The sequence below is a fragment of the Pseudonaja textilis genome, chromosome 1 (genome assembly GCF_049901715.1).
Source record: "Pseudonaja textilis isolate UNSWEBS1 chromosome 1, rPseTex1.2, whole genome shotgun sequence".
In the NCBI taxonomy this organism is placed as follows: Eukaryota; Metazoa; Chordata; class Lepidosauria; order Squamata; family Elapidae; genus Pseudonaja; species Pseudonaja textilis.
In genome coordinates this window covers 322,771,237-322,842,974 of record NC_141990.1, presented here as the reverse complement: position 1 = coordinate 322,842,974, position 71,738 = coordinate 322,771,237, and the positions used below count along the sequence as shown (strand labels likewise).

The following is a 71,738-nucleotide window of genomic DNA, read 5'->3' as shown; positions in this document are numbered from 1 at the left end:
CTGCTTGGTGCTGTGAAACTGAACCTGAAACTCCTCTCCTCTGCTTGTGTTTTGCATTTGGAACAGATTTCTTTTCAGGTGGGGAGGGGGAGTAGAACTCCTTAGCATCAGAGCGTGTTAATAATAATAATATAGGAAATACTAATGCTCTGATGATGGTCATCTCGAAAAATCCTTTCTTAGTGAGCACCTAGAAGCCAAGAGGAACATACGTGCCAAATTTCAAGTTTGTAGGATTTACAGTTCTGGAGATGTTATATATGTAGATTACATTTATTTATTTATATATTACTATTGTTTGTTTATTTAGTACATTTATTTAGTCCCACTGGTGAAGCAGAACAAGACAATATCAAAAATGTTACAAATTATTGGGCAGCTCACCACATGATAAAAAAAAAGGTCAATATCAAATGGTTATAATTAAGAAAGGTTAAATAGGAAATGCAAAACTAGAAATGGCAACGGTCGTAAATGAAAGCTCAGGGCCAAAGCGCCTGGATTGTGAGCCCGTGATCGTTGGGAAACAAAGTTTGTTAAGTGCAAAGTTTCAGGACGGTTACAACTTTGAACGGTCGCTCAAAGAACGAAGGGCTACTTGTATGGAGGAATCCAGAATGTAGGTCACGCCAAATTGTGAACAAAAGTGTGAACACTTTTTTTTAAAAAAAAAAATCAACCTCCATCACGGGGTTGGACCGTGTGGGGGCAACAGAGGCCCCCTGTTTTCTCCTCCCAGGTCAGGTGGCAGAAGGAAAGACAGAAGCACCGCAGAGAAGAGCTCTTGTTTCTGCCCAGGGAAATCTCGGTGCGCTTTGCCAGCGAAACAGATGGAGGGGTGCAGGTGTGGGACAGAATGAGTGGGGAAGGTGTCACAGCTCGCAGTTGTTGAGAAAACTTCAGATAAAAAAGCTGGCGGTTATGCAACTGGGGTTCTTCGCCACCCCAGCATTATTATTATTATTATTATTATTATTATTATTATTATTATTATTATTATTGTAAATGTCCTTACCAGCTGGCGATGGGAGTTGATATCAGACACAACTTTACAGCATTGTGGGATAGATCTTTAGTCTGTGGGTGCTGAAATCAGACACAATTTTAAGCATCCGTCTGTCTGTCTGTCTATCTTTATCTCTATCACATCTCTATATCATCTATCTATTTTATCTATCTTTTAACTCTGTAACATCTATCTCTATATCATTTCTCTGTATCATCTATATCTTTCTATCTATCTTTATCTCTATCACATCTATCTCTATCATCTCTATCTATCCTATCTCTATCTATCTGTCTGTCTGTCTATCTATCTATCTATCTATCTATCTATCTATCTATCTATCTATCTATCTATCCACCCATCCATCCATCCATCCATATCTATCTCTCTATCCATCTCTCTCTCTCTCTCTCTCCATCCATCCATATCTATCTCTCTATCCATCTCTCTCTCTCTCATCTATCTATCCATCCATCCATCCATATCTATCTCTCTATCCATCTCTCTCTCTCCATCCATCCATATCTATCTCTCTATCCATCTCTCTCTCTCTCTCATCTATCCATCCATCCATCCATCCATCCATCTATCTCTCTCTATCTATCTATCTATCTATCTATCTATCTATCGATCAATCTTTCCATCTATCTATCTATCTATCCCTGCATATCTACCTACCTATCTATCTCTCTATCCATCTCTTTCTCTCTCTCTCATCTATCCATCCATCCATCCATCCATCCATCCATCCATCCATCCATCCATCCATATCTATCTCTCTATCCATATCTATCTATCTATCTATCTATCTATCTATCTATCTATCTATCTATCTATCATCTATCTATCTATCTATCTATCCATCCATCCACATCTCTCTCTCTCTCCATCTCTCTCTCTCTCTCTCTCTCTCTCTCTCTCTCTCTCTCTCTCTCTCTCTATCTATCTATCTATCTATCTATCTATCTATCTATCTATATCCATCCATCCATCCATCTCATCTCTCATCAATTTATCTATATCTATCATCTATCACATTGACATGACTGCCCATCTTACAAGAAGGAGTTCTGGGTGGTGTACAACAACCAATAAAAAACAATAAATATACGCTAACCATCACTATTGAAATATAATAAGTTGTCATTAAACACAAACAAATACACTAAAGACTTAAAAAAATATGCAACCTACAGGGAGGGGATAAAATCTCAAGCCCGATGGAGCCACCTAACCCAGAGGTCTCCAGTTCTTTGGGACACTCAGGTCTGGTGACACAACCGGACCTGGAGGGAGTTCTGGAAGGGAAACAGGAAATGACTCCTCCCTCTTGGAGACTTGGCTCTTTCTGCCTAAAGCCTCCTTCTGTGCCTTTGTCCTCCCTTGGACATTACGGAGAACAGATCCACCCCTCCCTCTCCTCTGGACCAGCCCTTCAAGGGTCCCTTCAATTTGCATCCCCATGGCTCCTGTTTCCAAAAATAATCGTTGGAAGTGGGAAGTTGGGTCACTGGGCCTGATGCTTCTTTGCAACCCCATTCCGCACTGTCAGTTGCAGGATGCCAGTATAATTTATGAGGTGGCCTCGCCTGCTGGGCCCAGATGGGGGTGAGATGCATCCCTGATGATGAACAGAGGGCCTTTCGGGAGACCAAATGCCAGTGGCATCAATCTTTTAAATCTCCTTGTGATGTCATGAGACACAGCAAAGGCAGCCTTTTACAGCTCCCTCTTCTAAGACTTCTTGGCATGTTCCCATGAAAGGAGAGTGTGGGGGGAAGTGAGAGAGAGAGAGAGAAAGCAGAGAAAGAGAGAGAGAGAGAGAGAAAGCAGAGAAAGAGAGTGAAAGTGACAAAAAAAACAGAAAGAGAAATTGAAAGAATGGGAGAGAGAAACCAGAGAGAGAGAAAGAGAGAGACAAAAACTGACACAGAGAGAGAAACCAGAGAGAGAGGGAGTGAGAAAGTGAGAAACAGAGAAAGAGAAATTGAAAGAGACAAAGAGAGAGAGAGAAACAAGAGAGAGTGAGAAAGAGACAAAAATCAGAAAGAAAGAAATTGAAAGAGTGAGGGAAAAAAGAGATGAGAGAGAGAGAGACAGACAGACAGACAGACAGACATGGGGCTGCTATCTGATTGCAGTCACAAAACAAGGAAAACTGGCATTTTCTGAGTAACAGATGGAGTAGCAGATATATTGGGGAGACAGAGCTGGGATACTTGCACCAGGACATCCTGGGGAAATAGGCTTGAGTGGGGAACTGAATGGAGGCGGAAAATTTCTGAACTGTGGCCTAGGAAGAGACATTGTTATAGATAGTCCTCAGCCAAAATAGGAATTGGAAAATGTGTGGTTAAGCAGTGTGGCGGTTAAGTGATGCATCACTTGAGCATGCTGATTTTTGTCATTTTGATAAGCAAGATATCCTGTTGGATGGATGGTGACTTTTATTTTATTTATTTGTTTGATATCCTTTATTATTTTTATGAATAATTCAAGGCAGCGAACATATCCAACACACTTTCCTCTTCCTATTTTCCCTATAACAACAACTCTGTGAGGTGGGTTGGGCTGAGAGTGACTAGCCCAAAGTCACTTAGCTGGCTTTCATGCTTAAGGTGGGACTAGAATTCACCGTCTCCTGGTGATTCATCCAAAGTCACCTAGCTGGCTTTTATACCTAAAGTGGGATTAGAACTCATAATCTCCTGGCTTCTAGCTGGTGCCTTCCTCACTAGACCAAATGCCACTGTGGACTAAGACAGGTGTAATTAATTCCAAGAACTTTAAAATGTGTGGACTTCAACTCCCAGAATTCCCTGGATGACACAGGGAATTCTGGGAGTTGAAGTCCACACATCTTAAAGTTCTCCAGGTTGGAAAACGGTGGACATAATATGCCCTTGCCGATTTTCCCCGAGCCACATCCAGCATATGCTCAGGATACACCACTCCTTAAATGTGATAGGTTTTTCAAAATATAAAATAGAAATTAAAAAAGTAAGAAAAAAAGTCATGGAAAACTAAGAAGAGGAGGCGGATGAAAAAAAAGAGAGAGATATAGTGTAAAGAAAGAACAGGAAAGAAAAAGGCTCCAACTTCCGACTCTGTTTAGCACAGTAGAAGACAACAACATTACAACCGCAACTTTTTGCTTTTACACCAACCCAGCCCTCTCAATTCCTGGCAAATAGATGGGGAAGAAATGGAGGTAGTGACAGACTTTATTTCCTGGGCTCGAAGATCACCGCAGATGGGGATGCAGCCAAGAAATTAAAAGGCACTTGCTCCTGGAGAGAAAAGCTATGGCAAATCTAGACAGCATCCTAAAAAGCAGAGACATCACCCTGTCAACAAAAGTGTGTATAGTCAAGGCTATGGTTTTCCCAGTTGCAATGTATGGCTGTGAAAGTTGGACCATAAGGAAGGCTGAGCACCAAAGAATGGAGGCCTTTGAATTCTGGTGCTGGAAGAGACTCCTATGAGTCCCTTGGACTGCAAGGTGATCCAACCGGTCAGTCCCAGAGGAGATCAACCCTGACTGCTCTTTAGAAGGCCAGATCCTGAAGATGAAACTCAAAGACTTTGGCCACCTAATGAGAAGGAAGGAGTCCCTGGAGAAGAGGCTCATGCTGGGAACGATTGAGGGCAATAGAAGAAGAAGGGGACGGCAGAGAAGGAGGTGGCTGTGAGGGAGTCACTGAAGCAGTCGGCGTGAGCTTAAATGGACTCTGGAGGATGGTAGAGGACCGGAAGGCCTGGAGGAACGTTGTCCATGGGGTCGCGATGGTTCAGACACAACTTTGCAACTAACAACAACAACAATGGTACAAGCCATTTCTATAACAATAAGCTTATCCAGTTAACCAAAACAACATTAAAGTTTCATTTAGGACTGTAGAAAGTTAGCACCCACCTTTCTCCTAGAAAAATGAAATATTCTAGGAAATATTAAAAAGGCAGAATATTATATTTTCCCTAAAGGAGAAACATGTTTCTAAAGACATAAACTCAGAGTCTCAGCTTCCTGCACCCCCAGCAGATATTTTGGTGCCAACCTATCTGCAAGACAAAAGGCTGGGCCACCTTATCTACAAAACAAAAGACCTTCACCCTCAGGACATGATGGGATTAGCCCTTGCTCAAGATCCAAACCAGGACAAAGCCATTAAGCCCTAATAGGAATTGCCCAACACCCTTTCAGAACAGAACCCTCTTCATTACATCATCACCCAGCAAAATTCAGCCAAGCCTGGGACCAGGGGTGTAACAACTGGTTTGATGAGTGCGCACGCACAGAGCGTTTGCTACTGACCTTCTCCAGCAATCCCTGTGTGTTAAACAGCCGACATGCAGCAATTTGCTGTGCCACGCTTATCAGCTGAGCTTGAAAAACAGGATATAAAGCACAGCCTAGAGCCCAGATGGGCAGGTGGGCCCAACAGCTGATCGTAGAGCAAACTGAACCAGTTCCCTCCCAGCTGATCCTCGGAGCTACCAGTTCGTCCAAACCAGGATGAACCGGTAGAATCCCACCCCTGCCTGGGTCTCAAGACAACCTACAAAGGTACCCCCGTATGGCTCCATGAAAGTCTGACAATCAGTCAAGGATACATTGCTTGCCACAGGAACAGGAAGCAAGTTCAAAGCCCGAGAGTGAATATAAATCTCTCTCTCTCCCTCTCTCACCCATGTGTCCAATTTAGTCCAGGACCTCAAAAACCATGTGGTCCTGTCCACCATTAAACCAACTTTCCTAACAGCTTCCATGTTTCTTTCTCGCCACCTGGAACTGAACCCAGGTGGACATTTCTTCCAACAGGACACACCACACCACTTCTGAATCCAAGTTCTGCTTTGGGTCCTTGTATCTGAGGTGTCCTTTCCCATCTCCAATTGTGAAGATCTGTCATTCGGTGTGTGTGTGTGTGTGTGTGTGTGTGTAGGTCTTCCACTCACCCCGCTCTCCTCTCTGTAACCCTTTTCTTTTCTCCTCCACGATATTAAAGCACTTAATCCCTTCTGCAGAGTCCTTCAGCTCTGCTAGCTTGTCCTTAGAGGGCCCTTATCTTTTGTCAGGGAGAGAGATCTTGAAATTCCCTTTGCAAACTACGGCCCTGGCTTTCTTTGAAGCATCCTTCAGAACGATGCTGCCTTAACCCCCCCCAAGCGCAGGTCGTCCTTGACGTATGACCACAATCCAACCCCCCAAAATTTTTGGCAGTTCAGTGAAACAGTTGTTTAAGTGAGTTTGGGCCCATTTTACGATCTTTCTTGCCGCGGTCATTTAAGGGAATGACTGCAGTTGTTAAGTTAGGAACGTGGCTTCCCCCACTGATTTGGCTTGTCTGAAAGTCGCAAAAGGTGTTTGCGAAGAATAGAAAGAGAAAGAATAGCAATGGAAATAATCGGAATAGGAATGGCACAGCATGGCACGGCGCAGAATAGAAAACAGAACCAAGAACATAATATAATATAGCCATAGCCATAGCACTTAGACTTATATACTGCTTCACATTGCTTTACAGCCCTCTCTAAGTGGTTTACAGCAGGGGTTCCCAACCACTGGGCCGCGGACCGGTACCGGTCCGTGGAACATTTTCTATCGGGCCGCCGGTTTGCTGGGTGCCGCCATCTTGTTTTGATGAGAAAGTGCTTCCGGTGAACTTTTCTGGTTGGAAAGCAGCGTTTGGGTCCTGAAGGAATCCTCGCGCCTTAGTTTCATCGAAGTGGGGGGCTTCGAACAAAACTAAGGCGCAAGGATTCTTTCAGCACCCAAGGCAAGGCGAGCCAAGCGACCGTCCCGAAGCCCATCGACAAAGGTACAAAGGAGGAGTTGAAGGTGGTAGGGAGAAGCGGGGGACGGCTGGCTGGCCGGTCACTCAGCTTGCCTTGCCATGCGTGCTGATGCCAGTATCGGGCCGCGGATCATTTTGTGATGCCGGTACCGGGCCGTGGCACAAAAAAGGTTGGGGGCCACTGGTTTACAGAGTCAGCCACTTTCTCCCAACAATCTGGCTCCTCATTTTACCAACCTCGAAAGGATGGAAGGCTGAGTCAACCTTGAGCCTGGTGGGATTTGAACTGTCAAATTGCAGGCAGCAGAAGAAGCCTGCAGTCCTGCACTCTAACTACTGTGCCACCGTAGTGGTTATGTTATAATATAATATAATATAATATAATATAATATAATATAATATAATATAATATAATATAATATAATATATAATATAATATAATATAATATAATATAATATAATATAATATAATATAATATAATATAATAATAAAATAATAATGTAATGTAATGTAATGGAATAGAATAGAATAGAATAGAATAGAATAGAATAGAATTACAGAATGGAATAGAACAGAATAGAATTCCAGAATAGAATAGGATTTATTGGCCAAGCGTGATTGGACACAAAAGGAATTTGCCTCCGATCCATGACCCCAGGATCCTGCAAGCATCATAAATATGTGTCACTTGCCAAGCATCTGAATTTTGATCATGTGACCAAGGTGATGCTGCAATGGCCATAAGTTTGGAAAACGGTCATAAGCCACATTTTTCAGTGCCGTTGTAACTTCGAACAGTCACTAAATGAACTGTTGTTAGTCCCTCTCTCCCTCTCCCCAGGTGTCGATGTGCATTTGAATACATAGTAGGGATAACCTCCCAATCTATTCATTGCCCATCGACAAGGGGAGAGGGTGCAGAAATTTGGCATTTCAGCTGTGATTTTTATGGACCAAGGCAAGTGGCGTGGAGGAAGCAGAATTAGGAAATAAAGAAAGAAGCATATTTCCTCCTTTGCTTCATCATAGAGAAAAGTAAAGTCTTACACTTTAGGCAAGAAAAACCAAAAGTACACATATAGACTGGGTGAAACCTGGCTTAATAGCAGTAACTGTGAGAGGCATCCTGGAGTCTTAGTGGACAATCAATTAAATATGAGCCAGCCGTGTGCAGCTATAGCCAAAAAAGCCATTGCAATCCTAAATTGCATTAACAGAGGAATTGAATCAAAATCATGTGAGGTACTAATACCATACTGTAAAACTTTAGTAAGACCACACCTAGAGTACTGCATCCAGTTTTGGTCACCACATTATAAACAAGATGTTGAGATTCTAGAAAAAGTGCAGAGAAGAGCAACCAGGATGATTAGGGGACTGGAGGCTAAAACATATAATGAACAGTTGCAGGAACTGGGCCTGGCTAATCTAGGGAAGAGAAGGACCAGGGGAGACATGAGAACAGTCTTCCAACTTCTGAGGGGCTGCCACAGAGAGGGTGGGGGCGGTACGTCAAGCTATTTTCCAAAGCACTTGAAGGCCAGACAAGGAATAATGGATGGAAATTGATCAAGGAGAGACTCAACCTGGAAATAAGGAGAAACTTTCTGACAATGAGAACAATCAACCCATGGAACAGAAGTTGCCTTTGGAAGTTGTGGGAGCTTCATCACTGGAGACTTTCAAGAAGAGACTGGACTGCCATCTGTCAGAAATGGTGCAAGGTCTCCTTGGGCGGGAGGTTGGACTAGATGACCTATAAGGTCCCTTCCAACTCTGTTATTCTTCTCTTCTCTTCTCTTCTCTTCTCTTCTCTTCTCTTCTCTTCTCTTCTCTTCTCTTCTCTTCCCTTCCCCCTTCCCTTCCCTTCTTCCTCTTCCCTTCCTTCCCTTCCTTCTTTCCCTTCCCTTCTAATTATTTTCTATAGTCTACTCTACTCTACTCTACTCTACTCTACTCTACTCTACTCTACTCTACTCTATTCTCTATTCTATTCTAATTATTTTCTATATTCTATTCTATTCTATTCTATTCTATTCTATTCTATTCTAATTATTTTCTATATTATATTCTTTTCTATTCTATTCTAATTATTTTCTATATTTTATTCTATTCTAATTATTTTGCATATTCTATATTCTGTATTGTATTGTGTATTGTATCGCATCGTATCCTATTCTATTCCATTCCATTCCATTCTATTGTATTGTCTCTTGACTACCCACCTTCTCACGTCCTTCTCTCTATGGCAAGGTGAAATGGAAATGCAGATCATCTAATGCAATAAAACAATAAACAGGCAAAGCCTCTAAGGGCTTAACAGACATGCAAAAGAGAATTTAATTTCTGGAGGCCTCCAAGACTCGAGCGTCAAAGCAGGGACTAAAAGCAGAAACCAGATTTCGATTTAGCACAGCCAGCGAACACAAGATCCTCAAGAGAGGGTGTGAACAGAGGGGAGGTAGGTTAAGCATATTTCACCGCCGAAAGATTGCTAAGAGATTTGTTTCAGATTTTGGAATTAGGCGTGACGCACTTTTCTTTCCGAATTAGAAGGGATCCATGCGGAATCCTCCATTGGTTTCTTGCTAGGTGATTTCGTGTGGTTTCACGTGGGTTTTGCACGGCAATGCTTTTGTTTCTCTTTTCTTTTTCTTTGGATCAAAGCGGCCAACAGATAACTCTCTAAAACCAAAAATAACCCATCCCGCAGGGCTTTGATGGTACAGTATTTTTTTCCCCCCCGCAGATAGACATACACACATCCTGTAAAAACACAGGACGAAATGCATCTTGTTTAATCAGGCGCACAAGTGAATCATGCTGTTATGGGGGCTAAAGTGTTATTGCCTCTAGTAACAATCAGATAACTGCTTCAAAGTGGGAATCAGAAAATACGCACACACACCGCAGAAAGTCAGGGCTGCGAAAGATAAATCGGCCGGGGAGTAAAACCTTAAACTCAGATTCTGAACAAAAAGACAGTTAATGGCCACCTCAGAGGCAACAAGCGCAAATTAGAAATATATCTTATTCTTGTGAACATGAGAAATCCAAAGACAGACCGGGTCTGAATTGGGAAAGAACCCTGGAGCCAAAGACAATTTAAACTCTTTTATTACTTTGTTTTATTGATCATTTTACTGTTTTATCTGCTTTAATTACAGGTAGTTCTCGACTTACAATGATTTTACAATTCTCCACGACTTACCATGTTTCCCCGAAAATAAGACCTTGTCTTATATATTTTTTGCCACCAAAAAAAAAGCACCAGGTCTTATTTTCAGGGATTCCATCCACTGACTAGCCTCACTTCTGTGCATCGCCCCCGGCCCCCTTTCTGCTGTCAGAGGCCTTCAGGAACTTCTTCTTCTGCCGTGGGCAAGGTTATCCTGAAGGCCTCTGTAGCAGATAAAAGAGTTTTGGATCGATCCAGACCTTTGTTATCAGCTCCGGAGGCCTTCAGGAAAGCCTTGCTGGCTGCAGAAGAAATGGGCCCGCAAGGCAGGTGTCGGGGTGTGTGAGGCCTGGCTACAACTGTCCAAAGGTCCACCGCTCACATACCCAACCCAGCTTAATTTTTACCCATCCGCTCTAAAGTGGGTGGAATATTAGGGCTTTATTTTGGGGGTAGGGCTTATATTGGACACATATGTAAAAATGAAGCTAGGACTTACTTTTGGGGTAAGTCGTAGTTTTGGGCAAATAGGACAACAACAATTCAGATGTAGGATACTGTACCTAGTGACTGTTCAACTTACAATTCAGATGTGGGATACTTCATGACAGTTCAAAATTATAACGGCACTGAAAAAAGTGACTTATGACCGTTTTTTGCACTTATGACCATTGTAGCATCTCCAGGGTCACATGATCAAAATTCAGACACTTGGCAACCGACTCATGCTTACGACGGTTGCAGTATCCTGGGGTCACAAGATCTCTTTTTGCGACCTCCTGACAAGCCAAGTCAATGGGGAAGCCAGATTCACTTAACAACCGCAGGATTCACTTAATGACAGTAGTGATTTGCTTAACATCTGTGGCAAGAAAGGTCATAAAATGGGGCAACATTCACTTAACCACAGAACTTTGGGGCTAAATTGTGATCGTAAGTCAAGGACTACCTGCATTTTCTTTGATTTTCTAATTTATACTCCAGGTCATCCTTGATTTATGACCACTAAATGAACTGTTGTAAGTCAAGGACTACCTGTACTAGCATAGTTCCTAGCATAGTTCCTCAGGAAACATAGATTATAGATAGGCCTCCATTTACAACAGCTTGTTTAGTGACCATTCAAAGTTATAATAGCACTGGAAAAAATTATTTAGGACCATTTTTCCTACTTAGGACCTTTGCACAGCATCCTGGTGGTCATGCCATCAAAATTCAGACGCTTGGCTACTAATCCATATTTTTGACTGTTGCAGTGTACTGGGGTCAAGAGATCCCCTTATGAGACTTCCTGACAAGCAAAATCAACACGGAAACCAGATTCACTTAATGACCAGGTTACTAACTGCAGTGATTCACTGAACAAACCTGGCAAGAAAAGCGGTAAAACGGGGCAACACTCCCTTAACCAATGTCTCACTTATCAACACAAATATTGGGTTCAATTGTGGCCGTAAGTCGAGGACTGCCTATATAGCTATCTAGTGCACTGCGTCCAGGAAAAAGGCAGCAATATGAAAGCAAAGAGGCCTTAAGACCTCTTGGGATAATAGCAGCGTCGACACTGCGGAAGCTTAGAAGTGATAGGTGATGACAATCCTGTTTTTTTTTAATACATTTTATTGATTATACAATTAAAACAGACCAACAGCACATACATAAATGTAAGAGAGAGAAAGAAAAGAAGAAAGGAAGAAGAAAATAGAAAGAAAAGGATAGAAAACAATTAAAAACATTTTCATCTTCAACAGTTTTTGAGACCTCCTTTTTATCCTTATTTTATGCCATATACACACTTAATCCTTACATATATCTGTATATCACTACTATGGTTCTATCCTATCCTCTTTTGCCTTTTAATGTGAAATCTATCTTTGGTCTATCCATTTGTACCAGCAGTTCCAGCTGTTGTAGTATATTGAAGTGTCTTTATTTTTTAATGCCAAGGTTAATTTGTCCATTTCTGCACAACTTGAAATTTTTTGAATAATCATCTCCTCTGATGGAACATGAGGCTGTTTCCAACATTGTGCAAAAGCCAATCTGGCCTCTGTCAAAATATGTATTATTATATATTTCATTTTGTTTGGTATTTGTTTATCAAAGATCCCTAATAGAAAGGACTCTGGTTTGAATTCGATCTGTTCTCTTGTCATTTCCTCCAGCCAATTTCTAACTTTCTGCCAATATTTTTGAGCTTCTGTACAGGACCACCACATATGGAAGAAAGTTCCCTCTTTTTTTTTTTTTTTTTGAATTTCCAGCAATTCGGACTCATATTGTGGGTACATCTTTGCTAATCTCGAAGGAGGAAGGGACAATCCTGTTCTTAATACTCGATTTGAAGGCGGGGAAGAATATAACACTCAGTGACAGCATGTCACACTTGCTGAAGGTTTAAGCCCTACAGAGAACCAGTTTACCTGGAAAACAGGTTTCCTCAAATACAGGTAGTCCTGGATTTACGGCCGTTGGGTTAGAGCAGGGGTGTCAAACTCAATTTCATTGAGAGCTGCATCAGGGTTGGGTTTGATCTTGGGGGGTATGTGTGGAGGCATGGCCAGGGTGGGCGTGGCCAGATTGACATCACTCATGTCGTGGGGGGGCACCTGTGGTAGCCTGGACGGGGCTGGAGGATCCATTGTCCCCTCCCTTCAGGGCTGGGCTGCTGGCGGTTTGCAGGGGTTCCGGCAATCCTCTAGCTAAGATTCTGCCCTGCCTACCCCGCCCCTCCCGGGAGTCCCCACAATGCCCGTTTTGGATGCAAGTAAGTAAGGGCGCGCATGGAGGCTCGGGGAGGGCAAAAAATGGGCTTCCCAGAAGTTTGGGAAGGCCGGAAATGGGTCTGTTTCCAACTTCCAGAGAGCCTCCGGAGTCTGGGGAGGCTGTTTTTGCCCTTCTGGAGGCTCGAGGAAAAGCTCCGGAGCCCCAAGGAGGGCAAAACTGCCCACCCCTCCATGATGCAGAAGGCCGACTAGGCCATACCCACTATGGCCACACCCACCCAGCAACCAGGCAGAGAACCCTTTGCTAAAATTTGTAAAGCCCACCCCTCCCTCCCTCCCTCCCTTCCTCCTCTCCTCCCCTCCCCTTTCTCCTTTTCTTTCTTTCTTTCTTTCTTTCTTTCTTTCTTTTTTTCTTCCTTCCTTCCTTCCTTCCTTCCTTCCTTCCTTCCTTCCTTCCTTCCTTCCTTCTTCTTCCTCTTTCTTTCTTTCTTTCTTTCTTTCTTTCTTTCTTTCTTTCTTTCTTTCTTTCTTTCTTTCTTTCTTTCTTCAATTACAATAGAGTTGGAAGGGATCTTGAAGATCTTCTAGTCCAACCCCGCTGTCCATGCAAGAAAACCCTGTACCATTTCAGACAGATGGCTGTCCAGTCTGTAATATGGAATCATGTCTGGAGGCAAGTTGTTCCACTGGCTAATTGTTCACACTGTTACGATGATTCTCCTTCATTCCAAGTTGCTTCTCTCTTTGATTAGTTTCCTTCCTTCCTTCCTTCCTTCCTTCCTTCCTTCCTTCCTTCCTTCCTTCCTTCCTTCCTTCCTTCCTTCCTTCCTTCCTTCCTCCTATGCCCTCATTTATTCATTCCTTTCTTGCTCCTTCCCTCCCTCCTTCCTACTCCTTCTTTCCTTCTTTCCTCCTTCCCTCCTATTCCCTCCTTCCCTTCTTTTCTTGCTCCTTCCTTCCTTCCTTCCTTCCTTCCTTCCTTCCTTCCTTCCTTCCTTCCTTCCTTCCTTCCTTCCTTCCTTCCTTCCTTCCTTCCTTCCTTCCTTCTTTTTCCTTCGCTCTTCATTCTCAACATCACTCATAAAAGCTCTGTTTTTGCCCGCGACGGCCTCCGGAAGTCCTCTGACAGCAAAAAACGTAGTTTGTTGGAGGCTGTGTGTGGCCCAGCCCCACCACCCCGCCTCTGCCGCAGCTCTGTTTTTGTTGGTAGAGGGCTGCAGGAGGCGGTTGCAGCTGAAAACGGAGCCCAGGCAGGCTGTGTGGATCCCTCCCACACTCCATTTTTGCTGTCTGCCGGCACTGCAGGCCGGTTTGTCACTGTTTCCAGGGTGGCCCCCGTGGGCCTAAACACCCCGCAGGCTGAATCCGGCCCTCAGGCGTTGAGTTTGACACCGCTGGCATAGGGTCTCCTGATTGAACAGGGGGTTGGTCTAGAAGACCTCCAAGGTCCCTTCCAGCTCTCTTCTGACTGACTACCTGTCATCTTTCAAAAGGCCTGAAGATCTGAATCTTCTCCCAGGAAAAGGAGATTTACTGAGCCTGTGATGAAATGTTTTATTGTTTATTTTTCTCGCTGTGGAGGTTTTTTATTTTATTTTTACGTCTCTCTCTGCCTTTTCGTGTGATGTTGAGAATATTACCTGTCTTCATCACCCCCGATTCGTCTCGGCAAGGAGGGCCTATAAATTAAATTTAAGAAAACCTGAGTGTATTAAAAACACCAACTGCTCTGCTGAATCCGGGCTGCAAGGAGTATCTTAGATTGGCAGCGTACGGGAAACAGATGAGAAAAACAGTTATAAACCCTACAAGACATTGAAAAAGGCAACAATCTTCCAAGAGAATTCAGGTGCAGGACATTTCATGGATTGGTAGGTAGTCCTCGACTTACGACCACAATTGAGCCCAATGTTTCTGTTGCTGAGGGAAACATTTTTTAATGTGAATTTTGCCCTATGCTCTATGATCTTTCTTGCCTCCGTGGTCACGTGAATCACTGCAGTTGTTCACTTAGTAACACGGTTGTGAAGTGAACCTGGCTTCCCCGTTGACTTTAGAATAGAATAATAGAGTTGGAAGGGAACTTGGAGGTCTTCTAGTCCAACCCCCTGTGCCTAGGCAGGAAACCCTACACCACTTCAGACAAATGGTTATCCAACATCTTTTAAAAAACTTTCCAGTGTTGCAGCATTCACAACTTCTGGAGGCAAGTTGTTCCCCTGATTGATTGTTCTAAATGTCAGGAAATTTCTCCTTAGTTCAAGGTTTATTTATTATTATGGGTGCTTGGTGCTCTCTGAGCTTGGTTGTTTTCTTGCAGACATTTTATGACCCAACTAGGTAACAACATCAATACCAGGAGGGAACGGAATTCACTCTACAACCAACAATGAATGATTGTAAGAGAAGGAACTACCTGCATGTAATTTAAGAGCCATTTGGATTCTATTGTTCATTTTGTTCTTGTTTTGGGACGTAAAAGCAGAACGTTTTTATGTGGTTACTAAAAGTTGCTGATTTCAGGCTAGGAAGCAGGGGATGGTGAATTCTAGTCCTGCCTTAGGCATGAAAGCCTGCTGGGTGACTTTGGACCAATCACCAGGAGACTGTGAGTTCTAATCTTGCCCTAGACATAAAAACCAAGTGGGTGATTTTGGACCAATTACCGAGACTGTGTTCTAGTTCAGCCTTAGCCATGAAAGCCAGCTGGGTGAATTTGGGCCAGTTCCTCTCTCAGCCCAACCTACTTCACAGGATTGTTGTGGGGAAAATATGAGGAGGAAGGTGATTTGAACATGTACTGCCTTGAGTTCTTTGGAAAAAAAAAACAGAAATGGGATATAAACGCATGATGGCGAACCTATGGCACGCGTGCCACAGGTGGCACGCAGAACCATTTGTGTGGGCACATAAGCCCCAGCCAAACTTACCTGCACCGTGCATGTACGTGCTTCCCAGCTGATTTTCGGCCCGTTTCAGGCCTTTTTCGGCCTCCCAGAGGCTCGAGGGAAGCCTCTGCAGCCTTTGGTGGCCGAAAAACAGGTCTGTTTCGTCACTTCCTGTATTTCCAGAAATTCCGGAAGTGATGAAATGGGCCCATTTTTCGGCCTCCAAAGGCTGCAGAGGCTTCCCTCGAGCCTCTGGGAGGCCTAAAAAGGCCTCAAATTGGCTGAAAATCAGCTGGGAGGCGCACAGTGCAGGTAAGGAAGTGGTGGGGGGAGGGGGGGATCATGTGCGTATAGGTAGGGGGTGTTGGGGAGGACGCATGCATTACCTTCTGGGTGCTGGCATGCGAGCATGAGCACACAATTTTCGAAACAGGATCCTAAAAAGATTAGCCACCACTGATATAAACCAACCAACCAACCAACCAAAAAATAAATAAAACACTGTTTTTAATTGGATTTACAGATTTGCATAAACCTACTGACTTATCAATGATTGGAACAGTGATATATAACCACTGGTATAGTGGCTGTCACAATTACAACAGCACCGAAAAGAGTGAGTTATGACTGGTCCTCGCACTTGCAACCGTCGCTGCATTCCCACAGTCATGTGATCATAATGTGGGTGGTTGACACACTGGCAACCGGCATGGATCTACCTCAGGGTCACATGATCACTACTTGTGACTTTCCCAGTTGACTTCCACCACAAAGTCCACGAGGGGAACTGGATTCGCTTAATGATCACACGATTCACTTAGCAGCTGTAGTGTTTCACTTAACAACCTTGGCCAAAAAGACTCACTTCACAACTGCCTTGCTTAGCGATGGAAATTCAGGTCCCAATCCCGCTTGTAAGTCGAGGACCCCCTATATAAGCCAATACGGGTAGTCCTTGACTTACAAGAGTTTCTTTGGTGACCGTTCGAAGTTACAATGGCACTAAAAAAAGTGACTTAGGACCGTGTTTCACACTTAGGACCAATATCCTCATGGTCACATGATCAAAATTCGGATGCTTGGAATAATTGGTTCGTATTTATGACAGTTGAAGGGTCCTGTGATTCCCTTTTACGACATTCTGACAGTCAAAATTTCAAGGGGGAAAGCCAGATTCACTTAACAACCGTTAAGTTTCACAGCTGCAGTGATTCATTTAAGAAGTGTGGCAAGGAAGGTCGTAAAATCGGGAAAATTCACCTAACAAGAGAAATGTTCACCTCAGTTGTGGTCATAAGTCGAGGACTACCTGTACTGTAAATAATTAAGATTGTAAGGTAGACTCTAGAAAAAGTGCAGAGAAGAGCAACCAGGATGATTAGGGGACTAAAACATTTGAAGAACGGTTGCAGGAACTGGACCTGGCTAGTCTCGTGAAGAGAAGGACCAGGGGAGACATGATAGTGGTCTTCCAATATTTGAGGGGCTGCCACAGAGAGGAGCAAGGGCTCAAGCTATTCTCCAAGGCACCTGAAGGCCAGACTAGGAATAATGAATGGAAATTGAACAAGGAGAGATTCAACCTGGAAATAAGGAGAAATTTTCTGACAGTGAGAACAATCAACCAAAGGAACAGAAGTTGCCCTTGGAAGTTGTGGGAGCTTCATCCCTGGAGGTTTTCAAGAAGAGATTGGATTGCCATCTGTCAGAAATGGTGCAAGGTCTTCTGCTTGGGCAGAGGGTTGGACTAGATGACCAGCAAGGTCCCTTCCAATTCTGTTAATCTGTTTTTTTAAAAAAAACTTCTAGGATCAGGCCGGGATGGATATTAATCCAGCATTTTGTTCCTCTCCACAACCAACCAGATAACACTGAACTACCTCAAAGCCTGAGGCCTAACCTTCTGCCACCATTTTGTCCTTCCAAATCTCACACATTCGATGTCATATGACTTCATCTGCCACGTCTCCATGAAACCATGAAATCATGTCCCCAGAAAAACGTTCTAAAAATAAAAAAATAAAATTAATCCACAAGGTCATCCAGCCGGATTCTGAACATTGGCCAGCCAACAAAGAAACGTGACAACACAACTTTAAAATGCTAATCTATGTAAGCACAGGCCAATTTGCTCACAGCCTCAGAGCCATGAACCAAAGGATTGTGTAGAAAAAGCTTTTTGGAATCAGAATGTGACAGGTCCAGGTTGACGCCTATGGCGTGAGTGAATTCCGTAGTGTGATATCACTGAGATTCACACACCCTCTGGGTCTCGTTCAGGTGCAGAAAAATCTGTATATATAAAAGTGAAATAGCACTCACGCATCATCACAAAATCTCCAGAACCATGAAGCCTACAAACGTGAAATTTGGCACGTATGTTCCTCTTGGCTTCTAGGTGCTGGCTAAGAAAGGATTTTTCTAAATGACCATCATCAGAGCATTAGTATTTTCTATATTATTATTATTAACATGCTCTGATGCTAAGGAGTTCTACTCCCCCTCACCACCTGAAAAGAAATCTCTTCCAAATGCAAAACACAAGCAGAGGAGAGGAGTTTCAGTTTCGGAGCACCAAGCACCTTTAGTACAGAACAGTTGAGCTAAGCCACATCCAGGCTCCTTGCTGTCTCCTTCTTGCTCACACAGCAAATACTCTTTCGGTTTCCAGTCTTCAACTCTCTCACACACTGACAGGACACTAGCCAGATGAATACCGATGGGTGCTGGTAGGCAGAGACAGAATTTTCCCCACTTATTTTCCTCACCAAAAACTAAGCCCGATCACATAGCTTCGTAGTGAAGCATGGGTATCGAGCTAATATATCATAAAGTGTAAACTCTGAACAGAGAATGTGCAGACAGACATATTATGTGCAGACCAAAGATACAGGTAATCCTTCACTTACAACCATTGGCTTAGGGACTGTTCAAATTTACAACAGCTGCTTTAAAAAATGATTTATGACCATTTTTCACACTTACAAACATCGCAGCATCCCCACAGTTGTATGATCAAAATTCAGACTCACTGACAGGTATAACAGAGCAGAACAACAGAATAGCAGGGTTGGAAGGGACCTTAGAAACCTTCTAGTCCAACCCCCTCTGCAGGCAGGAGGAAGCCCTATGCCTATTTCAGACTAATGGTTGTCGAACAAGGCAGATCTCATTAATTGGGAGCCGTATCTCTCCCCAGCCAATCCCTCACTGAAGCCCAAATAAAATATCAACCAATCAATCATTTGACAGACAGCCATTTGTCTTGCATTGCTGTGTGGTGCAAATAAGCTGAAAAAAGTATTCTGTGCATTGCGTGACTTTTTTTTTTTTTAAAAAAAGAGAGTAACAGACAACTTCCAAGGGCAACTTCTGTTCCATGGATTGATTGCTCTTACTGTCAGAAAGTTTCTTCTTATTTCCAGGTTGAATCTCTCCTGGTTCAGTTTCCATCCATTATTCCTTGTCTGGCCTTCGGGTGCCTTGGAAAATAGCTTGACCCCTTCCCCTCTGTGGCAGCCCCTCAGATGTTGGAAGACTGCTATCCTGTCTCCCCTGGTCCTTCTCTTCACTAGACTAGCCAGGCCCAGTTCCTGCAACTGTTCATGTGTTTTAGCCTCCAGTCCCCTCATCATCCTGGTTGCTCTTCTCTGCACTTCTTCTAGAGTCTCAACATCTTTTTTATAATGTGGTGACCAAAACTGGGTGCAGTATTCTAGGTGTGGTTTTACTAAGGCTTTATAGAATGGTATTAGTACCTCCCTTAATCTCAATTATATCCCTCTGTTAATGCAACTTGGGAAGTCTTTCTGCATGTGCGTACATGTTCATTCCTTTTTTCCAAAAATTATCTATCTATCTATCTATCTATCTATCTATCTATCTATCTATCTATCTATCTATCTATCTACCTATCTACCTATCTATCTATCTATCTATCTATCTATCTATCTATCTATCTATCTACCTATCTATCTATCCATCCATCTATCTATCTATCCATCCATCTCTATCTGTCTGTCTGTCTATTTGTCTGTCTGTCTGTCTATCTATCTATCTATCTATCTATCTATCTATCTATCTATCTATCTATCTATCTGAAGAGAGCTGGAAGGGACCTTGGAGGTCTTCAACCTCCATCTCTAGACAATTTGAGATGTGGCTGTCCAGTCTCTTCTTAAAAACCTCCAGTGACAGAGCAGCCACAACTTCTGGTGGCAAGTTGTTCCACTGGTTATTTGTTCTCACTGTCAGGAAGTTTCTCCTTAATTCCAGGTTGCTCCTCTCCTTGATTAGTTTCCATCCATTGTTTCTTGTCTTGCCTTCAGGTGCTTTGGAGAATAAATTGATCCCCTTCTTTGGGGCAGCAGTCCCCGAGATATCGGAACACTGCTATGTATTTATGACCGTTGCGGTGTCCCTGGAGGTCACGTGATCCTCTTTTGCGACCTTCCGACAGGCAAAGCCGACAGGAAGCCTGATTCACTTAACAACCAGGTTACTAATTTAACTGCTGCGGCAATTCTCTTAACAATGGTGGCAAGCGACTTCCGGTTTGAGCTTCTTTGGCATCGGACCAAAATCCGCAATCACGCGCGGTTTCAATCTGTGCTCACCACTGGAGGTGGTGAGCTGGCTGGTTTCGGGCTAAGCCACCCCGTAGAGGTGGTGAAGAGGTGGGAGATTGCAGGAGTGTCAAGGAGAGCCTCATCTCTCCTCCCCAGTTGGCCATTACTCCCTTTCCCAAAGGTGGTTGCAGCGGTGGTCAGAAATGGCCACCTCAAAGAAGAACTCAACCAGAAAAGAATGTGCAGGAGGAAGATAAGAAGAGAAAGTTTTGGCTGACTGGGTCGAACTGAAAAAGCAACAACATAAGGTACACTGGAATTTGAACTATAAATAAAACATTGTTCCCAAAGAAGATTTTAAAGCAGCGAATGAGAGAGGGAAGGGAAAGGATTTGGTTTTTTTTCTTTCCTTCCCCATATTGACAACTAAGAGATTTAATTAAGAAACTGACAAAAATCCACTTTGACATTAACAGGCATTTAAGCTGAAAATAAAATGTCAAAGGGATAATAAAGACTTTTGGATCTTCAAAAACTTTTAAAAGAAGGAAAGGAGAGAAAAGTTAAAAACAAAAGGGTGGGATCTGGGAAAATGGAGGAGACCACCTGGAAGTAAAAGGAATTAACATTGAAACTTTAACAAGATTCCTAAAAGATACGTTCTAACTGAAACTTTATAACAAGATAATAGAACCCCAAGAAGAGAAAGTGGAAAAAAGAAGTAAGAACAGCTTTGGATTATTTGGATTACTTGGTGATTTGGGGATTTTTGGTTATTGGATCTAAAGGACTAAGCTTAATCGGGTGGTTGTTTAAAAGTTTTTAAAATGGTATCACTCTTGGAAGAACTGAAAATGGAACTTAAAAACCAGAAAGAAGATGCACAAGAAGGAAAAGGGTTTTTTTTTGGCTTCGTATTTCAATTTTTAGAAATGGTGATCCTGAACTAAGAGAAACAACAAGAAATGCCTGTAGAACAAGAAGGGTGGGACAAAGAAGAAGCCATCTTCAATGACCAAGTAATTCTATGTGGGGAAAAGAAAGGAAAGTGGGGAAAGAGAGTGAAAAATTTATGATCTGAAAAAACACCCCGCCCCAAAAGAATAGTTTGAAAAGTAATTACAATATTAGGAAGAAACAGAAGAAAGGATTACAGAAGAGAGAATTAGAATTAGAGAGACAAGGGGTCAAAAAGGGGACGGAGAAGAGGGAAAGAAAAAGAAATTATAAAGAACAGAAACAGGCTATAGAGAAACAGGGAAAACGTACAAGGATTAAAGGTATAAGCCTATTTAGAAGATATAGAGACAATGGGTGAAAATTTAATTGAAAGAAGGATTCTGAAATGGTACAGAAGATAGTATTGTTATATTAGAAATAGAAATGAACCTAGGAAATATGAAACAAGTGTGATTAAAATGATAGATAAAATACTCATGGTAATGTAATGAAATGTTTGTTAATAAATAAATGAAATAAAGAGAATGAGAGAATGAAATTAGGAAAGGAGGGGAACATTTTATAAGTGTTCCTAAGGAAGTATGATATCCCATTGAAAAGAAATGTTTAAAATGTTAAGATTATAACTAATATTAATGATAGAACTGAATTGGAATAGAATAAGTATTTTATTTATTATTGTTATATATATATATACTTTCTTTTTAAGAACTTAGTGTGTATTTTAAGAATGTACCAAGCAGAATTTGACTGGAAGTTATGTGTTATATTGAATGTTATAATTGTAAAGGCATAAATTGAAGTTTAAATAAGAGCTGAAGGGACAAAAATTAAAAGATACAAAGGTGTCATACTCCAATCAGTAACTAAAGGGGAAAATTTTGTTTAATGAGGAAAGAAAATATGAAATTGAAACAGGACAGACGAAAGTATAAATATAATGATTAGAAAGATATTGAAACTTAGAAAAAGATATATACAATCGAATTTAGAAAGGAATGGGATAATTAAAAGCAAGGTTGAGAAAACTAAGGGAAGGGAAAAATTATTGAGAAAATGTTAAAATAGTAATAAGATATGGAATAGAACACAAAGATGAATATGAAATTGAGTTTGTGTCTGTATGGAGAAGTGATAACCTGGGACCATGCTATTCTCAAAAAAAGAAATTTTATTTGTATTATGTTTTGTGAAAACCCCAATAAAATGTTTACAAAAAAACCCCAACGGTGACAAAGCAAGGTTGCAAAACGGGACAAAACTCACTGAACAATTCTCTCTCTCTCTTAGCACTAGAAATGTGGGTCTCAATTGCAGTCATAAGGCAAGGACTACCTGTATTTGGTCTCGGCATGGAAAAAGAAGAATTCTCCTCATCCTAAGAAGATGGTTCTTTGTATGAAGCGACTCACTCCGGAAGTGCAATGGAAAAAGTATAAAATCTCCCCCTCCCTCATCTATACATTGATAAAATGCCACACACACAAAAGTGTCACTGCACTGCCTCCCACAATTTATCAGACATCACAATACAAGAGTCTCAATGCATCTTATGTGCAATCATTTGAGTCTCCTCCCTCCCTCCTTTCCTTCCTTCATTTCTTCCTTCCTCCCCCTCCCTTTTTTCTCTCCTCCCTCCCTCCTTTCCTTCCTCCCTTTCTTTTCTCTCCTCCCTCCCTCCCTCTGTTCTTTTCTTCCTCCCTCCCTTTCTTTTCTCTCCTTCCTTCATTTCTTTGTTCCTTCCTCTCTCCCTTTTCTCTCTTTGTTCCCCCTCCTTTCTTTTCTCTCCTCCCTCCCTTTCTTTTCTCTCCTTCCTTCCTCCTTTTTCTCTCCTTCCTTCCTCCCTTCATCCTTGTTCTTCCTTCCTTCCTCCCTCCTCATTTCTTTCCTTCCTCCCCCTCCCTTTTTTCTCTCTCCTCCCTCCTTTCTTTCCTTCCTCCCTTTCTCTCTCCTTCCTTCATTTCTTTGTTCCTTCCTCCCCCCTCTCCCTTTCTTTTCTCTCTTTGTTCCTTCATTTCTTCTTCCTTCCCTTTCTTTTCTCTCCTCCCTCCCTTTCTTTTCTCTTCCTCCCTTCCTGCCTCCCTTCATTTCCTCCCTCTTTTCTCTCCTTCCTTCCTTCCCTTCCTTCCTTCCTTCCTCCTTCCTTCCTTCCTTCCTTCCTTCCTCCTGAAGCATCTGAATTTTGGTCATGTGATCATGGGAATGTTACAAAGGTTGTAACTGTGACAAACTGTGCTAAGTAACTTTTTTTCAGTGCCGTTGTACCTTTGAACGGACGCTAAATGAACTGTTGTAAGTCGAGGACCACCTTCAACCCTTGATTTATAATCACAATTGGAACCAGATTTTCTGTGGCTAAGCTAGAGGCTTCTTCAGTGAGTTGTACCTGATCTTACAACCTCTTTTGCTACCCTCAGTTGTTAAGTGAGCCCAGCTTCTCCCATTGACGTTGCTTTTAGGAAGTCAGCTGGGATGGTCGCAAATGGTAATCACGTAACCCGAGGACATTGAAACAGACATAAAGAAAGGCTGGTTGCCATGCACCCAAATTTGGATGACAGGACTGGGGAGAATGCTGCAACGTTTGCTGTAAGTACAAGGACTATTTAATAAGTCGTAAGTCACTTTTTAGCACAGGTAGTCTTTGACTTACAATCAAATTGAGCCCAACGTTTCTGTTGTTAAATGAAACCATTGTTAAGGGAGTTTTGCCTCCTGTGTGACCTTTCTTGCCACGGTTGTTAAGTGAATCACTGCAGTTGTTAAGTGAGTAATAAGGCTGTGAAGGGAATCTGGCTGCTCATCACAGAAAGGGATCCCTTGACTCCAGGGCACTGCAACTGTCATAAATACGAAGCAGTTGCCAAGGGTTTGAATTTTCATCGCATGACCGTGGGGAAGTGGCAATGGTTATAAGTGTGAAAAAACGGTCCTAAGTCACTTTTTCCAGTGCCGTTGTGACTAGGCCCACCTGAGGCATAACAGCTGACTGCGTGACTTTGGGCTAATCACTAGGAGACAAGGAGTCCTGCCTCAGGCATGAAAGCCAGTTGGGTGACTTTGGGCTAATCACCAGGAAACAGAGAGTGCTAATCCCACCTGAGGCATGAAAGCCAGCTGGGTGACTTTAGGCACATCACCAGGAGGTTCTGAGTTCTAATCCTGCCTCAGGCATAAAAGCTGACTGGGTGACTTTGAGCCAATCACTAGGAGACTGTGAGTTCTAGTCCTGCCTTAGGTATGAAATTTGTCTGGGTGACTTTGAGCCCGTGAATTTTTCTCTCAGCTCAACCCACCTCACAGGGTTGTTGTTGTTGTTGGGATAATCCCAGGAGGAAGGAATCTGAAGTATATTTGCTGTCTTGAGTAAAGTACTAAAGATGGGATTAAAAAAAAAATCAAATAAAGAAGTCATAAATAAATATAAGCCACTCCCTCCACGCCTGAACCAAGCAGGAACGAAACGCGTCAAGGTTGATAATATGGCTTTCAAACAAGAGGTGTGGTGGGGAGAAAGCGCTTTGCATCTGCTCAGAGACTATATTACATGATACCCCCAACGCCAGCAACCTGAAATGTGAACAGGATCACCTCATCGGAGCAACACCCCCGCCCCCCCTCAAATGAAATCCTGATTGAAAAGCCATAAATGCCAGGAGGGTTAACCACTCAATACCAGAACAGGATTTCCATCCTGCCGGATAATCAGAGTAACTTTTGTGCTCGGCTCTCAGAGGAGACCCAAATCAAACCCTGCAGCCTAATCAGACAGCCACAAAGTAAATCTAAAATGAATTACACCAGCCGCGTCGAGCCCGGCAAACTGGAGGAAGGGAGGAAGTGTTACGCAAGGATCTGAAAAAAAACAAAAAAAATAAAAAATAAACCAAGAAAACACCCCTCCCCCCCCCCGCCCAACCAAAACGCATTTTGGAAACTGACACTTTCTGTGGAAAGATCGGAAAGAAAAATGTACACATACACACAGAGAGACAGACAGACAGACATAAAAGGCAAGGAGGATGAAGAGGAACCAAGTTCGTCAAACGGATCTCACTTTGTCTAATCTTTTCTTAAGGCTTATGGTGTGATCAGACAGGCGGGGGAGGGGAGGGGGAGAGAGAGAGAGAGAAAGAGAGAGGGAGGTTCTAGAAGAGAGAGTGAGGAAGAGAAAAGAGGTTCTGGGAGAGAGAGAAAGATATACTAGGGGAGAAAGAGAGAAAGAGAAATATACTAGGAGAGAGATTCTAAGAGAGAGAGAGAGAAAGAAAGAGGGAGGAGGAGATTCTAGAAGAGAGAGAGAGAAAGAGAGAGATTCAGAGAGAAAAGATATACTAGGAGAGAAAGAGAGAAAGAGAAATATACTAGAGAGAGAAAGAGAGAGATTCTAAGAGAGAGAGAGAAAGAAAGAAAGAGAGGGAGGGAGGGAGATTCTAGAGAGAGAGAGAGAAAGAGAGAGATTCTAGGAGAGAAAAAGATATACTAGGAGAGAGAGAGAGAAAGAGAAATATACTAGGAGAGAGAAAGAGAGAGATTCAAGAGAGAGAGAAAGAAGAGAGGGAGAGAGAGAAGAGAGAGAGAAGAAAGAAAGAGAGGGAGAGAGAGGAGATTCTAGAGAGAAGAGAGATTCTAAGAGAGAGAAAGAGAGAGAGAGAGAGAAGAAAGAGATTCTAGGAGAGGGAAAGATATACTAGGAGAGAGAGAAAGAAAGAGAGAGAGAGAAAGAAAAGAATACTAAGAGAGAGAGAGAGGAGGGAGAGAGAGATTCAAGAGAGAGAAGAGAGAGGAGGAGACTAGCAGAGAGAGAAAGATTCTAGAAGAGGGAAAGATATACTAGGAGAGAGAGAGAGAGGGGAAGAGAGGGAGATTCTAGAAGAGAGAGACTAGCAGAGAGACAGACAGACAGACACACACACACACACGCCCGGGGAGACGACCCTGTCTTTAAGTGCGTGAGAAAGCAAACGAAGACGGGAACAAACCCGCCCAAGACCACCCCTTCTCCCGCATCCACCGTTGCAGACCGACAGCAGCCTCGATCCCAGGTGCGCGTTCGTGTGTGTTTGTGGCGGCCAGGAAAAAAAAAAAAAGCGGCGGGTCCCCGTCTTAGGAGGATTACGGCACCATTGCGGAGGGCTTGATAATCGGGGGGCGGGCGGGGGGGGTGTTTGCTTTCTGGTGCCTGCGATGAATGAACGGGGCTAACCTCGCTGGTATAAAAAGGCGACGTCGCAGGTTCCCGTTGCCAGCCCAAGAAAAGGCGGCGAGAGGATTGTTGGTTTCTTTACTTCCCAGGTGTGTCGCGGAGTTTGGGTAAGTACAGTTTTTCTACTTTAAAAAGGAAGGGAGACTGAGAAAGCTGGTTTTTTTTAAAAAAAATATTTTTTTAAATTAGCATCCTTTGGACCAATCCTAACTCCCCCCACCCCACCCCACCCCGTGTTTTGCAAGGTTAAAAATTCTATTTATTTATTTCTCTATTCCTGCGTTATGCGATTGCATCCTCGAGAGGGTTTAGCAATCGCAACCCGGGATCAAATTGTTGCTAAAGTTTATCGGGGCTCGGTTTTCAACGCAAAAAAAAAAAAAAAAGGCAGCGTGGCAGCTCAACCCCCGTTTCAGCAAGTTCCCAGCGACGAGTCTCGGGGGGCTCTTGAGCATAGGCAGAGAGCAGAAAAACAGACTGGAACTCATTACCTTTCCTTGCTCAGCCTTATTTTGGAGGTTCCCCCTCTTAAGTAGCAGAGTTGTTGCTACAGTCGTTGGTATCCAAGAGAAAGCAGCCCGTTTTCTGGAAGGAGAGGGAGGGGGAGAGGCAGAGAGAGAGAAAGAAAGAGAGAAGAGAGAGAGAAAGAGAAGAAAAAGAGAGGAAGGGAGAGGAAGAGTGAGAGCAAGAGAGAAAGAGAAGGAGAGAGGAAGAGAGAAAGAAAGAGAAGAAAAAGAGAGGAGAGGGAAGAAAGAGGAAGAGAGAGGAGAGGAAGAGAGAGAGGAGAAGAGAGAAGAAAAAGAGGAAGAGAGGAAGTGAAGAAGAGAGAGGAAGAAGGAGAGAGAAAAGGGAGAAGAGAGAAGAAAGAGAGGAAGAGGGAGGGAGGGGAGAGAGAAGAGAGGAAGAGGGTGGAAGAGAGAAGAAAGAGAAGAGGCAGAAGAAAAGAGAGAGGAAGAGAAGAGAGAAAAAAGAAGAAAGAAAGGAAGACAGAGCGGGGAGAGAGAAAAGAGAGAAGAGAAAGAGTGTGTGTAAGAAAAAGGGAAATAGCATGTTTTTTTTTAAATCCTGTTTTTTTTAAAGACTGCTCTCAAATCCACAACAAAAACAGATCTCTCAGGTTAATGTTTGAGAGGAATCCAGGCCAGATAGGTGATGGTTAAGTGGGGGAAGGAAAGGACCTGATTTAAGCTGGGATTGAAAGGGAAAGCGTTTAGGGAATAAGATGGCTTTTGAAAAACTGAGATTTGGAAGCTGGGCACCATTTTTTTAAAAAAAAAACAAAAAAACTTTTAAACTGCAGTTTTTGATTGGGTCCAGATGAAATTCAACCCTGGAGAAAAGAGTGCAGAGTGCTGTGTCATTTGACCACTGCCGAAAAGGCAATAGGTGTCGTTGTGCGCAGGTAGAAGATTGGCTGTCAGTAGTTCTTCTCAACAGGTCGACCCCCTATGCCATGTACAGTTTGGACCAAATTCTTTCTTCTGGTGGTGTCTTTTTTTTTTTTTTTAAAGTAACTTCTGGGTCCAGTTTGGAGACCATCATTAGGTTTCCCCAGAGAGAGACGCAGGAAAGCCTGTGGTTTATTCAGAGCAAATCTTGCAAATAAGAGGATCTCTCTTTCTCTCTCTCTCTCCCTCTCCGTCCCTCCCTCCCTCTCTCTCTCCCTCCTCTCTCTCTCTCTCTCTCACCACCTGGAGGGCAAGTACCTGTATCCTGATCAACAGCTTAGTTGAAGCTGCTTCCAGCTCAAGGAGAGGTCTTCCGTGCTAATCTAGAACAACTACTATCAGTTATTAAATTAAATTATTCTCAGGGTGGTTTTTCCAAGCCTTCCTTAGAGAAGTCAAGTCGGAACCTTGGATCCCCCGGCACAAAACTTCTTAGTCCTAGAATTGTATCTTTGGCTATGTTCAAGAGAAGTATCCTCATCATCATTGGAATTGGAAGGGACCTTGGAGGTCTTCTAGTCCAACCCCCTGCTCGAGCAGGAGACCCTATACTATTTCAAACAAACGGATGTCCAGTCCCTTCTTAAAAGCCTGCAAGCGATGAAACATCCACAACTTCTGGAGGTCTAGTTGATTGATCTCTGGGGGAATGTCTCCTTAGTTCTAGGTTGCTTCTGTCCTTGGTTAAGTTAGTTTCCCTCCGTTGCTTCTTGAATTCGACGGCCTCTATAGCGTTCCTCATAGCCTAAAATGTTCCTCCTTTGTCGTTCCGTGGGAGATCTTCTCCTCTGTCCAGGAAGATTAGACTGAGTTAGGTCTAACCTAGGCCGAATTAGGGAGAAACCAGAAAGGTGAGTAAAGATCTTTTGCCACCGCCGATAAATAGCCTTCTCTCCAAACAGTGGTTTGGCCACTACCATTACCCTTGACTAGTAATAGTGACATCCACACGCTTAATACTACTAATCACAACGGAGGTGGAAGGGACTTCTAGCTCAACCCTCTGCCTAGGCAGGAAATCCTACACCACTTCAGACAAATGGCTGTTCTAATCTCTTCTTAAAAACTTCCAGTGTTGGACAGCATTTACAACTTCTGGAGGCAAGTTGTTCCACTGATTAATTGTTCTCACTGTCAGGAAATTTCTCCTTAGTTCTAGGTTGCTTCTCTCCTTGATTAGTTTCCATCCATTGCTTCTTGTTCTTGCCTTCTGGTGCTTTGCAGAATAGCTTGACTCCCTCTTCTTTGGGGCAGCCCCTGAGATACTAGAAGACTGCTATCATGTCTCCCCTAGTCCTCCTTTTCATTAAACAATAGACCTGCCCAGTTCCTGCAACCGTTCTTCATAGGTTTTAGCCTCCAGTCCTCTCCTGATCTTCATTGCTCTTCTCTGCACTCTTTCTAAAGAGTCTCAACATCCTTTTTTTTTAATATCGTGGTGATCAAAACTGGAGGCAGGATTCTAAGTATGGTCTTATCAAGGCATTATAAAGCCGCAAGTCAGAAGTTCTACATCCCAGGGCGATCTCTGAGCCTTTAATTCTATCCCTTCCTCATAACACGGGGAAAATAGATGAAGCCATTTCTTATCAACTCCATGGTCTGATTCTGCCCGTCTCTGAATGATCTCAGAACCGTTGCCAGCTTTCCCAGAAGACAGACCTGATAATTGGGACTCTCATTTTAGATAAATACATCGGATGGGCATTTCGATCAACCAGTAAATAAATGGGCCCCCCCGAAAGCTGACTTCTATCTGAGTCATACCATTTTTCCGGTGTTAATTTTCTTCCAGATTCAAAAGCCTGCGTCTTAGTTAGTTCCCTGAAGCTTTCCCCCTTTTATTTTTAATTTTATTTTTTGCTCTGACTTTTGTTATTGCTGCCTCTCCTGTCACTCAAAGCCCTACCTGAAAGCAAGGATGAGCTCACCGTTTGCACTGGGAGAAGAAGGTAGAGAGACAGGTTGGATTTCCGCAAAAGGACAGCCCAGCGAGGTTCAGTTCAGGCGGAGGCAAAACGAGAACAGAATAACAAGAAGGGAAGGGACCGGAGAGATCATCTACTCTGACCAGTTTCCCAAGCAAGACACCCTCCACGCCAACCTTTTGGACCTCAGGGACCACCGAACTCATCATTTTAAATCCCGCGGACCGCTAATATGAATTTTGACTGACGGCGGCTTGCTGACGTTTTCCCAGGGTCTCTGCAGAAAGCGGCAGAGACCCTGGGAAAATCCCCCCAAAAAAGTCTGAAGGAAAATTCCCCACCCCTACCGATCGATCAGTCTATTTGGGATCGCATGATACAATCTCCAGCTCCATTCTTGGTGTGTGTGTGGGGGAGAGAGAGAGAGAGAGAGAGAGAGAGAAAGAGAGACTTTTGGCTTCATGCAAGGAAAGCAGCAGAAGCAGCAGAAGTCTTTCTTTCTTTCTCTCCCCCAAACTCTGCCAGAAACGAGTCTTTGTGAGACTTGTTATGCCGGCGCAGCCTCTTGGAGCAGGATGACTTGCGGTGTCCCAAAGACTCATTTCTAGCAGAGTTTGAGGGAGAGAAAGAAAGACTTTGGCTGCTTTCCTTGCATGTAGCCAAAAGCAGAAGGAAAACGAAGCAGAAACCGCCTGGTGGCCAGGCGAAGGAGCGTGGGACAAGTTCCCCCCTCCCCACTCCCCTCACTATCTCATGTTGTTCACAATCCAAGTGATGCAAGCCTTGTGTTCCCGTGAGCCATGAGGGTGGTGCAGCCTTGTGTTCCTGTGCAGCCTGAATTAATTGCTTTGGGGGTGCTTTGTGGATGACGTTTCTCTGCGGACCAGCAAAATTTTCTTGCGGACTACCAGTGGTCCCCAGTCCACTAGTTGGTGACCACTGTTCTACGCAGTGGTGGGGTTCAGCCAGTTTGCACCAGTTCAGGTTGTTACCTTTCTGAGCAGTTTGGTGAACCTGGTTGTTGGAAAAATTATTAGGGCAGAGAACCCGGTTGTTAAATTATTTGAACCCCACCACAGGCCCTACGGATAGTCCTCGTGGCTTACAAATACTTCATTTAGGGACCGTTCAAAGTTACAACGGCACAGAGAAGAACTGAGTAGGACTGTTTTTTCACACTTACGACCGTTGCAGCCCCCACCCACCCATCACCTGGTTGAAATTCCGGTGCTCGGCAACTGACTCGTGGTTATGACGGTTGCAGCATCCCGGGGTCATGTGATCCCCTTTTGTGACCTTCTGACAAGCAATAAGTATATGGGGAAGGCAGGTTTCCTTAACAATCTTTAGCAGCTGCAGGGTGACTCACTTAACAATGGTGTCAAGAAAAGTTCTAAAATGGGGCAAAACTTGATTTATACAAATGTCTTGCTTAACAAGGGAAATGTTGGGCTCTATTGTGGTCGTAAGTCAAGGATTACCTTTACCATTCCAGACAAATGATTGTCCAATCTCTTCTTAAAAGCCTCCACTTGATAAGGCGCTCACAACTTCTGGAGGCAAGTAGTTCCACTGATTAATTGTTCTCTCAGTCAGGAAATTCCTCCTTAGTTCTAAGTTGCTTTCTCTCCTGGATTAGTTTCCCTCCGTTGCTTCTTGTCCTGCCTTCAGGTGCTTTGGAGAAGAGCTTGACTCCCTCTTCTTTGGGGCAGCCCCTGAGATATCGGAAGACTGTTATTATATCACTCCTAGTTCTTTTTCCCTCCCATTAAATTAGACCCACCCAATTCCTGCAACCGTTCTTCATATGTTTTAGCCTCCAGTCCCCTAATCACCTTTGTTGTTCTTCTCTGCACTTGTTCTAGAGTCTCAACCTTTTTTTTAATAGTCTTGTACATCAGAGTTCGAAGCAACCTTGGAGGTCTTCTAATCCAACCCCTCCTCAAGCAGGAGATCCTAAGCCTGTGATGGCGAACCTATGGCACAGGTGCCACAGGTGGCACGCAAAGCCATTTGTGCTGGCGTGCAAGCTGCAGGCCAACTTACCTCATTGCGCCTGCGCGTGCCTCACAGCTGAGTTTTGGCTGGTTTGAGGCCTTTTTCGGCCTCCCAAAGGCTTGAGGAAGGCTTCTGCAGGCTTCTGCAGGCCGAAAACTTGCCCCGTTTCATCACTTCCTGTTTTTCCGAAAATACCAGAAGTGACGAAAGGGCTAGTTTTCTGCCTGCAGCAGCCTTCCTCAAGCCTTTGGGAGGCCGAAAAAGGCCTCGAACCGGCTGAAAATCAGCTATGAGGTGCAGTGCAGGTAAGGGGGCAGAGGGGGTGGGTGGGGATTGCGCGCATATGTGTAGGGGCTGTGGGGGGGACGCACATTGCCTTCTGGGTGCTGGCACGCGAACGCGAGCATGCAAGGATGCGCATAATTTTTGGTACAGAAGCCCCAAAAGATTAGCCACCACTGTCCTAAGCTATTTCAGACAAGTGGCTGTCCAATCTCTTAAAAACCTCCGGTGTTGGAGCAACTACAACTTCTGGTGGCAAGTTGTTCCACTGGTTAATTGTTCTAACTGTCAGGAAATTTCTCCTTGGTTCTAAATTGCTTCTCTCCTTGATTCGTCTCCTTCTGTGCTTTGGCTGAAGTTGGAATTCCTCCTCCTGCTTCCTGATTTTTTTAAAAAATTACATTGTTTTATGCCGGAAGGAAGGAACCCCATAAAGTGGGTTTTTTTTCAGCTACGTCCTTCTGAGCTCAGTTTTGGGGAGATAATCCTTCTCCCCAACCAGATGCAAAAAAAAAGCCGAAAGGCTGTGTTTGGCAAAGCAAAGAAAGATCTAGAACAGATCTTTGGAAGAGCCTTGGGGTATTTAACAATGCATACTAATTCTTGTTCCTGTTGATCGGCTGCTTCTGTTGCTTTGCAGCCTGACAGATCTAATTTCTTTAGGATTCTAATGATGCCTCGTGGTTTAATTAGAGGGTTCTCGGAGGTCCAGAAACATTGGCTCCTATCACACGAGGCTGTGAGCTGAAAATAAACACGGTGGGCTTCTATCTTTTGCAAAGAATTTGGCACCAGAACTCTGGGGAAACCTAGTTTTGAAATGCGGGTAGTCCTCAACTTACAACCATTCATGTAACTGACCGAAGTTATCAACGGCATTGACTTTCAACCAGTCCTCGTATTTGTGACTGTTGCAAGCATCCCCAAGGTCACAGAATCAGAATTTGGGCGCTTAGCAACCGGCACGTATTACTGATGGTTTGAGCATCCTGGGGTCATGTGGTCGCCATTTGCAACTTTCCCAGCCAGCTCCTGACAAGCGAAGTCCATGGAGGAAGCTGGATTTGCTTAACGACCGCCTGATTCACTTAACAATTGTGGTGATTCGTTGAACAACTGACTGGCTTAGCACTGGAAATTCTGATCCCTGTTGTGGTCCTAAGATGGGGGAGGAGGAATTTTGGGAGTTGAAGTCCGCAAGTCTTAAAGCTGTCAAGTTTGAAGACCCCTGGTCTAGCATGGAGGTCTTCAATGTCGGCCATTTTAAGACTTGTGGACTTCAACTCCCAGAATTCCTGAGCTAACATGACTGGAGGAGGAATTCTGGGAGTTGAAGTCCACAAGTCTTACAGCTCTCAAGTTTGAAGACCTCCACTCTACATACATGCTGCTATTTGCTTATTTGGTACTCAACACATAAGCTAGAACTTGTCGGTGTCAGCTGCCTTGGGACTCATTATATTATGCCTTATGGAAAAATGTTGTTTGGTACTCATCACACCTCCTGGAACCAATTAACAATAAGTACTGAGCAACCACTGTACAGCTAGTCCTCGACTTACGACCCCAACTGAGCCCAAATTTTCTGTTATTAAGCAAGACATTTGTGAAGTGAATTTTGCCCCATGTTACAACTTTTCTTGCCATAGTTGTTAAGTGAATCACTGCACTTTTTAAGTGAATAACAAGGTTGTTAAGTGAATCTGGCTTCCACATTGAATTTGCAAATGGGGATCACTTGACCTCGGATTGCTGCGACCGTCATAAATATGAGCCGGTTGCCAAGTGTCTGAATTTTGGTCATGTGTTCATGGGGAGGTTGCAGTGGTCATAAGGATGAAAAATGGTCATAAGTCACACTTTTCAGTGCCGTTGTAACTTTGAACGGTCACTAAATGAACTGTTTTTAAGTCAAGGAGTACCTGTATTCTCCTACTTCTGAGTTCGATTCTAGGTACAGGCAGATATTTCTCTCTCTGGGCACAAGGGGAATATATCTGCTGAAAAATACTCCGCATTGGCGACAGGAAAGGCATCTGGCCAGTAAACGCTCAGATCCATTCAGCTGCCCAGATTCCACCCCGCAAGGGATTGTGGGGTTATTAAAAGAGGAGGAGAATGAATTCCTGTATTCTGCTGGAGAAGAAAATTCCGTGGCCGAAGAGGAACAATTCCTCCACCTGAAACATCCAACGCCTCCAGCTGCAAATGGAAAGATTAAGAAGATTTTGGAGACAGCAAGGGGGGAATACCCAGCGTCCCTGGGGAAATTTGCATTGAAATGTCATTGAATGGCCAGTTCTGGGAAGCAGGTTCCTCCCCAGTTTGGATGGCGTTACCAGCAGTTTCTCAAGTCTTTGCGAACAGCAACCCGTGAGGAAGCAAAATCCAACCACCTGCCTGGGTCATTCCTGGAGAAAAATCAACAACCTTGTCCCAGTAACAGATTAACCTAGTTGGGAAGGGACCTCGAAGGTCTTCTAGTCTAACCCCCTGCTCAAGCAGGACACCCTAACCCATTTCGAACAATCTTTTCTTAAAAGCCCCCCAGAGTTGGAGCAACCGCAAACTTCCGGAGTCAAGTCATTCCGATGATTAACTGTTCTCACTGTTAGAAAATGTCTCTTTATTTCTAGGTTGCTTCTCTCCTTGATTAGTTTCCACCCCTTGTTTTCTCTCTTACCTTCTCATGGTATGGAGAATAGGTTGAATAGCCCCTCTTCTTTCTGGCAGCCCTTCAAATATTGGAAGACTTCTATCATGTCCCCTCTTGTCCTTCTTTTCATTACGTTAAAAAATACCCCCATTCTTTCAAGCATTCTTCATATGCTTTAACTTCCAGGCTTTTTAATCAAGATGATTAGGGGGCTGGAGGCTAAAAGATATGAAGAGTATTGAAGGAATTGGGCCTGGCTAATTTAGTGAAGAGAAGGACCAGGGGAGACATGATAGCAGTCTTCCAATATGCAACAGAGAAGCTGTTTTCCAAGGCACCCGAAAGCCGGACAAGGAACAATAGATGGAAACTGATCAAGGAGAGATTCAACCTAGAAATAAGGAGAAATTTTCTGACAGCGAGAACAATCAAACAACAGGACAGAAGTCACCTTCAGAAGTTGTGGGAGTTGGAAGCTTTCAAGAAGACAACTGGAAGCTTTCAAGGAGAGACTGCCATTTGTCAGAAATCGTGTAGGGCAGTGGTGGCTAAACTTTTGGGGCTCCTGTGCCCCAAATTGTGCACAGGCTTGCATTCGCATGCCAGCACCCAGAAGGTAACGCGTGCCCCCCCACACTCCCTATGCATGTGTGCGTAATCCCCACCCACCCACGCCGTCCCCTTACCTGTACAGCGCCTCACAGCTGATTTTCAGGCCTTTTTCGGCCTCCCAAAGGCTTGAGGAAGGCTTCTGCAGGCAGAAAGCTAGCCCTCTTTCGTCACTTCTGGTATTTTCGGAAAAAACAGGAAGTGACGAAACGGGGCCAGTTTTCGGCCTGCAGAAGCCTTCCTCAAGCCTTTGGGAGGCTGAAAAAGGCCTCAAACCAGCCCAAAATCATCTGTGAGACACGCGCATACCCAGTGAGCTTGCGGGCCAGCACAAATGACTCTTTGTGCCACCTGTGGCACGCGTGCCATAGGTTCGCCATCATGGGTGTAGGGTCTTCCTGCTTGGGTCAGGGGTTGGATTAGATGACTTACAAGGTCCCTTCAAACTCTGTTATTCTCTTCTGTTCATCTTTGTCGTTCTTCCCTGCACTCTTTCCAACATCATTTTATTTTTCTAATGTGTTGACCAAAATTCGGATGCAGCATTCCAGATGTGGCCTTACTAAGTTCTTACAATTGTGTTGGTGTTCCCAAAAGACTTTTGGGACTGTTTGCTGCCTGTTAAATCTCCTTTGGAATGAAACCCCACCTAGCCCCCTGCCCCCCAACAAGGGGTTCCATTCTCCCCACCCCAACTTCAAAATATCTCTTTTTTTCTCCTCACCTGGTGTTGCTGGATGGGTCCAGCTGCTTTAGGTCAGTTTGGCTGTACATTTAACACACAGCTTCTGTGGGCAGCATCGATTTTTTTCCGCCCCCTCGGTGAGAGATAAGGAAGGTGGGAAGGAGGTAAGCGAAAGTGTGGAAGGAATCTGTCCACCTCCCCGAAGAAGCAAAAGCTTGTCAGAAAAGGCTTAGTCATAGGTAAGGGAGAAGTTTCGGCAAAGACAAAGAGCTTTCTCTGGATCCAGCAGAGTATGAAGCTTCTAAGCTCAATGATTTAGAGAATGACAGGGTCAGAAGGGACCTTGGAGGTCTTCTAGTCCAACCCCCTGCTCAAGCAATAAACCCAATACCATTCCAGACAAGTAGCTAATTTCTTCTTAAAAACCTCCAGTGTTGGAGCACCCACAATTTCTGGGTGCTGATTAATTGTTCTACCTGCCAGGAAATTTCTTAAGTCCAGGTTAGATCTCTCTTTAATAAGCTTCCCCCTCTTCCTTCTTATACTGAATAGGTTGTTCCCCCCTAAAATATTGGAAGACCGTTATTATATCAACCCCCCCACCGCCCCGTCCTTCTCTTCATTAAAACAGACACACTCAATTCCTGCAAATGTTCTTTGTATGTTTTAGACTCCAGTTCCCTAATCATCTTTGTTGCTCTTCTCTGCATCCTTTTTGGGGATGTGTACGTGTCTTAACATCTTTTTTGGGGGTATCGTGTTCCCCAGAGACCCTAGAACAGCCGCCGGCAACCATTTGAGCACCAGGGACTGGTTCAGGGGGTGGGCTGCTACCGGTTCGCACCGGTTCGGACAAACTGGATGCTAATGCTACGTAAGTGCCTGTGTGGAGGCTCGGGGGAGGGTGAAAAATGGGCCTACCGGAAGCTTGGGAAGACCAGAAATGGGTCCACTTCCGGCTTCCGGAGAGCCTCCGGAGCCCGGGGAGGGCGGAAAATGGGCCTCTTGGACATTCTGGAAGGCTGGAATCAGGCCCATTTCTGGCATCCGGAGCTCGGGGAGGCCATTTTTGCTCTCCTGGAGGCTCAAGGAAAGCCTCTAGAGTCTGAGGAAAGCAAAAATACACCCCCACCCCCGCCATGGTGCAGGAGGCTGACTAGGCCGCGGCCACCATAACCAATGCCCACCCAGCAACCAAGCAGAGAACCGGCTGCTAATTTTTTTTAAAGCCCACCCTTGGGCCGGTTCCATGGCGAAAGGTTTTTCTGCAGACCAGAGGGGTGTGTGGTTTTGCATCCCATGGATGGGACTTGGCTTGTTTGTGCAGCCAGGTTGTTGGCTTGTTGTAGATTGGTGTCAGTCTACGGACCAGGATTGGGGACCCTCGCCCTTGAAAGAGTGCCGAGAAGAGCAAAAAAAAGGATTAGGGGACTGGAGGCTAAAACATATGAAGAAATGGTTGCAGGAATTGGGTATGTCTCGTTTAATGCAAAGAGTGACATGATGCCAGTCTTGCAATATTTCAGGGACTGCCACAAAGAAGAGGGAGTCAAACTATTCTCCAAAATACCTGAAGAGAACCAGAAGCAATGGGTGGAAACTAATCAAGGAGAGATGCAACCTAGAACTAAGGAGAAATTTCCTATAAACAAATTAACAAAGTTGGAAGGGACCTTGTAGACCATCTAGTCCAACCCCACCCCCTCCAAACAGGAGATGTTATACCATGTCTGACAATGGCAATCCAGTCTCCTCTTGAAGGCTTCCAGTGATGAAGTTCCCACAACTTCTGAAGGCAACTTCTGTTCCTTGGGTTGATTGTTCTCACTGTCAGAAAATTTCTCCTTATTTCCAGGTTGAATCTCTCCTGGATCAGTTTCCATCCATTGTTCCTTGTCTGGTCTTTGGGTGCTTTAAAAATAGCTTGACTCCCCTTCCTCTCTGTGGCAGCCCCTCAAATATTGGAAGACTGCTATCCTGTCTCCCCTAGTCCTTCTCTTCACCAGACTAGCCATGCCCGGTTCCTGTAACTGTTCTTCATATGTTTGAACCTCCAGTGCCCTCATCATCCTGGTTGCTCTTCTCTGCACTTTTTTTTCTAGAGCCTCAACATCTTTTTAAAAATGTGGTGACCAAAACTGGATCCAGTGGAACGACTTGCCACGGGAAGCTGTGGCTGTTCCATCACTGGAGATTTTTAAGAAGAGATTGGACAGCTATTTGTCTGGAATGGCCTAGGGTCTCCTGCTTGAGTTGGACTAGAAGACCTCTAAGGTTCCTTCCAACTCTGGTATTTTGTTCTATTTAAAAAAGGGATGAGCATTAATTTAAGGAAGGTAAGCATCTGAATATTCTTTGACTCATCTCATCTGGTGTCTTCCAGCTCTTGCCTTGTCTGGCTTTCAAATCTCTACCTACGTCAATAAAAAAAAATGGGACGACGTAACTAAGGGCCATGAGGTGATCTAGAACGACGTTCCTAAAATATGGCATTTGCCATCACATGAAGAGTTTGGCTACCCAAAAAAACCCTGGGACTCAGCCAAGGGGATAATTTTACATAACTGGAATAAAACTTGTCCGCCTGGATACAAGCAATGGATCCAAGATATGAGTCTCTTAATTATTTCTGAAGTGACTCTGTTTTCCAAAAATAAGAAGACGAAGCGGCGTGTTTCTGTGTATCTAGATTTAATGACAAGCATGACTTAATTTTCCATTTCTATATATATATGGATCTCTTTGCTCTCTTAATTACCTTTCTTTTTTTCTTTCTTGTCATATCACCCTAATATATCTAGGCTTTCCTTCTTAACTGTGCAGCATAATTATTCTCTTTATTTTTTTTCTTTTCCCTGCTGGTTCTCTAGACTGGTTTTTTTTTTTTTTTGCGCTTTGCTGTTTAATAACAACAACCTCAAGACTGTGTTTACGCAAAAGACCAACTGCTAGCCTATACTGTATGATGGCTTCGTGAGATGAGTCGTACAAAAGGCTAAGGCAGTGTTTCTCAACTTCGACAACTTTGAAGATGCGTAGATTTCAATTCCCACAATTTTCCAGCCAGCATGGTTGACTGAGGAATTCTGGGAACTGAAGTCTATATATCTTAAAGGTGTCAAGGTTAGAAACTTTGGGTTTAAGGCAAGGAGGAAGAATTTGACAAACGGGAAAGATTCTTCTTAAATACTTCTCCTACTGATCGTTTTCCTTCCTTCCTTCTTCCTTTCTCCTTCCTCCTTCCCTCCCTCCCTCCCATTTTCTTCCTTCTTTCCTCCCTCCCACTTCCTTCCTCCCTCCTTCCCATTTCCTTTCTTCCTCTCTCCCACTTCCTTCCTCCTCCTCCTTCCTTCTTCCTTCCTTTCTCCCTCCTTCCAATTTCTTTCCTTCCTCTCTCCCATTTCCTTCCGTCCTTCCTCCTTCCCTCCCATTTCCTTCCTTCCTTCCTTCCTTCCTTCCTTCCTTCCTTCCTTCCTTCCTTCCTTCCTTCCTCCCTCCCTCCCTCCCTCCCTCCCTCCCAATTCTTCTAACACCTTTTCTCTCAGAAATTATCTTGGTTGCTTTCTGGACTCTTTTAATTACAATTTTCTTAGTCTTTTGTCCTCCTTGGAACCTTCTTTGTGTTCAGGTTACCGATCCATGTCTCTGATTCCTTTTTGCATCTAAAAATCTTGAGAGCATTACCCTACCACAGCTGATCTTTCATTTGTCTTCTGATTGTCTTCACAAGCTATTTTGAGGAGGATTTGGCGGGCATGTTCCAGTACCTTCATCACTGCTGGTTCTGTTCCCAACTATTGTCACCAATCTTGTTTGTGTAGATCAGTGTTTTTTTGACTTCAACAACTTGAAGATGTGTGGACTTCAACTCCCAGAATTCCTTCAGCCAGCGTGGGAATTCTGGGAATTGAAGTCCACATATCTTCAAGTTGCTGAGGTGGATAAACATTGGTTATGGGCTAGGCACTTGATTGGGTCACATCTTGGTGGTCTTCTCACTCTTTTGCAGAGTTGATGGTAGATGTTTTTTCCAGGAGATTCTCCTTCTAATGAGACAATCACTTCTTGGATCCTATGTTTTCTCCCACCTCCCTTGTGCTCGGATTCACAATCAGATCTGACAGTCTCATTGTCATACTGGGAATTCTCACACCTACCAATCTTTGGAGGTACTTGGTCAACCATAACAGAACCTCTTACTAATGTTAACCTTTGGAGAATTTTGCTCTGATTTTTGTGCCTTGTTGTGGTGGGAAGCTTTGGTTGCCTCCTTTTTTCAGCTTTTATATCATCACCGGGATCTAAAAGAGATGTTGAGACTCTAGAAAAGAGTGCAGAGAAGAACAACAAAGATGATGTCAGAGTGTTTGCAATGTGACCACATTATTGTGAGACAACTCAGGAGCAAAACACAGGACACAGAGGCTTTGTCTTTTAACAGTGGTTTATATACAAGACTATATACATGCATGTGTCAGGCAAATGCCAGCAATCAATCATCAATTCTACACTGAGAACTACAATGGAGATAGAACATGACAAGAGAGAGAGAGAGAGACACCCTCACATAGCCTCCCTTGTATAGATAGCTTCTTAAAGTGGCAGTACTCTGCTGACTCATCCACAGTTAATCATCTTGGCTTACAGCCTTACAGCAGTTGGTCAGCTATTCAATCTTCATTACCTTAACACTCCTCCCATTTAATGCTGAGCAGCTGATAATCCAAATGCAAATTAACATATTCTTGACGACCTTAACAGATGATTAGGGGACTGGAGGCTAAAACATAGAACAGTTGCAGGAATGAAAATAAGGACTAGGGGTGATGTGATAGCAGTCTTCCAATCCGCCTTAGTAATGAAAGCCAGCTTGGTGAGTTTGGGCCAATCACCAGGAGTTGTTGAGTTCTAGTCCTGCCTTAGCCATGAAAGCTGGCTGGGTGACTGAGCCAATCACCAGGAGACTTCCTCCTCCAGTCATGTTAGCTCAGGAATTCTGGGAGTTGAAGTCCACAAGTCTTAAAATGGCCGACATTGAAAACCCCCATGCTAGACCAGGGGTCTTCAAACTTGACAGCTTTAAGACTTGCGGACTTCAACTCCCAGAATTCCTCCTCCAGTCATGTTAGCTCAGGAATTCTGGGAGTTGAAGTCCACAAGTCTTAAAATGGCCGACATTGAAAACCCCCATGCTAGACCAGGGGTCTTCAAACTTGACAGCTTGAAGACTTGCAGACTTCAACTCCCAGAATTCCTGAGCTAACTTGACTGGAGGAGGAATTCTGGGAGTTGAAGTCCACAAGTCTTCAAGCTGTCAAGTTTGAAGACCCTTGCTCTAAAGTCTAAACCGTGATCAAACTGGATTTGCCCAAGATTCACTTAAGAAAAAAAAAATTAGTTCAATCCTAGCCCGGCTGACTATGTTGTATAAACCTGCAGTTGTCCCTGATCTGATTACGTGCGTTGGGCGAATCTGCCAGGGAAACTCTCAAGTTTATTTCCAAACATTGCTGAAGCAACATCTGAGCTTCCGCTCGTGCGCCTGAGAGTTATATGTGGAGCCATCCAAAGGCCTGCTGTTTTTTCAACTGGTGTTTTGCCTCCAGGAGTAGATTATTTGCCTGCCAGCTTGGCTGTGTTCATCGCTTAGAATCAGATGTTCTGTTATGTAATTTGGGGAGATTTAACATCATGCGCAGACAGAAGCTCCTGTATCATTGAAGGATGAGAGGTTTAACTTTAGAGCTAATGAATTTTTGGGGGGATTCACATAGAATCACGGAGCCGGAGGGTCCTTTGGAGGTCATCTAGTCCAACCCACTCTGTCCAAGGCATGCGGCCTAATACCATCCCGGACAAAAAATGATTGTCCAATCTTTTCTGGAAAACCTCCAGGGATGGAGCATCCACATTTTACACATAGATTATAGATGAATAGAGTTGGAAGGGACCTTGTAGGTCATCTAGTCCAACCTCCGCCCAAGCAGGAGACCCTAGACCATTTCTGACAGAGGGCAGTCCAGTCTCTTCTTGAAAGTCTCAAGTGATGAAACTCCCACAACTTCCAAGGGCAACTTCTGTTCCATTGGCTGATTGTTCTCACTGTCAGAAAATTTCTCATTTCCAGGTTGAGTTTGTCCTTTTTTTGCGCAGTTTGTCCTTTTAAACAGTCCTCACAGCTGTAGCTCATGAAGGGGATCAAGGCCCTTTCCTCCCCCATAGACCACACCATTCAGATTTCTCCCTTATCCGCTCTTCCCTGCATGCCCTAGGATGAAGAGGGGATGGGCCTGGGTCTTTCTCTGAAATTCCATCCATTATTAACACAAGTAGTCCTCAACTTAACTACTTAACAGAAATAGTCCTCAACTTATGACCACCGTGAAGCCCAAAATGTAAGTTGCTAAGTGAGAAAACTGTTAAGTGAGTTTTTTTGACCAATTTTTACAACTTTTCTTCCCGCCTTTGTTCAGTGAATCCCTGCAGCCATTAAGTTGGTAACACGGTTGTTAAGTGAATCTGGCTTCCCTGCTGACTTTGCTTGTCAGAAGGTCGCAAAAGGGGATCACGTAAGTCCGGGGACAGTGCAACTGTTATAAATGTGAGTCAGTTGCCAAGCACCTGTATTTTGATCACGTGATCAGGGGGATATTGCAATGATCATTAAGTGTGAAAAATGGACATAAGTCCATTTTCAGTGCCATTGTAACTTTGAACAATCACTAAGCAAACGGCTGTAAGTCAAGGATTACTGTAGTTTCCACCATCAGGAAATTCCTTCTTATTTCCAGGTTGCCTCTGACAAACTTCCACCCCTGCTTCTTGTGCTGTCGTCGGGTGCTGTGGAGAATAAAGTGACATTCTCTTCCCTGTGGCAGGTTTTCAAGTCCTCAATGTATGACCATAATGAAACCTGCCAATCACGGCCCTAATTCAAGATAGTCATAAAATGGAGTGGTCACATCCCCAATCTGATTTCATGACCTTTGTGATGACCCAGGGTGGGAGACAAAAGCAACAAAGTCACAAAAACAGGCGATTTAATTCCTTCAACTTGGCTTCAAAGATCCAAGTATCATTGACTGGAGAAAAACTCCCCCACAAACAGTTGCGAAAAGGAAGAAAGTCCATGCAAATTCAATATATATATAAAAATTATAAATAGAAAAAAACAACAACACTAACCACACTGAAGCAATTAATGAGACAAGGCAGGATAAGGGCTTGAAGACATCCACAGATATCGAAATACACACACTGGGAATGACTCCAGAACTCAGATAAGAACTCACAAACTAGGAATATTTTCATCCTTTGCTCCCAGCACTGGCCCATGCGCAGTTTGTCCTTCTAAACAGTCTTCACAGCTGCAGCCCATGAGGGGATCAAGGCCCTTTCCTCCCCCGTAGACCACGCCATTCACGTTTCTCCCTTATGCGCTCCTCCCTGCATGCCCTAGGATGAAGAGGAGATGGGCCTGGGGCTTCCTCTGAATGCCCAGCCGACCTGTGCCGTTCCCCAGTTTCCTCTACAACCTCCGGAGCCACGCTCCCACTCCCTCTCAGCTGTTCCTCCTCTCCCTCAGAGTCAGATTCTAACAGGGGCATGACAGCCTTCTTCATGGCAGTTGTTAAGTGAATCACTGCTGCTGTTAAATAACACCCTGTGCCAGTGTTCCAACTAACAAACTCCAAACCAATAAACTTCGAGACAAACAATTCCTCAAAGTTTCATTTTATTGTCACATCTGGGAAAACCCCAATCTGAGAATTCTGTGTTTTTCCCTTCCCAACAGAAATTCAAAGAACCCTCCCCTGCATCCATCAGTCGATCACATGGCCCAATCAAATCTTTGCCCCAACTGGAGACATCCCTCCAGACACTCCCCTCCAGGTTGCAGGGCGGCTTGTCCTTGACTTTCTGAGAAAGGAATGTTGTTGTGTCTTATCTTCCACCTCTCTATGAAATCCCCCCTCCCAAATTCCCTCAGGCACTGAATGTGGCAGCCTTGAAGCTTCCAAGTACAAAGTAGCTTCCAAGTCTGACATCCTGGTCATTAAGGGAATGCTGTAGTCATTAAGCAAATCGGTGGTTCATTATTATGGGCGTGGTTTTGCCGGTTTTCAGCAAAACTGTCATAAAATGTGCTCACTTAACCATGGGATGCTACAAAGCTATGTGGCCGTGTTTCCAAACACCTAAAGTTTGATCCCATGACCAGTGGTGGGATTCAATTTTTTTTTTTACTACTGGTTGTGTGGACGTGGCTTGGTGGTCATGGGGAAAGGATACTGCCAAAATCTCCATTCTCTCCCCACCCGACTAACCTGCTTTCCAGCTCCGTTCTCCTGTGCAGGGCAACCAAAGGAGACCCAGCTGATCAGTTGGGACTCAACGGGAGGCAGAAAATAGATGGGGTGGGGCCAATCAGATATGGTATTTACTGGTTCTCCAAACTACTCAAAATTTCCACTACCGGTTCTCCAGAACTGGTCAGAACTGGCTGAATTACATCTTATGCACATGACCTCTAGGGTCTCCCCCCACTGTTGGAATTCTGAATCTAAGTTGTTAAGTAGCCCCAAGGTAGGTCTGTCGTAACTTTGAATGGTCACTAAGCAACCAGTCATAAGTGGAATCTGTATGGATAGTCCTCGACTTACAACCATTCGCTTAGTGACTGTTCAAAATTGCAAGGGCACTGAAAAGAGTGACTTGGGGCTGGGTTTGTTTTTTTTCATACTTATGACCATTGCAGCATCCCCATTTTGGTCACGTTGCTTGGCAACGGACTCACATTTGTGACGGTTTCAGTGGTCCTGGAGTCATGTCACCAGCTTTTGTGAACTTCTGACCAGTCCATGGTTGGAAGTCGGATTCACTAAACAACCGTGGTTCCCATTTAACAACTGCAGTGATGCACTTCACAACGGCGGCAAGGAAGGTTGTAAAATGGGGCAAAATTCACTTAACCAATGTTTCGCTTAGCAACCCACATTTTGGGCTCAATTGTGGCCGTAGCTCGAGGACTTGCCTGTATTGGAAGAGTGTTATCACTGACTCTACTAAGAGCCTTATCTTCATTATACTAATGTAGGGGTGTCAAACTCAAAGGTGCTTAAATTTGGCCTGGAAATAGCAAAGGACTGGCCTGCAGTGCCTCTGGGGCATAGGGGATCACGCAGGCCCAGTGTCAGGGCTCTGGTAGTTACCTCCATTTAAATCACGAGTCTCTAGCTGGATTTTCAAAGCTTCAAAGAAGATTTATTAGGAGTAAACATGCCAGTGCTACCTGAGTGTAGCTGACTCTGAGACACATCGCTCATTGTCACCCTTGACCCTGGTTTTCTCGCACTCCCTGGGTGTATCATAATTCATATCCTCCAACGGGACACATCCATAGCCCAGAGTCATCAGTCACGCTCTCCAGTTAGAATTTTGCGCGGCAGAAACTTCGGTCGCCTAGAAACTATCTGTGAAAACATTGATGGAGTGCAGTTTCGGTTTGGCAAGCTGCTACACTGCTCCGCCACTCTCTTTCTGCTGGCAACTCCAAAAGACCGGAGAAATATTTTATGAGTTGGCACCCCATGCGATCCCTTTTGTCTGGCAGACTGGTGCGGGAGGCTGTCCAGGATGAGAATAGGGTGTAGGGGAGCTGTGTGTGCCCTCCCCGCCCCATTTTGGCTGGCAGAGTGCTGCAGGAGGGGTCGATCCCACCTCTCCCCCTGCCCCAGGCCAGCCCGTAGAACAGAACTACAATGCTGATTTGCTGGTCCTTGAAATCCAGTTTAACGGCCCTGTATGAATACCTTACTTCCCTTAACCAATCATCATGCATTTTATGCTCGACCCTTAATCATCTTTGTGGCTCTTCATGGCACATCTCGGAGCCTCAGTATCTTTTCTGGATCGTGTTGACCAGAACCGGATGCAGTATTCCAAGTGTGGCCCCCATTCGTGCAGCGCAGAGTGGTAGGATTACGTTCTTGTGACCTCCATCGAGTTTGCGGGCAAAACAGTCAGAATAAGAATAACAGAGTTGGAAAGGAACCTTGGAGGTCTTCTAGTCCAGCCCTCTGCTCAGGCAGGAAACCCGATACCAGGGATGGCTAACCTTTTTTGGCACCTGGTGCCCAATGCGCAAGCACACGCGTCCTCAAAATGCAACACATACTTGCCCCCACGCAGGTGTGAGTGACCCCCCGCGACCTGTACATGTACGTGCAACCCCCACGCATGCACGTGTGACCCGTCACTCCCCCTGCACATGCACATGTGACCTTTGTGTGTGTGTGCCCTTCCTTGCGCATGCGCCCTGCACCCCGCGCAGGTATGGCAGAGACCTGAGCTGGGGTGACAGCTCGCGTGCCCAGAGAGAGGGCTCTGCCTGCCACCTCTGGCATGCCTGCCATAGGTTCACCATCATGGCCCTGTACCATTTTAGACCCATGGCTGTCCAGTCTCTTTTTAAAAACATCCAATTGGGCGGTCCTTGTTCTTCAGGGGTTTTCCCACAGAAGCACTCTCTGAATGGGAATATGGGAATTCTGGGAACTTACAGGCCCCTGGAGAAATGACGCTACAATGAGAAATAGAACATGCAAGCCCTGGCTACGGCATCATAGGTCCAGTGGTGAGCGGCTGCCACTTCACTCCGGTTCTAGTGAACCGATACGAATGACGATCAGTCGGCCCCTGCTCACCCGCCTTGCCTTACACTTCCTTCTTTCGCAGCTCAGCTGATTTTGTGTGGCAAAGTGGATTACTGCACCTCAGCTGTTCTACTTATATCGGGGAAGGCTAGAAGGTGAGCTGGAGAGGTTCAAATGGACGTTTTATTGACTGCTGCGTGCACGAAACGTGCGTTCACAGAACTGGTTGTTAAACTGGTTGCAGCCCACCACTGCATGCATCACTGCGGTGGCCCTATGGTTAGAATGCAGTATTGAAGGCAAACTCTGCCCAGAGCCAAGAGTTTGATTGGTTGGTGAAATGAGGACCCAGATTGTTGGGGGCAATATACTGACCCCTGTATCCATTTAGAGAGGGCTGTAAAGCACTATAAAGTGATAAGTTTAAGTGCTACTGCTATGCAAAGAGGTGACCAAGTTGAGCCGAAGGGAAGAGTCAAACGCATCATCAGTCATGAGTCCCTGTGCCTGCAAGAAATCTTAAGTCCAGCCACTTAGAATGCCTTTTTAATTCCCACACATTTCCCTTGACCTTTAGTAGCTCAGGTTTTTGTAGAGAGTATAAATCTTTATATTCATTTGAATTGCCTGAATCATGTGATTTGCCCACCACCTAACATGCTTATCAAGAAATAAGTTTTAAAAAGCTATGTCCCACCCCTGAAATTTTCTCTTCTTTTTGGATAGAAATTTCAAAAGCCGATGCTCTTTTCCTCCGTTGAAATCTATAATGAAAAAAAACGAGATTATTTCTCTGCTCAGCATAGCTAATCTGCAAATTAAAAGACCATTCTGTACAAGGGGTAGGGTAAGAAACTCACTCTATTTTCTTTTCTTTTATCTTCCAGGCATTTGCTGTTGTCGGTCTCTTCCTGAACCAGTAGAAGAAACAGACTCAGAATGTGGCTTTTAGAGAAAATCCGGGGCTCAGTGGACAATAGCGGTTCTCGCGCTAGTGACTCAGCAGATAAGTCCAAAGGACCATTGTACAGCAATGTCCTGACGCCAGATAAAATCCCGGATTTTTTCATTCCTCCCAAGTTGCCAACGGTGCCTCCTGAGGCAGAGGAAGGGAACACCAAACCCAATCTGGGCACTTCGGCTTCCGAGCAGAATTTATCTGCCCGCAAAACCCCGCGGAGCCCTCGTTTGCCCGTGAAGGCTGTCTCGGAGAGCAAGAATCTTTTGAAAGCTGCCAGTCGACACATCATCCAGATCGAGAGCGCAGATGAGTGGATGTCTGAGGAGGACTACAGTACCAATGCAGACCCACAGTCCCAGACAGCCATGTCGCTGCCGTATGTCCCCAAAGCGCAGACCTCGTACGGCTTCGCGACGCTGATGGAAAGTCCTCACACGCGCCGTAAGGAATCTCTTTTCCACAGCGAGCACACCAGCCTGTGCCCATCCCAGTCCTCCTCGCCCAGTTCTCAACGGAAGTCCACCTCAGGAGGGAGCAAGACCAATGGAGAGAGCGCTCACCTCAACCCCTCGGACATCAGTATGTCCCTCATGAATCCCTACCGTTACTTCAGTGGAGGGGAGAGCGACACCTGCTCCTCTGCGGAGTCCTCTCCCTTCGGTTCCCCGTTGCTGTCGAGGTCGGTGTCCCTTCTCAAGATCTTCAGCCAGGAGAGTCAATCTAAGGTCATCAAACTCAAACACTCAGTGGCTCGCAACAGTTCCCTGTCCACTGACGACAGTTCGGCTGACACCAGTCCCAGTTCCCAGCGCCGCATGCGCTGTGCAACTCCTCCAACCGGGGGAGCCATCGGCGGGTTGCAACCACAGCCCCTCACCGCTGCGGACTCCCAAGACAGATTTCACAAGGAACACGTGCTCAGTTTTAGCAAAGGAGGCAGCATCCGCTTAGTGGTCCAGTACAACCCGTCCAATGCCCGGCTGCGGGTGCGTGTTGTGGCCGCCGAAGACCTCTACGACAAGCACTGTGATGTCAGGAGCATCAACTGTTGCGTTGCTCTCTATTTAAACCCCGGCAAGCTGCAGAAACAACGGAGCACGATTATCAAGAACAGCCGCAACCCCATCTTCAACGAAGATTTCTTTTTCGACGGGCTGGGCCTCAGCAACATGAGGAAAATGTCTCTCAAGGTCAAAGTGGTGAACAAAGGCAGCAGTCTCAAACGGGACACTCTGATGGGCGAGAAGGAGCTGCCCCTCACTTCCTTGTTCCCCTTTTTATAAAGCCTCCCCTCTCTGGTATCTGTGGCCTGCCAGTCAGCTTCTTTCCTGCTCTGCAAACTGGGGGTTGGGGGTGGTTGGAGGCCTGCTCGTGCAGATTCCTTCAGGGTCAGTCAACGTTTCCGTAAAATGGGTGTTGCATGTTTGAGGTCCATGGAGGGGGCATCCCAGCATTTTTGCATGAAACCTCAAGTCGCTTGCCCTGTGACCCTATGTTCTTAGATGGTCAGGATATTCTTTGCCTCTTGGGTCAAGGTGTGTCCCTTGGTCACTGCGAGCCGACCTTCTTTCACCGCTAACCGTGTTGGAGGTAGAGCGGAAGAGGACCTGGGGGATTTGAAGGGAAGCAGGAAGGTTCCTCCCAATGGGTTTTCCTCAGCGCAGGAGGTGGCTGCATGAATAAATCAGGTTTCCACCCTGCTTTTGAGCCTCTTCCTAACAAATGCATGCCGAGAACCCGAGAATCTATCCCTTGAAGATGCATGCAGGTTGCATTCGATTCTGCCGCAATCCATTGGAAGGCAATCTTAAACAGCCCGCTCGGCTTTCAAGCGAAAGGGACGTGATCACGTGCTTCCTTCAGCCAGGAAACTCCTTCGCTTCCCCAATAGGTGCAAATCCCCGTTTCTGATTTGGGAGCTTCGGGTCGACATGTGCTTTCTGAAGGAAGTGGCCAAGGAGAAGGAGCTGGATCCAGAAGCCCTTCTGAAGCCCAGCTGATAGTCCAGCAGTTGTCTCAGAAAGGCTGTTTTGCGAGATGTGAGGGATTGGACAGAGACCTTTTGCCTCCCTGCTCTGCTTGACTTCAGGGGGAATTGCAGAAATCGGAGCGATGCCTGATATGACCTTTCAACCCGGAGACCAAAAAAAATGGACTGATGGATGTTGCACTATCTGGACAGTAGATCCAAATGAAGGAAAACATACAGAGAGATAACAAGGGAAAGAGGAAAATATGGAGGGGGCCATGATTATTATTTTTTAAATGCTTTGATAATCCTGGCCTGAGAGACAATCCTCAATAATAATAAATAATGATAATTTTAAAAGTGGGCTGGGTGAGCCTCACGGAATTGCCTTATCCTGCACTGTTCTGCTTTTGGGGAGTCTTCGGAGACTCAGATCACTCCCAGCCTTAAGAGTTTGGAGTCTTTCAATCTGCACTTCAGATGGTGTGAACCTGAGGAAACAGAGTCCTTACTGAGACATCCAGCCCTCCGTTCAAACAAAAGGGGGCAAGAATCAGTGTTAGTCTCTACAGAGGTGTTTTTCAAACTTGACAGCTGGAAGGATTGCTTTCAACTTCCGGAATCCCCCAGCCAGCATGCTTTAAGATGGCTGGACTTCAACTCCCAGAGTTCCCTAGTCAGAATGCTTTAAGATGGCTGGACTTTAATTCCCAGAATTCCCCAGTCATAATGCTTTAAGATGGCTGGACTTCAACTCCCAGAATTCCCCAGTCAGAATGCTTTAAGATGGCTGGACTTCAACTCCCAGAGTTCCCCAGTCAGAATGCTTTAAGATGGCTGGACTTCAAGTCCCAGAATTCCCCAGTCAGAATGCTTTAAGATGGCTGGACTTCAATTCCCAGAATTCCCCAGTCAGAATGCTTTAAGATGGCTGGACTTCAACTCCCAGAGTTCCCTAGTCAGAATGCTTTAAGATGGCTGGACTTCAATTCCCAGAATTCCCCAGCCAGAATGCTTTAAGATGGCTGGACTTCAACTTCCAGAGTTCCCCAGTCAGAATGCTTTAAGATGGCTGGACTTCAATTCCCAAAATTCCCCAGTCAGAATGCTTTAAGATGGCTAGACTTTAACTCCCAGAGTTCCCCAGTCAGAATGCTTTAAGATGGCTGGACTTCAACTCCCAGAGTTCCCCAGTCAGAATGCTTTAAGATGGCTGGACTTCAATTCCCAGCATTCCCCAGCCAGCCATGAAAGCTGAGAAATTCTGGGAACTGAAGTCCACAATCTTAAATTTGTCAAGTTTGAAAAACACCGCTCTGCAGTTTGTTCTTCGGGGACATTCAAGTTGAAATTTTGGAAGTGCTGAAGATTGAACTCCAGGCCTTCTACAAGTCAATTTTTTTCCCCTCAAGTTGTGATTCCTTTCTAATATTAACATTTGGGGAGTTTTTTTGGCTCAGTTTTCCTAAGGCTCAAAATCAAAACCATCTCTTGTGCCGAGAATCTGTTCCCTTCATTGTAAATACCTAATTGTAGGTAGATGCTGTTCTTAGATGCCGGTAGATTGTGGCCTTAGGCCCACAGTCAAGGAACCATTGAGCAAACATAGCTGAGCAACCCTTATTTTGCAACCCATAAATGAATACCCAGATAGGATCTCAAGAGAAGAACCATTGGGATCATAATCTGAAATACGGGTAGTCCTCAGTTAATGACCACTTGCTCTGTGACTATTTGAAGTTATGACTGCATTGTACAAGTGTGTTCCGGCCCATGACAAACGCTCTGTACTCAATCACCAATTCCTTTATTAGGAATGCCGGCAACCCCAGGGAAAAAGTTTCTCTCACAGCAAGCTAACAAGTCTGGTTGTCTAGGAGATGAATAGTTGTTTGCCAGATGTATTCGTCTCCACCCCCTGCCTTTTATCCCCAGAGCTTGGGTGTGGCTTCGCTAGCAGTGATGGCTCGTCCGTCCCGAGGACCGGCCCATAGATTTCCACTGCTCTCCTCTCCTCTGCTGTCCGTGCATCCACGTGTCATGCACTGGACCCAGCTGTTCCTCCTCTTCCTCATCAGCCACCTCCAGTCTAGGGGGCTGTTGACCTCCATAGGAGGGCTGTCGGAGGGCCCAAGCGCTCTCTCTCTCTCTCTCTCTCTCTCTTGGCTGCTGGAGGGGGCTGATGACCGACAGGCCCCAACAAAGTGATCCTTTGAGGTTCTGGCTATCCCAACATCTTCCACTCACATGATCCTGATCTGGGCATTCGACAACTGGCTCACACTTATGATGGTTGCAGCCTCCTGTGGTCATGTGATCACTATTGTGATGTTCCCTGCTGACTCCCCACAAGCAAAGGCAATGGGGAAGCCAGCAGGGAAGGTCACACTCTGGTAAGTCACTCACACTCCAGAGGTTTTGTTTTGCACTGAGGGGCCCAGCTATGGTGACTGCAGGAGCACGCCCCATCTGAGCACCTTGGCACACCTGGAAGGAGCCACCCCAGTCCTGCCATGCTTGCACCCTCATGCACCAGGCAGCAAACGCTGGTCCTGTGCTTGTGCTGTGCCAACCTTGCACACCCAGCAACACACCCAGTAACCGCCTGCAAGAGTGCTTACAAATGACTGGAAACTTTTTGACTTCCTGCAGGCTTCCCCATTGACTTTGCTGGTTGGAAGCCAGCAGGAAGTTACAAGGTCCTCCCTTAATAATCCACAATCCCCTTTTAATTACAGTAACAGGGGAGGGCTGGAATTGCTGTCGTGAAGCAACGCAGTCACACAACGTTGCCCTTTATGATGACATCACTTAGCGATGGAAATTCCAGCCCCATTGCTGTCATAACCTGAGGACTGTACATTAATATACTTACATTGTGATCGATACCTGTTTTTTAAGGCAATGGTTTTTGTGTGCTGTGGAGAAATTCCTAAATCCCCTTATTGGGTGGGTCTTCCAATTCACTCTTTATTTAATCCAGTTCTCAGATTTGCTCCTTTGTGTAAATACAGGTAGTCCTCGACTTACGACCACAATTGAGCCCAACACTTACATTGCTAAACAAGACATTTTTTGAGCTTTGCTCCATTTTACCACCTTTCTTGCCGTGGTGGTTAAAGGAATCACTGCAGTTGTTCAGTTAGTAACCTGGTTGTTAAGCGGAATCTGGCTTCCCCATTGATTCTGCTTGTCAAAAAGTCGCAAAAGGGGATCAGACATGACTCTGGGACGCTGCAACTGTCACAGTAATAATAATAATAATAATAATAATAATAATAATAATAATAATAATAATAATAATAATAATAATACTAACACAGTATTTCTCATGAAATACTTCTGGACTCACTTGATTGTATTAATGTCTGATATGCAGTGCGGATTCCAGACTGATAAACTGTATTCGAGTATTGGTCTGGCAAAAGTTTTGTATGCTCTAGTTAGCAATTTGATATTTCTGGAGGAGAAGCTTCCTATGATTAGTTTTACAACTCTTAATGCCTTTTTGGCAATGCTGTTACAGTGAGCTCTGGTGCTTAGGTCATTTGATATGAGAACTCCAAGGTCCTTAACAGAGTGAGGGTCATCAACAAGGTCATATCTGCCTATTTGGTATGTGGTATACTGATTTTTTTTTACCAATGTGTAGGACAGAGCATTTGTTGGTTAAGATTTGGAGTTGCCAGATGTTTGACCATTCAGATACATAATCAAGGTTGCTTTGAAGGATAGTAGCATTGTTGGTGGTGGTGAATAGTTTTACATCATCCGCAAAGAGGACACAGTTGCTTATAAGGTGATCACAAAGGTCATTTATATAAAGAGAGTGGGTTCTAGAAATGCTGCCTTGGAGCACTATTAGCTGGAGCAGGGTTAGATATAGCACTCCCTAATTTTACTATTCGTTGCCTGTTTGACAGGAACACAGTAACCCACTTATGGAGGGATCTGGAAATGCTGTAAGAGTTTAGTTTTAACAGTAGTTTGTCATGTACCACTGAATCAAAGGCTTTGCAGAAGTCTATGTAAATTGCATCTATAGCTTTACCCTGGTCAAGTAGAGTAGTCCATATGTTTTTGCAGTATAGGAGTTGTAGATTGCAGGACAATTTTTTCCTGAAACCAAATTGTTTTTTGGAGAGTAGGTTTTTTGACTCTAAGTGAAGAGTGATGAATTGTTAATGATTCCATGACTTTGCACGTGACACAACACAGTGAGATTGGTCTGTAGTTTTCAACCAGGCTGGGGTCACCTTTTTTGAAGATAGGGATGACCGTAGCTAAGGACCATAGGTTTGGTAAGGAGCTGGCTCTGAGAAATATCTCATATATAATGCTTAGGGGTTCCGCTATGGCAGAGGAGAGCTTTTATAAGAAGTATGCACATAATCCATCAGGGCCAATAGATAGGGATGGTTTTAGGTTTCGTAGTGCCTTTTCTACGTTATCTTCTGTAAAGTCAATATGTAGCAGGTCATTACAGTTAGTTGTGGTACTATTAGGCATGAACCATTGCTGTTTACAAATACACAAATTACATATACATATATATTTGCATTAAAGGCCTAGACTGCGCCCATATTGTCCCGTTTGTCGAGAATGAAATTTCATCATTTTTATCAAAGCTTCCTAAGCTCAGATACAAATAGAAATAAAGTCCATGTGAAAGAGGGTGAGAAGAAAAGAGAATTTGGTGCCCCACCTGGTGAGATGGGTGGTATAGAAATTAAAATAAAAAAATGAAGTCAATAAAAGAAATAGTAAAGAAAAAAAAGAGACACTGACTTCCAACTTTTTTGGTGCATTATATACAGGTAGTTCTCAACTTACTGTCAACTCATAAAATCTTTCTATGGTCTTTTTAGAGTTGCCAACAGTGCGGCAGTTTGCAAACCACAACTGCATTCCATAAATGTTTTCAAAGATAGTAACTAGGTGACCATTTCATTGAGTGGCTGTCCGAAGTTACAACGGCTCTGAAAAAAGGGGCTTACGAACGTTTTTCACACTTGCAACCGTTCCAGCATTCCCCACAGCCACGTGATCAACATTCGGCCGTTCGGCTATCTGACTCATATTTATGATGGTTGCAGCACCCCGGGGTTAGGCGGTCCCCTTTTACGACCTTCAGACAAGCAACGGGGAAGCCAGGTTCACTTAACAACCACTATTACTAACTTTAACAGCCGCAGTGATTCATTTAAAAACTGTGGCAAGAAAGGTCGTAAAAATGAGACAAAACTCGTTTAACAACTGTCTCGCTTAGCAATGGAAATTTGGGGCATTATTGTGGTCGTAACTCAAGGGCTATCTATACAGGTTACCCTCCTCTTCTCCCTTCCTCCCAAGATAAACCCATTTCTACAAGCTTTTGGTATCTTTGTGGGGCTGAAGAGGCCAGAAAGGGGGAGATTCTGGAACTGAAGATCAAAATCTCTGCATTTTTTCCCCCTGCCTCGAACCTCAAAAGCAGCCAAAATCTGACTTAATCCTCTTTCCTTCCTTCTTTTTTCCCCCTTTAATCTTGTTAACAGAGATCTTTGCTTTTCAAATGTTGCTTTGTGTTCGCTCAGACTCCGGGATTATAAATTTGTACGGATGCCAGGATGGGAGAGCCCTTTTTTTCCTCAGAAAGGGAGCAAACTGTATTATTTACCTGCTTGTTTTGTTTTACGATATCTACCCGAATAAGTATCAGTCAATTATTTATCTATCGATTTCTATTTTTCTGCATGATTTTAGTTGGAGACTAAAGTACAAGACGATGCATTTTTGTACCGTTGCTCTGTCAACAAGCAGCCTTCTCATCGATCCGAGGTGTCTCTATATCTGATTTATCTATATACCAGATACGATTTATTGCTGTATTTTGATCCCATGTAATCTGGATGCTGACAGTTTTGGAATCAAGTTTCTTGCTATATGAAGCTGTTTCTCCTTTTTTTTCTTCTTTCTCTGTTTCTCTTGTTGGGGCGAGCACGTGTGAGTGTGTGTGTGTGTAACTCAGGTGGCCAGATTTGGCCTGAGGGGTGCTTAGATCTGACCCACGGGGAGGGGTGGGTAGGATTCTACCGGTTTGGACCGGTTCGGGTGAACTGGATGTTAAATTTACATCTGGTTTGTCTAACCGGTATTTGAATCAACCGGCTGGCCCCACCCACCCCACCCCGCCCTCCCAGGAGTCTTCACACAGCCCATTTTCGATGGAGGTAAAGTGCAGGGTCCGTGTGGAGGTTCTGGGAGAGGGAAAAACGGGCCTTCCAGAAGTACCAAAAGGCCGGAAACGGGCTGTTTCCAGCTTCTGGGGGGCCTCCAGAGCCCAGAGAAGGCCATTTTCACCCTCCCAGAGGCCTGAGGGAAGCCTCCGGACTCTGGGGAAGGTGAAAAAATGGCCCTCCCGGAAGTTCTGGTAGACCACGCCCACATGGCCACGCCCACCCAGCAACTGGGCAGCAAACTGGTTGCTGGGATTTTTGAATCCCACCCCTGCCATGGGGCCACCCTGGAACCAGCAAAGGACTGGCCCGCAGTGCCTCTGCCTTTGAAAACAGAGCTTGGGCCTATTTCCAGACTTCCAGAATTTCCGGTTCAGCCCGTTTTTCACCCTCCCTGAGCCTCTTCACGGATCCTGCATCCTTACCTGCATCCAAAGCAGGCCATGTGGAGGGGTGCGGTGAGGTGGGCGGGGCCAGCTAGCCGGTTCAACTACTGGTTCGGCAAACCTGAGGTAAATTTAGCTTCTGGTTTGCTCGAACCGATCCAAACTAGTGGAATCCCCACCTCTGGCATCAACACACCTCAACACAACATCTAAAAAGCCACATACAACAAGCATCGTATAAACACCACACAGAGAACCGCACAGAATCTGCCAGAGAGAAGTTCCATGATGATGGGCTCCAGCACAAGTCCAAAAGCTCAGAAGACAAAACTTCTGGTCCCAGTGACGGACCCAGATTGGATCCTACAACATTCATCCTGGGACATGTACATTTGCCTTCATTCACAATGAAGAGTGTTCAACGTAACTAGAACCATGGGCCCTATCCCATAAAATGAAATTGAAGGTGGAGAAAAGCAACGTTTTACACTTAGGCAGGAAAAACCAAACGTACAAGTACAGATTAGGTGAAACCCCGCTCCAAAACAGTAACCGTGAGAGGGACCGTGGAGTCTTAGTGGATGGACAATCACTTAAATATGAGTCAATAGTAGCCAAAAATGCTAATTACAATCCTTGGTTGTGTAAGCAGAGGCACAGAGTCGATATCACTTGAAGTATTTTTAGTATTGCTTTATAAAACGTTAGTTAAGGCCGCACCTGGAATACAGCATCCAGTTTTGGTCACCACACTATTAGATGTTGAGACTCTGGAAAGAGTGCAAAGAGCAACTAGGATGATTAAAGGCCTGGAGACTAAAACATACAAAGAACAGTTGCAGGATTTGGGTTTGGCTAGTCTAGAGAAAAGGAGTAGTAGGGGCGACAGAATAGCAATATTCCATTATTTCAGGGGCTGCCACAAAGATGAGGCGGTCAATTTATTTTCCAAAGCACCAGAAGGCAAACAAGAAACAATGGATGGAAACTAACCAAGGAGAGAAGCAACCTAGAATTAAGGAAAGATTTCCTGACAGTGAGAACAATTAATCAGTGGAACAATTTGCCACCAGAAGTTGTGAATGCTCCAACACTGGAAGTTTTTAAGAAGAGACTGGACAGTCACTTGTCTGAAATGGTATAGATTAATCTCCTGCTTGATCAGGGGGCTAGACTAGAGAACCTCCAAGGCCCCTTCCAGCTCTATTCTGATTGATTGGTTGATATTTTTGTGAAAAGGGAACACACGCACATGCTAAAAGAATCTCTTTTTTAAAAGTCAGTCAATGCACAGAATTGTTTTTTTCTGCTTATTTGCACAACACAGCAACGCAAGACGAATGGTGATGGATGCCTGCCGATTGATTGATTGATTTATATTTTATATATATTTCAGTGAAGGATTGGCTGGTGAGAATATGGCTCCCAATTAACCATACTGGTCTCGTTTCTCTCCTTTTCACACTATCCCAATGCACACACACACACACACACACACACCTCTTGTCAACTAAGCTGTGTCAGTGCAGGATAAATACATGGCAGATTGACAGATCTGAGGTTGCGAAAGGCCGAAAATGAGAAGCAGAGAATGCAACACTTGGAGAATTTTGAAAGATGGATGGTGCAAGACCTGAGGACTTCACAAGTCTCAAAAGTTGCTAAGGTTGCAAACCCTTTTTCTTTGTAAAGGGATTTATTACTACTCAGAGCTGGGGGCTGACTTCATGAAATATGCATAAATATTCCAACCGCTTTATTAGTTGCTGATTGGTCCCAGGAAAAGAGAGAACTAGGGACACCATTTCCTGAAGGAACCAAGAAAAAACAAACAAACACGGAGGAATACAAGTAGTCCTCGACTTATTACCGTAATGGAATCTGCCCATCGGAGTTGTAAGTTGCAACCGTCATAAATCAGATCTCCCACGTGACCAGAGGTGGTATTCAGCCACTTCTGACCAGTTCTGGATGTTGGAAATAACTCAAAGCCAACAAAAACAAAAAACAAAAAAAAACCTTGGATCATTGAAAACAAAGAGGATTTATTAAAAAGAAATATTAGACGGCTTACAAAGCGCCGGTGATCTTTAGAACCTCAAGAAGCTGGCTCAAAATCAAAAGCCACACCTTTAGAACCTCAAAACATACTTTATATACAGTTTCATTTCGTCACCCAAGTTCAAACTCATTGGATTTGCCCTCAGGTGTTGCAGCTAATCCTAGGATGTCTCTAGGGAGAATTATTTCCTTCCGTTATATTCTCATCCATACCCCTCCGTACTCACTTTGGCTGCCCACGTGGCATCTTTCTCTCACGTTAAGGAATGTAGCATCCCTTCATCAGGGTCTCTTTCTAAGCTCATCATATACTACCATTTTTCCAAAGAGATTATAACAACACCCGCCCCCAAACATAATAATATAAAAGGCATATGCATAAGATAAAAATATCAAAAGGCTTAACAATGGAGCATGTCAAAAATATAAAAGCAAAGCATGTGTATACAAGGAAATATATTTCATTTGATAACAGAACAACAGAATTGGAAGGGACCCCGCAAGGTCATCCAGTCCAACCCCCATTTGTGAAACCTTTAAGCATCTTATGTACCATTTTATTTTTGAATTTGCTTATTTCTAATATGGACAACCGGTAGCGGAAATTTGGAGTAGTTCGGAGAACCGGCAAAACCCATCTCTGATTGGCCCAGCCCCTATCTCTTCTCTGCCTCCCGAGTCTCAGCTGATCGGCTGGGTCTTCTTTGGTTGCCCTGCACAGGAGAATGGAGCTGGAAAGCAGGTTAGTGGGGTGGGGAGGGAATGGGGATTTTGCAGTCTCCTTCCCCTGCCACGCCCACCAAGCCACACCCACCAAGCCAAGCCAAGCCCACAGAACCGATAGTAAAAAAATTTGAATCACACCACTGCTTGTGATCGACCCGATTTTAGTAACTTTTTTCTTGCAGAGGTCATTAAGCGAATCGGTCATTTGTTATAAGCTGGTTTTGCTAAAAGCTGGAAATAAATATAGGTAGTCCCAATTTGTTGAGCGGCTGTTCAAAGTTAAAATAGCATTGGGGAAAAAGGGGATTCGTAACCAGTCTTTGCACAACTGTTGCAGCTTCCCCACAATCGAAATTCAGACACTTGGCAACCAACTCGTATTTATGACAGTTGCAGTGTCCCAGAGTCATGTGATCACATTTTGCAGCCTTCTCACCAGCAACGTCAATGGGGAAACCATATTCGCTGAACAACCCGGTTACTAACAACTGTGGCGAGTCACTTAACAACGGTGGCAAGAAAGGTTGTAAGGTGAGGGTGTTGGAAGAAATATCCATCTGGTTCACTTCCAAGCAGGGAGGAAGACAGGGAGAAACATGGAGGCGGATTGGAAAGATGGTTTAATGGAGCAGAACCATCAAGCACATGGTCCTGGTGCAGCTGAACGCATGGAGTGGAGAATGAGGGTTATTTATACCCACTTGGGCCTTGCCCTTGAGCTTCCCATTCCTGTGGCAAAGGAGATGTATTCTATTGGTTGCTGTTCAACTCCAGTGGTGGGATTTGAAGATTTTTACCACCGGTTCAGTGGGCATGCCTTGGTGGGTGTGCTTTGTGTGCATGCACACACTTTGCCTGTGTGCATGTGCCAATGCCAAATGCACACTTTGCACAGGCGCAGAGGCATTTGCGCAGGCGCAGAGGTGTTCCAACTTACCTCCTGAAAGCCTGCGCTCTCCCAGTCACTTCAGCAGCTGCCACGCGGCACTCCGCCGTGCCGCGCAAAGCCGCTGCGCTTCAAAAGCAGAGGTTAAATGGGAGTATGGGAACCCAGGCAGGCGGGCCCAACAGCAGAGTGATGGAGAGAACCGGTTCAGTCTCCGCTGCTCATCGGCACTACCAGCTCTGCAGAACTGGGCCGAACCGGTAAAATACCACCATTGTCCGACTCCCATGGCTCTATGCAGGGGTCATAGCTGATTTTGTAGGATGACTGAGACAAGCTAGGTTGAAGCTTGGGCTGGCGCAATGAAGGGGTTTTGTTGTGCAGTTTCTATTGTGGCTGAATGGCTTTGCCCTGAAGGACAATCGCATCACCCTGGAGCTGAAGACTTTGATTGTGTAGATAGGCTGGCCCTGCCCTTCTCGATGGGCACCAAATAAATGCTGGCGGCAGAGAGCTGAAGCTCTGGGTTTCTTTCTTCAGAAACACATTTCTCCTTTAGGGAAAATATAATATTCCGTCTTTTTAATATTTCCTAAAATATTTCATTCTTCTACGAGGGGGGCGAGTGCTCACCTTCTACAAGGGGAAGCTCACTTTACTTCTGGTTTACTAATAGAAATGTTGGGATCAATGATGACAGTTGCAGGGGGCCTCCGACCAACCAAATTAACGGGGAAAGTCAAATTTGGCTCATCGCCATGGTGCTTCGCTTTGCGACCACGGCAAAAAGGTCACGGAATTGGGCACTGCTCACAGAACAACTGCTTAGAGACAGAAGTTCTGGTCCTAAATTTGGTTGTAAATTGAGGACTGGTAGGAAAGGCGACTTTTGATTAACCTTGGATTAATTGAATTAACTCCCTTCCCTTTGTGTGCAATGTTGCTCAAAAACTTTTGAGGGTGACGCACACATGGAGCCGCGGGATTGGGGAAAAAACAGATCCAGCCGTTCTGATGGTGATTCACCTCAACGCCCAAGCTGCTTTTCGCTCCAACCTACAAGTGCATTGTATGCGGATCACAGCAGATGAGTCATGTCTCCTGGAGTTCCAAAGGTCTTTTGGAGAGTACTGCTTGAAAATAAAAGGAACAAAGCCCGTGGATTGTTTTAGCAGTCATGCCCAAGGTAGTTAGGATGCCAAGCAGGCATGACAAAGCAGGGATAAAACTCATTTCTTTTGTGACGATTTAATCGACAGGAAGGGAACACAAAGCACTCGATTGAACCTCCGTGGTTTCCTCTTAGCAATGCCCAGAATATTCATATCACGTGCTTCAAGTTTGACTGCAAATGGGCAGTTTTTTTCCTCTCCTCTTGATGTTGTCAAGTTTTGAGCCCCCTGTTTCTACACCATCACCTGCTCACACGTCCAGGACCAAACTCTCTTGAGTTTTTTCTTGCGGGTTCTCACCTTAAGGTAGATCCCTGCCTTGATCTGGTCTCTTGCATCGCGTGCACACACACACACACACACATACGCCCAGGATGAAACACACAGGGGCCAAGCCGCACTTTTAGCTCAGGTTGTGATGTTATGTGAATCCAGTTAGTAGATTGGACGACCGAGGAGTAGCTTCTGGTATGCTAAGCGCTGCCTTATATTGCCACCCCTCAATGCTTCCTGAGAAGAGACAAAGCCAATTTCTCTTTGATCGGAGAATTTCATAGCCTAGAAAGCGGATCGAGGAATTAATCTGGAGGGGAGGGAAAAGAAGAGAGAAAAGAATAAAGAAAAAAAGATTAAAAGAGAGAGAGAGAGAGAAAAATAAAGAGTAAGAAAGGAAAGGAAGAGAAAAAAGGAATGAATGAATGAAGGGAAGGAAGGAAGGAGGAGGGAAGGAGGGAGGGAAGGAGGAAGGTAGAAAGGAAAGGAAGGAAGGAAGGAAGGAGGGAGAGAAAGAAAAAGAAAAGGAAGGAGGAAGGAAAAGAGAGAAAGGAAGGAGAGGGAGGGAAGGAGGAAAAAAGGAAGGAAAAAGAAAAAGGAAAGAAGGAGGAAGGAAGGAAAGAAAAAGAAAGAAAAAGGAGTGAGGGCGGAAGGAAGACATCTATCCACTCATAAGGGGGCCAGAGAAGGGTCAGGAACGCGCCTTGCTTCCTTTTCCACCTGATGAACGATTTTCATGTCCCCCCCAGCCCTGTTTCCCCCCGCCCCTCAAGTCAGCTCAGTGCCAAAACTACTTCAGAGGCTTTCCTGGCTATTTTGGTTTATCAGCTTTGGCTCAGAAGGGGCAGACATTCATGGACACCATTTATGAATTATCTCAGAGAAGCAGCTTCAGCTCAGCCGCCCTCGGGCCACCATCGCGCCCGGCTCAAATGCTTTCTAAATGACACAATCTTTGTGCTGGCTGGGGAATTCTGGGAGTTGAAGTCCACCCACCTTAAAGTGGCCGAATTGAGATACCTGGGAGTAAGTTTTCAGGTATTCCTCGACTTACAACTGGTCACTTAGCAGCGATGCAAAGTTCCAATGGACCTACCTGGAGGGTAGCATATACTGGCATATATTTCCTTTTTTTTTTCAGCAAAACGGGTCCTTGGATTCGTTTAATGACTGTGGTTTAATGGCTACTACAAAAAATCTTTTTTTGACTCACCCACTTTACCACTGCGAGTTGCTACTGTTATGGGCATAATTTAAGGACTACATGAATATTATTGTCTATATTTATTTTCCATCCATCTCCTCCTCTCCTCCTCTCTCTCCTCCTCTTCCTCCTCCTTTATCTTCTTCCTCCTCCTTTCTCTTCTTCCTCCTCTGCCTCTTTTTCCTTCTTTTCTCCTCCTTCTCCTCCTTCCCTTCTTCCCCTTACCCCTCTTCCTCCTCATCCTCTTCTTTCCTCCTCCCCTCCTTCTCCTCCTCCTCCTCCTGACTGATGGAGATGTCTTCAAGCAAATCTGATACACCTACTCTCTTTCAAATAGGTGGCTAGAATTGGCATTCTGGGAGATTCTGCCAGCAAAGTATTCTGGGACTTGTAGTCTCAGCCTTCCCAGAGAGTCCCATGTTAGGGGAAACTGTCTTTGCTGTGACAGGGATAAAAAATCCACTCTTTCAATCCTGAGATTTAAATTTTCCTGCAGGGATTTTGAGCTCTCAACGCCATCTCATTATGAATTAAATGCCACTGAAAATGGAAATCTAAATTTAGTCACTCATTTTATTATTGCCACTTTTCTTTCAACGGAGCGCTCAAGTCAGCTAATGACATTTCTAGTCTACTCTCTCGCCAGGATGAAATTACAAAGCAAAAGTTAAGAACAAACTCATAAATGTGAAAACCGACTCCATTCAGAAATGACACTGTGTTCAAAAATATGACCAGAAGAATCTCAAGATTGGCAAAATATAAGAAGTATATTCATAAATAAATAAACAGCCAACCTCAGAGAAGTCTGCAGGGGTGAGATGAACCTGTTTAATGGCAAGAGAAAGGTTAATTGGAAAGAAATTGGCTCGATTTGCATTTTAATCCCGGCTTTCCAACTGTTTGCATTTTTAATAGACTGATCCAATTCTTCAGACCAAATCTCTAGGCCTCTTTAATGCTTCGATGTGTGGTTTCAATTAAAAAGAAAAAAAAAGAAAACTTTTTTTTTTTTTTGCAAAGGGAATGGATTTTATCTCAGGGGAAATGAAAGGGGACTGAATTAAATTGGGGAAATATTTCTGCAAATTGCACAGTGGAGGCATAATTGGGTAGGAGGAGGCTGCATTCTGCTTCAAATTTGGGACATTTCTCAAACGGCTATGGCACCAAGACTCGGGCAAATCAGAAATGGAAAGTAGTTAAACATGACCCGATTAACCTAGTTAGTAGAGTAAAACAGACTGACCTATAAACACATGAGGGAAAGAAATATCCATGTGATTCTGCCTCATAATTAAACCATCTTTCCAATCAGCCTCCATGTTTCCGGTGTCTTTTTCCCAGCTTGGAACTGAACCAGAATCTGGCAACAGCCAATAGAATAGTTCTTACACAGGAACAGGAAGCTCAAGGGCAAAGCCCAAAGAAGGTATAAAAACCATCCTCCCCTACTCTCAACTCCATTTTGTCAGCTGCCCAAAGCCACAAATCGATGTGTTTCTGTGTCATGCCTCCGTTGGAGTCTGAATCTGCGGGGGGAAGATGGGCTGGAACAAGAGTCAACAGAGATCGAGAGGGTGGCTCCATTGGCTTTGGAGGAAACTGGGGAAGGGCAGAGCCAGTCTGGGCAGAGTTTTTCAGGATTAGACAGGTTTGTAAGGGAGGGGCAGCAGAGACAGAGCTGAGATGATGAGCAAGGACTACCCCCTCCTGATCCGAGAGCACGGAGAGAAGAGAGAAGGTGAGAACAACTCAGACTGAGACGGCTATGAGGGAGGAGAGTGCCCTGCCCCCTTCATACCTGGGGACTGAGGTGTAAGGAGGTTGGCGGGGGGAGGGGCATTTGTCAGGAACAAGCGTTGAATCTGTGAGGCCTCATTTGCCAACGCCTGGAGATTGCTGTGCTCTGTCTTGTGGGCCTTGTCCAGTTTTGCCTGCTTCGCTGCTCTGGTTACTGTTTGGCTAACTTGGCTTACTGGACTCCCCACAGCCAGAGGCTGCTGAAGGTGCATGTAAGAGCTTTGCTCTAGGACTTGTACTACATGTGGGGATGTCTGGGGGCAAAGTTGGAGCAATAAAGGGGAGTTAGACCTGTTCTCTGGCTGTGTGTCAGGATTCCAGCAATCACCCTAATTAAATCATGATTCTCGAGTCAAACTTCAACCAACTTCAAAGGATTTATTAGAGGCGACATACTGGCACTGCCACATATGAAGCCAACTCTGGCATATGCAATTTACAGTCCCCTGTGACCCTGTTTCCCCCTCTCCCCTCTGGCTGTCTCATAAACCAGATTCTCCAATTGAGCAGGTTCACAGGCTGGGTGTCATCAATTATGTTCTCCAATTAAATATATTTGTGGGCAAAAGCTCTGGTAGTTTAGTTACAATCTTTTAAAGATAAGAGTTGGAATGTACTTTCTATTTCAAACTGCTGCACTCTTCCAGATTTCCTTCCTTTCCTCCTCCCCCTTTTTATGGCAACTACTAAAACAGGCATAGGAATGTTTTATGAGTTGGCACGTGTTGCTTTCATACCATGCCCCGGGTTATCACACTCTGCTTCTACAAACCATCTTTCCAACCAGCCTCCATGTTTCCAGTGTCTTTCTCCAAGCTTGGAACTGAACCAGTTGGATATTCCACACACACACACACACACACACACACTCCTAGAAAATAATCATGCCTCACTAGGTCATCCTTTCACCAGACTCCTCAAAATCTCCAACAATGGCAGAGCTTCTAATAATCTGCTTAAAAGTTCTTAAAAATCTGGGGAAACACAGGTAGTCCCCAACTTACAACAGTTCATTGAGTGACCGTTCAAAATTGCAATGGCACTGAAAAAAGGGGACATTTGTGATCATTTTTCACAATGAAAAATGTTGCCTGACAACTGTAGTGATTCACAACTGTGAAAAGAAAACTAATTTAACAACCATCTCGCTTAGCAACAGAAATTTTGGGCTGCGTTGTGGTGGTAAGTTGAGGACTTGAGAAAGGCATCTGCCTTGAAAGTAGCCCATGCTAAACTGTGTAGCAAAGCCAAACATCAGAAGCTGAGCACAAGAAATGTTTTTGGATATTTTTTATTATGCCGTAAAATGCTTTATATGACCATTTTGCGTCGTAAAATGCTTCATAAAATTCGCCAAATCTCAGTTCCAGGGGAATCATAGATTCAGGGTTACAGGTGCTTCTGTAAGTCAGCCCATTTGAGGCACCTTGGTTGAAAAAAAAACATTTGCTCTACAAGGCACCATTTCACCAGCTGAAGGTTACAGACATGAGAGTTTTAGTTGTGTATATGTACATGCATTTTTCAGTGCAAAACAAGGCAAACTAGAAAGAGAAAAAGTTAGAAAAAGAGAGACAAGGAGAAAATAAAAATATAGCAAACATACAATTGTGCCTTCCACTCTTATTTTTCTACCGAGTAATTGTCATCTTAATCTTTTCCCCCATTTCTTCATCATGGTTTAATCCCCAAATCAACAACCCAGCCTTTTCTTCCCTTCGGTTAAAAATTCATACAGGTTTTCCAGTCTTTCAAAAAAGATTTTATCGGTAGAAGAGAATATTTGTAGCTCAGGTGTCAACTCATAAAACATTCCTATGCCTGTTTTAGTAGTTGCCACAAAAATAAAGGTGGAAGGAAGAAAATCTGCAGCAGTTTCAAATCGAAAGTACATTCCAACTCTTATCTTTAAAAGACTAACGAAACTATCAGAGCTTTTGCCCATGAATATATTTAATTGGAGAACGTGATTGATGACACCCATCCTGTGAACCTGCTCATTGGAGAACCTGGTTTATGAGATATCCAGTGGGGGAGGGAGGGGGGAAACAGGGTCAGAGGGGACTGTAAATTGCATATGCCAGAGTTGGCTTCATATGTGGCAGTGCCAGTATGTCACCTCTAATGAATCCTTTGAAGTTTATTGAAGTTTGACTGGAGAATCCTGATTTAATTAGAGCGATTGCTGGAAATGTGGAATTCTTGGTGTTCTCTGAGCTTGGTTATTTTCTTGCAGACATTTCAGGACCCAACTAGGTAACATCATCAGGGCAAGGCAGGGTGGGCAGTGATGGGATGCTGCTGGTTTGCACCGGTTCTACCGAACTGGTAGTGCCGGTGTGCAGTTAGCCCCTTGCCCCCGTCCTTTCCTGTCCTTTATTTCCTTGTTAGTTAGCTCAGCTGATTCGCATGGTGGAGCAGTTTGCCGCGCCTCAGCTGTTTTACTCACTAGCGCTGAACAGAAGGTAAGTTTTGAAGCTTAAAATCAGTGACCTTTGAACACTGTGCATGGCGCGTGTGAAGCACACTCTCATGGAACTGGTAGTAAAAAAGATTGAATCCAGGGGTGGGATTCTACCGGTTTGGACCAGTTCTATAGAACTGGTGGTTATGGATTCTGCGCAGTTTGGAGAAGCAGCAAATCGTGCCCTTGGCTGGCCCTGCTCTACCTGCCCCTCCCCTCCCCACCTAGTCCTTACCACATGTGTGTGACATTGCGTGCATGCCCGACATCGCTGGCTGCATTCTCCCCTGCCCAGTTACTCCTTAAGGTATTTCTTTATTTCCCTCCTGATGATCAGCTGTTCTGACGATTAGCTGCGCTAGGATCCCCCTCCCTGTCTTACGGCTTCACCCAGGATGCTCAGGAGGCAAACGAGGGATGTGGGGGGTGGGAGGTTTTCTGTGCCCCACCCCCGCCCCCGCTGTACTCCATTTTTTGCCTTCCTGGGCCATAGGGAAGCTTCCTCGGAGTAACAATACTTCCCCAGGAGGCTTGCCTGAGACCCAGGAGGCCAAAAAGAAGCCACGCCCATCCAGTAATAGGGCCACACCCACCTAGCCACGCCCACAGAACCGGTTGTTAACAAATTAAAATCCCACCTAAGTGTGGAGTGGGCTCCCTGTTTATATATACGAGGGCTATCCACAAAATAGATTACGTTTTCGTCTGTAGCAAGAAGGGGCGGAGCTAGTGTGCCCATCTTTGGTCTGTGCATCCGCCGCTCAGTCTGCATCTAGTCGTGCTAGTGGGAGGTCTGTATCGTTGTCCATTATTTCACAGCAAATGTTTGAAATGTGTGCGGCAATTGAAAATCCCGCGAGTTGTGAGGTGCGATCAGTGATAAGGTTTTTGTTGGCAAAAAAACCATAAACCAATTGAAATTTTTCAGCAACTGTATGAAGTGTACGGGGACACCATCATCACTGAAGGTGGAGTGCGCCAATGGTGCATTAAGTTTAAAAATGGCTGAACTACGGCACTCAAGAAGTCCTGAATGCTTTCAAGTGGGAGATTTTTCCTCATCCGCACTACAGCCCCGATCTTGCACCAAGCGACTACCACTTGTTTCCGAGGATGAAGACCTGGCTTGGAACACAGCGCTTTGACGACGACACGGAACTGCGGGCGGGCGTGACTGACTGGCTCAAATCTCAGGCGGCTGAATTTTATGACGATGGAATGACAAAGCTTGTTCACCGCTATGATCAGTGCCTCAATTTGTTCGGTGAATATGTTGAAAAGTAGTATTTAAGTGTCACTTTCAAGCGTATATAATAATTTTTTTTTCCTACACTTTGTTTTTTTTCTATCGCAAAACCTAATCTATTTTGTGGATAGCCCTCGTATGTAAGTCCTCCACTTACAATGGTGGACTATTTATAGTTACAACGGCACTGAAAAAAAACTCATTCATGACTGTTTTTCACACTTACAACCACTGCACTTCCCCATGGTCATGTGATCATATTTGAACCCTTGACAACAGGCTTATAGTTATGACTTTTGCAGCATCCCTGATCTCCTTTTGTGACCTTCTGACAAGCAGAGTCCATGGGGAAGCCAGATTCACTTAACAGCTATGTCCCTAACTTGACAACCACAGTGCTTCACTTAACAACGGTGGCAAGGAAGGTCATAAAACAAGGCAAAACTCACTTAAAACAAATTCTCACTGAACAACGCAGATTTTGGGCTCGATTGTGCTTGTACCTGTACTGGTCAGAGTCACGATTTCTGCAAAGTCACTTCCTTTTTATCCATCCAACATTCCCCTGCGGGTATTTCATCCCTTTTCCAACTTTTTGCGTTCAATCCTCTCACCGCGGCGACTGTATACAAACACAGAGGAGAAGTTTCTATCCCTTCTGACCACGAAGCGGAGAAAATTGGAGAAACGGGTAAGAAGGAAGATTGGATGGAATCCCTGGAGAAAGAGCAATAAATCAGAACGTGCCCAACTAAAGTCCTCTGCTGTGAGTTTTGAGGAATGGAAAAGAAATGCAATAAAACCAGGAAAATATGCACTCCATTTAAGGCAGAGGTCCCCAGTCTTTCCAGCTTGGTGGCCCAGCCCAGCGTGGTGGGAGAATAGGGGGCCCATGTGAGTGGCAGGCGCATGTGTTGTGCTTGCACGTGAAGCGCCCTGTGCGTGAAATTCCACTTGTGTGAAATTTCATCCACTCACTGAGTGGAGCTTCACACACACACACACACACACACACACACACACACACACACAGGCTTGTCCATCTCTCCTGTGGCCCAGTTTCAAACAGGCTGCAGACTGAGAGTGGGCCACAGGCCGGAGATTGGGGACCCCTGGTTTAAGGAGAATTTTCCATCAAGCATCTTTGCTTTTCTAGGAGAGGGGAATGAGACAAAGGAAACTTTTTTTGCAAAGTTGAACGGAACAGATTTAACAGATGATCAGAGTTGGAAGGGACCTTGTAGGTCATCTAGTCCAACCCCACCCCCCCACCCAAGCAGGAGACCCTACACCATTTCTGACAAATGGCAGTCCAATCTCTTCTTGAAAGTCTCAAGTGATGACGCTCCCACAACTTCCGAGGGCAACTTCTGTTCCATGGGTGGATTGTTGTCACTGTCAGAAAGTTTCTCCTTATTTCTAGGTTGAATCTCTCCTTGTTCAGTTTCCATCTATTATTCCTTTTCTGGCCTACAGGCGCTTTAGAAAATAGCTTGACCCCCTTCCTCCTCTCTGTGGCAGCCCCTCAAATATTGGAAGACTGCTATCCTGTCTCCCCTGGTCCTTCTCTTCACTAGACTAGCCAGTCCCAGTTCCTGCAACCGTTCATTGTATATTTTAGCCTCCAATCCCCTAATCATCCTGGTTACTCTTCTCTGCACTCTTTCTAGACTCTCAACATCTTTTTTATAATGTGGTGACCAAAACTGGATGCAGTCCTCTAGGTGTGATCTTACGTACTCTAAGTGTGGTCTTACAAAACAGAACAGCAGAGTTGGAAGGGACCTTAGAGGTCTTCTAGTCCAACCCCCTGCTCAGGAAGGAAACCCTATACAGTTTCAGACAAATGGTTGTCCGATCTCTTCTTGAAAACCTCCAGTGACTCCACAACTTCTGGAGACAAGACATTCCACTGGGTGTTAATTGGAAGGGAAAACTAGTTAGGCAAGAGCCATTGGGAAAATTCACCGGCTTTCACCAGTTGTGCCAATATGAAGTATCCAATAAATAGTTCTTTGAGGAATCTGCTTGCTTTGGAGTTCTGTTTTCTTTCGGTGCATTACTTGGAACCGTAATGTCATGCCCCTGGTGGAGACTGACTCTGAGGAAGAGGAGGAACAGCCAACAGGGAGTGGGAGTGTGGCTCCAGAGGTGGTGGAGGAGGCTGGGGAAGGGCAGAGGCCGGCTGAGCAGTCAGAGGAGGATCCAGGCCCATCCCCGCTCCATCCCAGGTCACGCAGGGAGGAGAGGATCAGGGAAAAGCGAGGTCTACTCAAGAGGAGATTACCATGATCCTCCTCGTGGTTTGCAGGTGGGAGCTATGTATATAAGTTTGCAACTGCGTAGTTAGAATTTGCAGGAGTCAATTTAGTGTTCACCTTGAAAGAGGTTTAACTTTGCTGGCGTTCTTCCCATGGGCTTTTCTCGGTTATTTTCCTGGAGTTTATGATTAGTTATCTTGGCTTGCTTCGGAACTCTCGTCAATGCAGTTTGTTTTGGTTTCCTGTTTGCCTCATTATTTACTTTTGTGACTTTAAACTGTGCCCAATAAAACAGTGAAGTTAAACTGAAGGCATTACCGGACTTTAATGTATGGTTTGGGTTTGGGGTTATTTTGAGAGACTACGGGTCATCACACATAAGTGGGATTCTACCGATGATCCTCTGTGAGTGAACCAGTTCGCTCTGACGATCAGCTGTTGGGCCCTCCCACTTGCCCTGGCTCTATACTGATCTTTATTTCCTGCTTTTCAGCCTCAGCTGCATCACACGGCACAGCCGATTGGCACACGTCAGCTGTTGAAGACACAGGGAGAGTGCAGGATTGCGGGAGAAGGTTAGTAGGAAACCTTCTGTGCGTGTGCAAAGCCCGCGCGTGTGTGCACAAAGCACGCCCACCAAGCCACGCCCACAAAACCGGTGGTAAACAAATTTGAAACCCACCGTTGCTTGGAACACTGACACCTGACCTCTGTTGCTTTGGAGAATAGCTTGACTCCCTCTTCTTTGTGGCAGCCCTCGAACACCGGAAGACTGTGATCACGTCACGCCCTAGTCCTTCTTTTTATTAAACAAGACATATCCAATTCCAGCAACCATTCCTTCTGTGTTTTGGCCTCCAGTCCCCTTGGAGATTTTCATGAAGAGATTGGACAATCTTTGCACAATCGTTTGTCTGAAATCGTCTCGGGTCTCCTGTTTGGGCTTCCAACTCTGTTATTCTGTCCCAGCTAAGCATGTTGTGCAATGAACCCTTGAGATCTAGCCTCATGACTTTCACTTCCTAACGGCAGAGGCTGATTCTCACCCCACTTCCACAGCTTCAGCTTCAGTGTTATTGTGATGCCTTTCTGCTACAGCCTAATATGAGGAGATTTTTTCTTTTTTTAAAAAAAAATGCTTTTCTGGCTGAGATATTGCTTTCAAATTACTGTAAAAAAAGGGGGGGAAAGAAAGAAACTTCATTTCGCCTCCCACCTCTTTGAGATTCAGTGACTTGAGGGCTGCTGATTTTTCAGCATTTCCCATCCAACCTTTTCAGAGAGGTTCTGAAAACTCCAAACAGAAAGGAGATTTATGAAACCCTCAGGCAAAGAAAGACAAAACACTTTATTTATTGCCTCTGCTGAGGGATCCAGGAAAAAAAAAAAACGATAATAGGGGAGAAAAAAAATGGCTGGGTACTTTTGGGTTTGAAGCCTACCGGCCAGTCGGGGAAAAATTAATTTTTTTTGTTTTGTGCTGGCATTTTCTTTCTTTTAATTCCATTGAACAACC

The 71,738-nt window shown here is 44.7% G+C and overlaps 1 protein-coding gene across 5 annotated transcripts; it reads left to right on the top strand.

Annotated features, from left to right (window-relative positions):
• Positions 1 to 25,921: 25,921 nt before the first annotated feature.
• On the top strand, positions 25,922 to 55,448 carry C2CD4C (C2 calcium dependent domain containing 4C). Of its 5 annotated transcripts, none has more exons than XR_015741298.1 (4): positions 25,922 to 26,170; positions 46,675 to 46,747; positions 47,480 to 49,486; positions 49,534 to 55,448. XR_015741298.1 is itself a non-coding variant. In XM_026699113.2 (2 exons), exon 2 carries the CDS (start codon positions 47,532 to 47,534, stop codon positions 48,834 to 48,836), a length of 1,305 nt encoding a protein of 434 aa, XP_026554898.1. In that variant the 5' UTR covers positions 26,302 to 26,438; positions 47,480 to 47,531; the 3' UTR covers positions 48,837 to 55,448. The 5 variants fall into 5 exon arrangements, 1 of the variants encoding a protein (XP_026554898.1); XR_015741297.1 differs by lacking the exon at positions 25,922 to 26,170 and adding an exon at positions 26,395 to 26,442 and having other exon boundaries at positions 46,680 to 46,747; XR_015741299.1 differs by lacking the exon at positions 46,675 to 46,747.
• The last annotated feature ends 16,290 nt before the right edge of the window (positions 55,449 to 71,738 follow it).

Coding starts and splice junctions, on each gene's coding strand:
- C2CD4C (XM_026699113.2), top strand. CDS start 47,532: ATGTGGCTTTTAGAGAAAATCCGGGGCTCAGTGGACAATAGCGGTTCT.